General features: G+C 33.8%; 2 protein-coding genes across 4 annotated transcripts in view; both read right to left on the bottom strand.

Moving 5' to 3' along the window:
• Positions 1–3,861: 3,861 nt before the first annotated feature.
• Hip14 (palmitoyltransferase Hip14) lies at positions 3,862–41,176 on the bottom strand. Of its 2 annotated transcripts, none has more exons than XM_071596966.1 (13): positions 40,840–41,176; positions 40,527–40,673; positions 40,188–40,387; positions 38,130–38,339; positions 32,807–32,969; positions 29,618–29,752; positions 22,731–22,931; positions 21,600–21,761; positions 16,261–16,417; positions 15,038–15,172; positions 13,174–13,280; positions 10,810–11,030; positions 3,862–5,687 (listed from the first exon to the last, which is right to left on the bottom strand). In XM_071596966.1, the coding sequence occupies exons 1-13, from the start codon at positions 40,888–40,890 to the stop codon at positions 5,666–5,668; spliced, it is 1,911 nt and encodes a 636-aa protein (XP_071453067.1). In that variant the 5' UTR covers positions 40,891–41,176; the 3' UTR covers positions 3,862–5,665. The 2 variants fall into 2 exon arrangements, with proteins under 2 accessions (XP_071453067.1, XP_071453066.1); XM_071596965.1 differs by having other exon boundaries at positions 10,692–11,030.
• A 20,175-nt stretch (positions 41,177–61,351) lies between these two features.
• LOC139697794 (uncharacterized) overlaps positions 61,352–72,089 on the bottom strand; it is a 14,050-nt gene continuing 3,312 nt past the window's right edge. Inside the window, exons 1-5 of one of the 2 annotated variants that reach the window (XM_071596639.1) lie at positions 69,501–69,695; positions 66,279–66,419; positions 64,510–64,983; positions 63,391–63,642; positions 61,352–62,818 (exon numbers count right to left, since the gene is read on the bottom strand). In XM_071596639.1, coding sequence (XP_071452740.1) covers positions 62,105–62,818; positions 63,391–63,642; positions 64,510–64,983; positions 66,279–66,419; positions 69,501–69,635 — 1,716 coding nt within the window. In that variant the 5' untranslated portion in view covers positions 69,636–69,695 and the 3' untranslated portion in view covers positions 61,352–62,104. Of the gene's footprint in view, positions 62,819–63,390; positions 63,643–64,509; positions 64,984–66,278; positions 66,420–69,500; positions 69,696–72,089 lie in introns of those variants that run through there. The other variant, XM_071596640.1, reaches the window with a different exon arrangement.

Genomic DNA, 72,089 nt, shown 5'->3' on the forward strand with positions numbered 1-72,089 from the left:
TCAATTAATGACCAATATTAAATGCTAAACCATCCTCACCCCTGCCTTTAATTTAGGACCCCTAGCAAGCAAGTTCCTGCTACCTATTCACACCTTTAATGCTGTGAGGAACAATACACTCACAGACGTACACACTGTGGCATGCTGTGTGAGATTAAAGTGGAATGTTATTATTAAAGCATTAGAATTCCATGTATAATTTAAGTCATAACATCTACACATCTTTTTCTCAATATTGACATTAGAGTATTCTTTCACTCCAAAATAAGAAAAATGTCCAGCCAATATAAAAAATTTGCATGCTCTATGTGTCAGCTTGACTATATTTAGTTAACAAATCACATTAGACAAAAATAAAGGGCATAAATAGTGTGTGGCAGTGTAATGAGTTTTAGTTTTGTCTCAAATAAGCTAATCAATGTCATTACTCAGCACTAAAGAAGAGCAATAAAAGTAAGCAAAAATAATTTTCTTTATAAAAATACAACCATTTAAGAGATTCTCAAAACAGTTGAAGCTCATGAATATGTGACACATCTAAAAACATTACTCCAGATTAAATCTCTTAAAAACACCAAAAGTGATATTTCATCATTACTTTCCATGATGAAAATGAAAGCGACATTGGCTGGATACAAGACTCTTCAACAATCATACAATATTTCTTATCAAAGAATAGAAATGTTACTAACTCATTAGTATTGCTGTTCATAAAATAGAATTTATATCCAAATTTACATAGGTAAGCCATTTACACCATGCACTACACAATGGGGTAAAGATTTTGAGTAAGCAAAGAGATATTCTTTTAAAAACCTTAATTCTGTTATGCAGAAGTTGTCCTTGATTTAAGACACTAGTAATAATTGCACGCTGCACTGATATCCATTCATAGAGAAGCCAGAAAACTTTCAGAGTCCATAATAATTTTCATGATTCACTTCATGAAAATGAACATTTGACAATAAACATGAACATTTCATGAACTTCCGGCAAATATCAATAGTGAGTGTAGAATGGGCTTCATAAGAAGTTGATCTTACAAACTGTGCATGTATCAATGGCTAATAACACTGCTGGAACACCAGAGACATATGAAATTTTTTTTGATTTTGTGACCAAATATGGTGAAGTAAGGGTAGGAAAAGTATGAGCTTCACGAAAATAAAATATATGTAAACTTTCAGTAAAAGCAGAAAATAGTGCCAAATGAACATAAAGTCAACTTACTATCATCTATAATTTGAAAAATAAAGTTTCTATGAAAAACTACCACCGAGCCATTTTTCAATGTACTTATAAAAACACAAGTCAATTAAAAAAAATGGTATACTTCTCTAGTGGTAACATGAATGTAATTTCTACATACCTACTATCATTATTGCAAAAACTTTTCCATTTAATTAATATGAAGTACTAGTTGAAATCCATTACTAACTCTTTGATCCCATACATCATATCATCTCAAGAAAGCTTTAACATATCAAAACTATGGTAATTAAATTAAAGAATATATGGTAACAGCATATTTTATTGATATTATTTGATTGGCTCAGAAATGGAAATATTCCCAAGGGTTAGGCCATGCATTGTTTCAAGCACTTAATGGAATTTTGATACACCCCTTATCGTAAAACAAGTTATAAGTAATATACCACTGGCATAGTGAGTCTAGAACATATCCATTGCATCTTAAAATCCAAAAGGAAAAGGAGGTTCTAATATTTTCTTGGCTATTTGAAATATTCACAATAGAAATAAAATGAAACAAGAATAGCATGCAAAAGGATTCAATGCTTTCACATTAGATATTTAATATCATAACATGATAAATTTTTATTTCGAATTGAGAACAACATTTAGGCCCATCAAATATGTAAAAATGAATTCGTAAATGACATCTTGGCTTACTTTGTTCACGATAATGTGAAAAAATGTCATAAACTAAATAATGCCATGCAATTAGGTAAGAAAAAGTTTTAACGTACATTTATAGTAGAGAAAGAAAAATACTCCATGGAGAATATTCAGATCTGAAGAATGGCATATTATTATGACTAATAAACCCCTTTCCTTAACTTCAAATTTGCAACCTAATTTCCATCAATTTACAATTTTAATTCACTTAGCATTTATTTATTTGCAGCAGCAGCTAAAAAAAAGGACCCCAATGCTTAATCATGGGCCTGCTTATTCCAATGATCAGCATAGAAGTAAAATAACGATCAGTAACAACAAAATTTGGACAATAAGTAAGAGGCTAACTAACAATTCTCCCAGTTCCATGCATGTTTTCCTTTAGCATCAAAATGTGAAAAAATGGCAGTATACTCAACCTATTCCAAATCAAAAATAAATTAATTATACAGTTCAGAGATAATTTCTCAACTTGCAATGTTACAGCCAAACTCTCACAGAACTCAGCCTCTTTTAATCAATATGGTTAAATCAATTAAAAGTAATATTATTCATGGCCACCATGAAAATCCTTCATTAAGTTTTCAGGATTCATACATGAAAGAAAGTTGAAAATATGATAACAAATACACACATGCACATCCCTCTAAGGCTGATGATGGATAGAAACTTAGCATCAATTACAATTTTGTTTCACTTAATTTCAACATACATTAATGTATGATATAGAAGAAAATACAAACTTTGCTAAAGAACATAACTCCCAATTTATAAGAAAGATTCTTACATAAAATACAAAATAAACACTGTAAAACTTAAAAGTCAAAGCAGTTTTTCCTAGAACAAAGGGATGCAGGGTGAGAGTCCCCTGAAATTGACATCTTATAGTGCCTACAAAACAATATATGAAATAGCCCAAAATGTTTACTTATTACAGTATTAATGGTGGACAAGGGTAATTTTCATTAATAAAATACCATATTCCAACTTGACATTTGTTTAGTCTCTGGACTTATTGCTAGCTCAATTAAGTTGCTCTTTAATGTTCATGCATCATCCCATAATTCCCACCTCCAAAATAATTTAAACAAATTGCATCAACAATTATGACCATGAAAATGGGAATCAAAAAAATATTATATTCATTGATTGCTTTAATGAGATTTTGTATCAGAATACTTCTGTCCAGAATATTACTTCATTTGATTATTCATCGACATGCTGGTTTTACGTAACCAACATGATACAGCTTGTGGGTATGCAGTATATCAAGTGCAATGTTTTTCTTTTGAATGTTGAAAAAATATGCACGCATGTCTGGTATTTCTTTCATTGATGGGGTGCCGTTATAAAATTGTAAAAAAATTATGCACCACGTTTGTGGTGCAGATCGTGATTAAAGATGACAAATATTTATTGTCACCAATAAAAGGCCTACAGTTGACAGTAAAAGACTGATAAGTAAACTTTTCAGTGCTGCCAACAATTGGCAAGAAAATGTGTGTATACTGTTCATAATATCAAAATCAGGTGCCCAAAGTTGTCATATCTCATTAGAATGACATGAGAAATGTGATCATCAGAATAAGATATCAATTGCGCTGGATTCAAAGAAAGTTAATGTTTGCATATACACATTTCTTGGCTCACAAACAAGTAATCACTCTTTTTGATCAAATGGAGTTATTGCTGTTTACTTTTATAGCCATTTTGTTTGTGCAATTTATTAATGAGGCAAAACATTTTGCTAAAAGTTTGTAAAACTGGAAAAAATTATGTCGAGTAACTTAAAGTAGACATTATTATATTAATCAGCATATAATGCACAAATCAGTAACCACTATAGATAAAAATACCATATCATGATTGGAAAATTAAGATTTATGATGCCATTTTATCATTTTTGCCATTAAAATTGTACTGATAAAAATATTAAATCATATATTTAACATAATAATATTTATTTTTCCAAGGATTGAAATATCACATCACAATATATGACAGATTAAGAAGAGAAAAGGTCAATCCAATATTTCAGTATGACTCTTTCCCTTCCTCAAGAAATTAACCCTAGTAATTGGCTTATTAAAATTACCTGGTTTATTCAGTATGTATTGCTAATTAGTGGGCAGTAGAACTAAGTCTGGAGAACTTAAAAATGCATTATGTTGAAAATGATGGCATCTTGTGCTTTGTGCAGTGTACCTAATGTCATCCATCATTGCACTTACAACTCAATGCTTATGCATTTTATGTTTAAGTTTTTACATGCTTGGAGCAATGTTGAATTTCAACATATGTATGAGTTTATAAACATTGGTGAACCATTGGATACGTAAATATATGGCTTACAGTTATGATATTCATGCTAACATTTGTGAAGAGAACATAGTATAACATTACTATCTTTGCATGAAGTAATCACAAATTTAAAAAACAAAAATGGTATCTTTGAAATTATATCAACCATGCACGGACTTTGACCCTACTAAATGGAATTGAAACATAATTTAAAATATACTAGGGTTCATTATAAGGAATAAAGAATGCAATGCAATCAATTGTTAAAGGTATCATGAGAGTTAAAAACTTAGAATACCAAAAAATAAATACATGACCAGTACTTTGACAACAAATGTCTCGTACACATTCAAGTGTCCTCATTTCAAGAGAACAATGCAAGTTGCCACTTGAATTCCCAAGTATTTGAAGTCAAGGGTGCTAACGTAACTCACTGAAGAATTAAAATAACAAAAAATAGAATTAAAGATGGGAACCATTTACAAAGTGAAAATCATATTTAAATACTAAAAAAACTTGACAAACAACAAATACTTAAACTATAATTCTTTTCACAAAACAAAAAATAATGGGAAACAGGAAAAGATGAAGATTGACCTGGCGGAGACAAAAAATTATCTTTGTCACATCAAATTTATCTTGGCCAATACAAGGCCATAGCAATCAGGTGTTGATATCCACTGTAGCTCATTCCACAAAGTGGACAATAATTGCCAAATATATAATTCACCACAGTTCCAAGATGAATGAATAGACCATCCAACATTTGGCAAGTCAATTCATTAATGTCACAGTATATTACAATGTCGCGAAAACTTCTTTTTCAGTCATTTCAGATCAGGAGACTAGCTACATAAAAGTCTGCTCATTTCAGAACTTCACGCGTAAGGAATAAGAAAACACACAAATCAAACAACATACAACAACTTTCTTTCAAAATCCATAACTTAAATGCACCTTTCCAATCTTTTCTCATCTTCCTGAACATGAAAAATCTACGTCAACACTACCCAAAAGTCAGTACATTGGATGACCCAGAATTTCTCTTGATACCACTAACCCATCACATTCGCTCCAATAATTTTTTAAGGCATTCTACTAACAAACTTAAGTCAATACTTATGAATAAAGTATTGAAAGCTCCTTGATTATAATAAATAACAATGTTCACAAACACTTCATATCACCAGAATAAATAGTGGAATATATGTATATATATAGAAATATATACATTAGGGGAATTCACACACCCAGGTTCTCAAAGAAATAAAATTAGAATAACATCATACCATTTGTACGAAAATAATGGATTACGAGTGATGAAAATTGAGGCACGCCAAGGCAGAAAGTGAAAAATGTGTCCATTTGGGAAATGCAAAGGTAGAACTTGATGAAAATGCTTGGTTCTGATAACAGCAATATGATAAAGAAAGAGGAGAGGGTTGAATCATGTCTCTGCAACAGTCGTACTGCAAAATAGAGGTAAAAACAAACTGTGTCAGCAACATCACATTATATTGAACACCTAACATGTTTAAAAACATTATAAAGAGCACCCTTAATTCATTAATAAGATGGGCTGTCGTATGCATAATTCACAACATTGTTGCATCGATACATTAAACTAAAAATCACCAAAAACTTAAAAATGCATAGATATTCTTCAGTTGTTCTACAATAACTACCAGCGTACATTTAACCATCATTCTAAAGGCGACTTTAAAATGTGGTCATTTTTTTACACACAGATTATGCATTGAAGTATTAGTTTCAATATTTCAAAGTTAAAATGATAGCCCTGCACTACTAGGGTCATAATTACTCGCGACACTTGACGGCACCATCTTTAAAAAATAAGATTAATTAAGAAAATAGAGACTGAATTTGAAAAAAAGAGACACACTAAATTTTTGGGCAAAATTGCTATTCAAAGATTATCCATGGAATAAGCAAGCATTGACACAAAAGAAACCAATTTTTTGAGAACAGATTTGAATCATGTGTTCGCTGCAGAAAAAGGTATTACAGAATCATCTTGCTTATGCAGACTTTTGATAAATACAATAAATACCCCATTTTAGAACAAATATTAATTTTATTTTGATGGGATTAATATTTAGGACAGTTTCATGCTTTGCAAACACAAAATACAGTCACAATCACTGCTAAGCAACGAAGAAAATAATGAGATAATCAATTACCAAAATCAGCATTAACTATCTATTTCTCTTAATGCATAAACCTCAATTATAACAATGGAAACACAGGAAATGACTGATTAATAATAAATAAGACTGCTAAGGAAAATTCTAATCGATGCATTCAGATGGATTAATGCAGCACTAAATTCATAAAATCCTGTAACTCAATGCACTAAACATGAACATTATGATTGTTTCTCCCATTGTAACTCAGGATTGAAGAATAAAGGTATTTTTCCTCAAATTTTTATTGATGGTATGACTAGTTTCAATGCACAGATGTCATCTTCAGGTACCTGAAGTTGATGCTATCTTTTGGTATCTGAAGATGATGCCTATGCAACAAAACTTGTTGTACCATAAATAAAAGTGTGTGAAAAAGTAGCTTGTATTCTTCAATACTCAAGATAAATGTCCAAGTAATTTAGCCCAATACCATCAAGTTCATTTCATAAATCTTTGATGGAACTCTTATCTTAAAATAGTTATAAATAAAGTATTCAAGGTTAGTGGAAAAAGTATAAGTAACAATTTTTTCCTGGCATGTGCGTGAAGTGCTGAATTCACACTGTAAGTTAAGTGGGCGCATGATTGCAGATTGTATTAGCATTGATAAGATGGCATGGCACACCATTATCACTGAAAATTTGGTGATGCGAAAGATATCTGTTCTAAGCTTGTCCCGAGGGTTTTGATGGATGACCAAAAGCAGAGTCTAGTGTATCCACGTAAAGACCTTCTGCAATGTGATGCAACAATTCCCAAACCCCCTTACACAGTTGACTATTACCTATTCCCAAAAGTGAAGTCCTTCCTCAAAAAATACCACCATGGAACCCTAAGTGCCATTAAAGAAGCTTGCATGCATTCCCATAAGAACCTTCCGAAATCCACCTTCCAGGGAACCTTCAAGTCAGGGAAAAGCCACAGGTAAAAGTAAGTCAATGCTAAAAGGAAGTATTTTCAAGAATTTTGAGGTATTGTAACAGTATCTGAAATAAAACTTTTTTTACTCAACTTTTCCTGATACTTTTTAGACAAACCATATACAATTAATTTGTCATGGCAGAGATATTGTTTGCAGGAAATGTGTATTATAATGGAAGTAACACTACCCACAATCTATCTATGGGTGAAGGATATCATTATTAAGGCTCAGGTGTCTCAATCAGCAAAGTGGACTTAAAGAGTGAGAGGATAGGAGGAGTGACATGAGGGTAGGTAGGGAAAGGTAGCAGTACCAAACCCAAGGTATCAAGTTTAGGTGCAACTGAGAGAAAGTTAACTATTTACTGGATTAAAAAGCACACTGGGATCGAGTAAGAAGAAATAGACAGTAATAACAAAAATCAAAATATAGAATTAGTAAAAATCCATTTTTCATGCCTATATGCACAAGGCTAAACTAGGTTGATACACAATCCAACACAATATTATTAGCCTATTCACTTGAATTGATCAATGCAACATTTGATGAGCTGCACCACTGCCTTCTTCATTGAGTGCAACACTCTATTCTGCACATCCTGTGATTTTCTAGATGAACTACTACCATGAGAATCAAAACTTATTTGAAATTGCAAACATATTGAGTCCTTTTTCATAAGTTGTTACAGAAGGAAACACTTAATTAGGCGAACTTTAAATGAAAAATGATAGTATTTGATGAGATAATATTTAATACGATATAAAAATAACAGAACTTATAAGCCAAGAAAGTAAGAGAAAGTGCAGATGAGAATAAAGAGTAGTTACTCCTGGAGTTCAGTCAAAGCGAGAGGCAATAAGAGGTTTGAAGTAGGAAGCTGACAAGCTTCTCATTACTTGCCTGTGATTACAAAAATAAGAACGTCATTTGATGGCAAAATCATTCAAATAAAGCTAAGACATTCATTTCTATGGAGTATCAATAAATAAAGAGTGCTTATAAATTTAATGGCACAAAGTGAAGTTTAAAAAAATAAGATAACTGTCTACGCAGCAGCATTATTAGTTATGTAAAATATAACATGTCACTTATGGCCATATATACTTACAAGTATTGGGGAGACTGTATTTAGAAGTTGAGGCTTTTTGGATGAATATGAAAGAATATGGGAAAAAAATGATTGCAGCTCGAAGTACAAATTACTAAAATTTTTCAAAAGAGCACCCCTTGTGCATTGGCACACTGATGCCAGGGCCTCTGCCAGTCGTGGTATCCTTCCTGGAAGGTGTTGACGGGAATCTTGTTTATGCACCTCATCAAGCCTCTCTGACATTATCCAGTATTCCAAAATGGTGGCATTTCAAGGTCCTTTTTATTCTTGGGAACAAAAAAGAAGTCAGACTGTACTACATTGAGGCTATGAGGAGGACAAGGGACAGCGTTGCCACCTTGCGCTTGTCAAGAAGAAGGCAGTGTGGGTTGCCATGGGACAGCCTCCAGTTGGCAAAGATCTCCTTCCTGATCTATTACACTCTTTTCTGCAGCCTTTCAAGAACTTACTGTTCCCTGTCTGTCCCTGTGGCAACTCTGTGGATAACACCACAAATTTTGAGTTGAAAAAGACTGCTTATTTTAGGGACAGACCCTGTATACTATGACTTTCAAGACTTGGGGACTGTCTGTATTCAAAAGTTGAGGCTTTTTAGGGTGCATTACTAAAGATAAAAGGTAAGTCTAGTGATCTACCACCACCATGGTCCAGGGTTTAAATCTTAAGTGTTGTCTTCAGGCCCCAACTGCTGAACCCAACATTGTTAATTTTCTGGATACTTGAATTTTCTGTGCTATGGACAGCAAAGAGAAAGAGACTGGCTCCCCAACACAAAATGTGTGACTTTCATTCAATTGTATCAGTAACAATTGAGTTATAATTTTACCAATCAAACTAACCTTTGGAATAAAGAGTGTAGTTTTTAAGTATACCGAGGGTTACTTATTGTTAAAATTTGAATTTTTTTCTCTTCACCTGATTGCAAAATTATAATCCTTAGAAACTTTTAAGATACTGTATCTGCCTGAATAGGAGCCAACCCCCCAAAAATTACCAACATATTTTGGAAAAAGTAATTTTTGAAGATTATGTGCTGTAAAATTCTGGAAAAGCATGAGTAACCCCAGAAGCATGAGCAACCCCAGAAGCATGAGCAATCCCAGAAAAGCAAGAAAAGTATGATATAAATAGCATTTTAATATCGTTAATAAAAGAATTATGGTATTTAGAAGCATATTGATACTTTACAATTAGAATTTAAGTAATTGCACACTGATTTTGTGGGTGTTTGAGAATAATATACTGATTCATTTTCAATATTATAGTTTTGAACCACCCTACATTGGAAAACACTTCAAACACCCTCTGAGAGTCCTCCAAATGGAAATGAAGTTTTTGGAAGCTATTCAAACACATGAGGCCACTTACCTATGGAGTATGTTAAATTTTTTTTCATTATTCCATAGCTACCTTGATTTTAATTTGGCAGGGTCATTCTATTCCTCACCAACCACATTTATGTTTCTCTAGTATTAGAAAATCAAATAATTTATTTTGTCCATGGATTTGTCGTACAAATGCAGGGCATGTGTCAAATGAGAACTAATGAATGTCATTTCTTTATGTCATCCTTTCCTCCCATGTGACTGCAGTTCTACATCTGGATATCTGATGCTGTAAATCGGTTCTCTAAGTCACACATTACAAATAATGGAGTATGAAAGCTCTGCTGAATCAAAAGCTCTTTTGTTATTACTTTCCAATCATCATTTATACAATCAAATACAAACATGATGTACGGTGTATTTATTTTCTTATTCAGATGAGCTGCAGCAATGGTCAAATTGTTGGAGAACAAGTCTTTATAGCAACGCTATTGAACTTCAATAGTTGAGCATGCAAATCGGTCATCAGATCAGTAATTAGCAAACCAAATTTTAACGGAATTTGATAATTAAATAGCAAATATAAGCAAGAGTTGTTGAAATATGAAGAATTTAAATTTAATGTAAATAAAATAATTTCAACCTTTATTCTTTTTGATGGTACATCCATTGCATAACTCTTATAAAATGAAAACAAATTCTGAGCCTCGGATTCAAGCGATGGGTGATTTTTTCATTACAAATTGAAACAAAAATTTTCAGCTTATATTTGGGCAAATACAGTATTTTTTCAGAATGAAATAAACTTTTAATTGATCAGCCTCAGGGCATTTCCATTTTAAGGCCAATAATGCATGAAGCCCCGGGAGCGAGAGGAAAGCCTGCCCCCCAAGCACAGAATAACTTACCTTAAAAAAGCATATAAAAAGATCCACTAAGCTGCTTATCAGAAGGCTTTAAACGTATTGATAATTTTCTTTGGTAGATAACAAGGGAAGTTCTTCGACTGTACTCTTGATCTCATACCGAGTTGTCCAATCTGTAGGATCTGGTTTCCACAGTCCATAGCACCCTAATCCCCAGAAATCTACTAAGTTCTGCAAATGACCTCGATGAAATGGGCTGTGCCTCTTTTTCCGTGCTCCACCCTTGCCACGAGCAGCTTCTCCTGGAGCTAATTCAACATGGAAGTGCTTGTATCGACCCCAGTTCATTCTTTCATTTGTTGTCATTCCAAGCCACACGATCTGCAAGAGATAAAAAATTTCAGTTTCAGCCATTGAATTAGGGAATCCATAAAGGGCGATATTCTGTCGTTGTAAATAATTACAATTTTCTCCAATAGGCATATTTCTTGGCGATTTTTGAAATTTTCTTTTTATTTCCTCCATGATTTTACTACCTATCCCTATCCATTATTTCTTGTGTGCTATCAAATGGATATGAGACTAGATTTTAATTATGTGAACTTATGATTTTTTATGAAGCTATTTTAAAGATGACAATGGAGTCTTTCAGTAAAAAATACATTTTTACATTTGGTTTTTGTCACAACTGTGTTTAGTGCAAAGGAAGAAAAGAATGGACATTTAAATTCTATTAGTGAAGGATAGATAGATAGATAGATAGTCATGTTTATTTAGGGATGAGATTGAAACTATGGAGTCTCTTCTACCACCTAACCCCTAAGGATTAAAAAAAAAACCATAAACACAGTAATCAACCCAAAGGTCGGTTTGGTAGGTGATGATAGAGTTCACCCAGTACTAAGCCCAACAGCATGTGAAATTCACACACCATGGTAGGGGGGCCAGTTCCTTTCCCTGTGCCAATTATGATTTCCCAGGAAGATCTGGTACCCGAAAAATTACATAGCTTGGGTGGAGCTGCAGGTGCCCAGAATGGCTTGCCTGGGAATCTAACCCGGGACCCTACGGTCAGTAGTCCAATGCTCTACCCCCTGGAATACCGTGACCCACCCTTAAAGATTGGTGAATGGATTTTATATTGATCTATTAGTGAAGAAGTCAGTTTTTCTAGTCTTTCCCAGGCAGATAACTGCTGATAAAATATGATGTTTTAATAATTTGTGATTTTGGAAGTAATTTTGTCAACCATGTAACTTTTAAAAGGCTTTATTTGCCTTGCTATTTCAATGGCTGTATGGTTCCCATTAGATTCTCTAATTATGTCACAATATTTCCTGTCTCAGCAAAAAAATAGAATAATTTCCCACGTCTAAGAACATTAAATTGAATTGCAGGTAGGTGCTTCAACCCATAAATATCTGTAGTAGATGGAAATAACAGAAAACAAAACAGCTTCTCTTAGGAGAAAATTGAATTTTCAAATCCAAATTGAAACTAACTTCTTCACTTTTACTAGACTATTATGGTGTAAAATTCAGGTCCCAAGAACAAAACACTGTGTAATTCATAACTTCCACAAACAAAAATGATCCAGTACATACAGGTATATATGACGAGCACTGAGGCAGATCAGTCAGGTTTTATGAGGAGGTGAATGCAAAGATAGTTGCCAAAATGCTGGCTCTAGAGATACAAGGGCATTTTTTTCTCAGAAGTCTTCCAGGAATGACTGAGACTGAATGAGTGCATAGCTATGTAAGTATACATGAATGCATTTGCTGTAAAATCAAAAATGCATTTTCATAAATCTGAAAGGGTAACTTTGATGCCATGATATTTAGCTTAGTACACTATTACTAAAATACCTTAGCACACTATAACTATTTTAAAAAAGTTCACATGTGGAAGTATTTCATATTCATTCAAAAATTATTCAGAATGTCATTTTCAAAGTGAATCTCATGGAAAACAATAGGTGCATAGCTAATTAATACAAGGTCTTATGATGTATCCCAGGTTTATTAAACTTTCCAACATCAGAAAGTTCAACTGACAAAAATATTTTGAATATTTTCCATTTTGAAGGAACACTTCATAAAACACCAATTGGAAGTGACAAAGCATTTTTAGGTCTACAAAAGTCAAAACCCAAATGAATGGTCAAAGAACTATTTAAATTAACATTTATGTCAACCCAAAGCAATTTTTCAATCTTTGGAGTTAATGTTAATGTGACAGGTTAAAGTCAGCTGTTATATACTAAACACACACACACACATTGTCATCAGAGTACAATTAAATTTTTCAGCCTTCATCCAAGATCATCAAAGACATTGAGACAAAATAATCTGCGGGGTTAAATATAATGGGTAACATATAACAGCAAAATACAGAAGTCTCACCAGAATTACAACAGAGTCCATAAGGAATTCAATCCATTATTGTAACTTTTATGTATTTAGATGCTTGAAAATATACTGAATAATAACAGAAATAGAAATAATTTACACCAAAAACCAACCTGGTACATTTGACAACCAAAAAGAGTGGCCACCCATGCAGTATGCAGGAATGCATTGAGGGCAACCCAGGCAACCCATGAATTGCAGGTAGCAACTTCAGCCAAAGCTGAAAAACAAAACAGTTACCCATCAGTTCAAAAAAATTCAAATATTAAGTAGTTTTTCCCGGTCAATTAGATGGACCTTGATTTTACGTGTTAGAATTTAAAACTTAGTCTTGGATCAGACACACAAGGATCAAAGTGTTTTGATGTCAACACTTAATATGAAGAAAATTTAAGTTAAAAAAAATAGAAAAAATAGCACCGTCCGCCAGATGGGATGCTAAACTGCGGACTCCTTGATGTCTGTCGTTAAGATTAGGCTAATGCTGACGCTGGGTTTCTATCCACCCTTCATCCATCCCTAACGAAAAATGATCTCAGCTGTTGGTTTCCTCCCTTAAATCTTTTACTATTAATACCTACTTTAAACTTTCCACCAGGACATTTACAATCACAAACACAAGAAACTGATGTTAACTTCTTTCTTCCTGTCAAGGTTAAAAATTAGCAATAAAAACAATTATTTTTAGAATTGATTTAAATTCTATGGTAATGTAACACATATTGAAAAAATACTATATTACAATGATTTCCTGAGAAACAGGTTTGTATTACATGAATTATATTTTTAAATGATAAATTTAATACATATTTGACTTAAAATCAATGAATTACTTAAATTATCCATAGTCATACTTATTTGTCAAAAATTTAGGCCTACCATAAGTTCAAGTAAACTAATGATCCTAAATATTTTCAAGTCTCATTTCAGAAATTCCAGAAAAATGTAACATACATAAATTAGGCACTTCCAGTAAATTTTATTTTTCAGACACAATTTTCAACCAAGGAATTCACGGGAACCAGATATCTGAGATTTCGAAATGGTAGCGCCTACATTTGACTCTCGTAGCCTAAAACATTTATATAAAGGCTCCTTCCGTGCTCTGAGCCCACTTACTAAGCTATGTACAAAACATACAGATGTAACTCTCAGGGAGCAACTTTCTTAATTTTTCTTGACAACACCTAGCTTTAATGCACCTTGAATGCTGTCTTGAAGAACTATTTTTGAAAAAGGACGGCTATAGTTTAACATTTGATGGTTCAATAACATGGTAGGTTTATATTGATTTAAAATGGGAAGCCTTCTCACTTTAAAATTTTACCTTTTGAACTCATTAAAAAAATTGCATCTCTCCAAGTAAATAATTATTAAATATTTACCAGTAGTTTTCATAGAAATATGAAAAAATCATCTTGTTTACACTAGCATAATTGTTTATAAAATATGAATGCATGACCCTTGTGTTACAAGGAAAAAAGGAGCAAAGACTGTCAAATGAGTTACTGTGGGTTGATGTATTCATTTTTTGCATGATGAATAGCCTCAAGTCTGAAAAAGAACACTAAAAACTAGAATAATTCAGATCAGTGATAATGATAATAGTACAAAAGAGATAATTAATTAACAGCAATATTACCAATTGAAATACAATAAACTGAATTTGAACCCAATTCACAAAGATAAGACAAAATTTTATAAGCTGATGCAATCAGCAACAAGATAAAGTATTTGATGTTTTACCTAATCACATCATAATGTGTCATAAAATAGGACTAATGCATGCATGCATGCATTAACAGATTAAAAATCACTATACAGTTAATGCTCACAGCTGAGCAAAGCATAATGTAATTTAATATATACTTTTATGATAATTTTTTTACAAAATTTTGTGAATGGAAGAATATTATCAATTTAAAAGATTTGAAGGTGCATATGAGAATGTAGAAAATACCACACAATTTTACTCACATTTCAGCAATCCATCTCTCCTTGGGGATGCATTACACTCCACTTTCCAAAAACTTGTGCAACCATAGAGAACAAAAATGCACATGGCCAACAACATGGCCAGGTAATTCATAAAGTGCACATGGTTTTTTGCACCTGGAAAAAGTTACAGATACTTTAGTGACCCAATCACAATAACTACAGTACTTAAAAATTTCCAAAACATTATATGTAAAGCTACTTCAAATGCATTATATCAGCAAATAAAAATATCTACATAAGTAATGATTTCATATTGTAAAGAGAAAAATGGCCTAGACCGGGGATGGTGAACCTTTTGGTGATTTAGTGTCTACATTTATGTATGTAATAAGAATATACTCTTGACTCGCGTGTCAACCTACTGAGTGAACACCGTGGAATAATTGCCCATTGCACCCTCCCAGCTCTGCATGCCAAAATAATTCTCTATAAGCCACTTTCACCAACCCCGAAGATAATCAGGTGCCACCAGATAATCAGACGCCAGTTAGCAATACACTACTGTACTGTATTTAAAAATTCACATTGCCATTATTGCCCTTTCACCATCCTGAAGAATATTCAATCTGTATTGAACATTTACTGATGTAAAAAGCTTTGAACAGAGCATAGATATTTAATTTCAATTACCACACCATCACATCTACCATTAACCCTATTCATGGTACTGGAGACAAAAAAGTTAATTTTACCATTCAACGTTATTTCTAGTGTTTCAACATCATTACTCTGGTTCATTACTCATAAAATACTCAAGTTGAATTTTTTCCCTCCTACATGATGAAATCATTGGATAATATATTTACATTGCAAATTTGTAAATGAATACAGGATTCACCCCAAATCATGCTTTATCTAACTGCATGAAAACTTAAATAATTCGCAGGTCTAGGGGGGGGGGGGGTAAAGCAGGTTTAAAAACTCTTGCAGATATTTTTAAAATTATCAATGCACCAGGGCAACTAACAAAAAAACACACATTTGTAAATGAAAACCTATACAAAAAAATGCAAACATAGGTGCTCAAACTGAGTTTGCTAAATCAATTATGATGATCTCTTATCTGGGTAAAACAAATTGCATACTACCAAAGTCTCACAAAGGAGAAGTGGATACAGCTTTCTCTTCTATTTATGAAAACTGCACGTCACTATCAAAATGCAACACCATCAAAATATATAATAAAATGATATTTGACTTACCTATACAATTTCCTACCCAAGGACAATGATGATCAAATTTGGCCACACACCGATCACACACGGAACAGTGTTTTGAACGAACGGGTCTTCTCACAAGACAGGAGCTGCAAAACCACTGCGCCTCAAATCCATCCCTTTCTGCCAATTCTATGATTGTCTTTAAAGAAAAAATTGAGTTAGAAAATATGTACCACAATAATCACATAATTCAACACACAATTTAACTATATTTAATATTAAAATTTGTTTTATTTCAAATAAAAACAACCTAGAATTTACATAAGTAGCTTTATTAGTGGGTGCTAAACTATTTAGGAATTGATTCACAGAATTACATGCATCCATTTAAAGGCAAGAATAAAACTAATGATAGGAAGAATACCACTTTTTCTAAACAATCAATACAATATTTATAATGCACCTATGATAGTTCTCTATGTAGTAGGTATAATACGAGGGTCATCCGGAAAGTAGTACCCGTTCATGCCGCATGAAGTGCTGATGACGCGAGTAGCCGCTGGACGAGGTCAGATAGCTTCAGTGGCTTGTCTGCCTTCTCTGAGCCAAGTTGCGTGACGCTAGCATTGCCTGTGTTGTTTCTGTGATTGTTTACAATGTTTAAAAAAATTGAGAACGCCGCCAGTTGTGAAGTGAGGGCAGTGATTAAATTCCTCAATGCAAGAAACGTTCGCCCATGTGATATTCATCGCCAATTAAAGGAGGTGTATGGAGACAATGTAATGGACGAGTCGTCTGTTCGGCGGTGGTGTCGCAACTTCAACATGGGGAGGGGGAACACACACGACGATGAGCGTTCGGGGAGACCGTCTGTCATTACAGACCAACTGGTGAGCTCAGTTGACGAATTCGTGAGGAACGATCGGCGCGTCACAATTGATGACATCTGTGAGCATTTTCCCAATGTTTCTCGAACAATTGTTCATGAAATTGTTAAACACCATCTGCATTATGCAAAAATTTGTGCAAGATGGGTCCCTCGCGTATCTCAATGAGCTGGCGGCGAAGGACTATGCAGCAGGAATACAGAAACTTGTCACACGTTATGACAAATGCCTTAATTTGCTTGGAGATTATGTTGAGAAGTAGTTTAAAGTATCCTCTTTCAAATAAAATTTTTTATGTTTGTTAATATTTACTTTTGTGTCTTTATTTCACGAACGGGTACTACTTTCCGGATGACCCTCGTAATAAAGCTATGACTGGACAAAAAACCCATCGATTTGGTGAAGGCTTTTTGACTTGAATTCAGAAGTTTTTTCACGAGGAATTCATGTATCCACATTAGCTTCAGACATACTTATAGAGCCTTTATTTACTTAGAGAACCTGAAAAAAGCTGCAGTAGAGAGGGAAATTCCATTAACTTTTCAGATAAGCCTTTACCCTCACCACCTAGGCAAATCTGCAAGTTCATTCTGGTGGGAAAAGAGAATTATAGAAAATATGGGCCAATGCTATTTTGACCCATATATTTATGGAGAGTTCTTGTAAAAGAGTTAATAAAAACAAATATTTGTTGCCGGCCAGTCAAGCAAGAATTACACAAAAACACACCCTTCATTTCTACAGCCATATCGTTCACTTATTGAGAAAAGGATACAGTAAATCAATCTACTACTACATTAGTTGGTTGCAAGAAAGTTGCATATGTATGCATTAATAAAAGGTGAGCAGTCGTTAGAACCCTGGAGCTACATCCCTTCTAAGGTCAACATGGAAAACCCTGGCCACTATCTTGATTGAGGAGCTATGACAGAGGAAGATGGGCTTCTACAGCAGTGAGACCAATTAGCATGAAACAACTTATGAAGTAGACAAAGCTCCAGTGATGAAACCCATGGACATTTTCCAACTGCAAGGGCATCTAATATCAAACAATTGAGAAATTCCTGAGTTTTCCAAATTTTACAGTGAATATTTCCAGTTTTACACAATGTTCCACATCCCTTACCTAGTTAATATTTGGGCATATATTGGCCATGTGTTAATAATTATTAGCTACAAATCATAAGTCATATATGACAAGGAACGGTTCATAGCTGCAACGTGATATTGGAAACGTAAATAAAATATTTCAGCATGGATAGATAACATATGCATAAATACATGAACAATATCATGTAAATATACTACTCTCATTAGAAACCTCTTACAATCGCAAATAATGGACATTGGATCCTCACTAAGGGGAATATGAATTTTCTGATAAATTAATCCTGAAATGTAATTATGTACTCTTTCACTAAAATGGTGCACTTCAACAGAAATGCCAACAGTGGCAAAGACAATATCGTTTGTTGCATTAAAAATTTATAATTCTCACCAACCAACATGAACTAATGCAATACATTCAAAAGCAGAAGAAAATCATTTTTGAACAAGAGATGAATGAGAATAAAATAAAACATTCCTCAAAGTAACAAAAGTAAAAATGAAAAACATTCCATAAAATTTGCAATACAAATACAAAAATAATCAGGGAACAAAACATTTAGGACCTAATTGTTAGGTATAGCATCAACCACTACCTCAATTTGTGGAATCTCTAAGTGCATCTCAAACTGAGTAATCTCAATGCAGTCTTTCAATGGATGGTCAAGAAATGTAAGGGCTATGTAGAAGAACAGCGATACTTAATTGCAAACAGTTGTGAATCTTGAATGGATCTCAAACTGACAAGTGCATAGCTTCCCAGATTGGCAGAAACCCTGCTTATATTATGTTCAAAATACTGGTAATATTTTCCCAATCTAGACCAATCACAAATTAGTTCAGTAAACTCTCAATTAATCGTGCTAATGGACCCACGATGAGGCATGGATTATCAAAATACGTGGAAAATATGGTATAACATAATAAATATAATATGGTATAAAATGTGGTAAACAAATATATACTTAAACTCTCCTCTTTCATTTCAGTTTTATTACTAAATACTAAAACTCTCCTTTTTCATTTGAGTTTTTAGCAAGAGAAAGGATATATTTTCCATTTCAGTCATTTTATAGGAGTAAAATTACAGATTGACAGTAACACAAATCTGCCGCAATGTGAAGAACAGAACATATTTTCCTCAGAAAGCTAAACCAATCGCAGAGCCAAAAAAAAACAATTGAAAGATGAATTTCAAAAAGAAACGCTGAAAGGGATTCATATCCTTCATATGATACTGATTACAATACTGCATTGTAGATAGTTAATGACTTATTTGCGGCACAGTAAAACTATGTATTTGCTTGCCTTTAATGAGAATATGGAATTCTCAGAGCTAAAGAATTTGAGGGAAATGATAATGGGGAAAGTACGGATAGTGCAAAAATGTTTAAATTAAAACATTAAATGTTATTGTTAACTCTTGATTTTGTGAAATTAATAACATTTAAGGAAGCCCAAATATTTCAAACTTGATTACCAAAGTTTCAAAGCATTTCATTTTCTTTGAGATTATTATTTTATTACAATATCAAAGGGCTGGGAAGAGTGGAAGACGAATAATTCACACACGAATAATCGAGAGTTTACTTTATATGGCATATGTTCAGGCACCTACCAAACTAATTTAAGTTGGACCAGGCACTGATTAATTAAATTTTCATTTAATTCATTATTCAACAACCTTAGATAAAATTATTGCATGAATAGGATGATATTGTCTCATGCATCACACCATGATAATGCTTCATTTTCATTGTAATAATATCATAAAACAGGTCAATTTTCACTCACTTTAACCCTTTCACTCACTTTAACCCTTTCACTCACATGCCATTTTTGGTTTTCAAGCCAAGACAGCTCATGTCTTATTTCTCCAAATCTCAAGCTTTTTTCAAATTATTTTTGTTAGTCTGTTCTTAGGTCAAGGATATTGAAATTTTTATTTGATCTAGGAAAACATGTTAGCTAATATTTAAAATTTATTATATGCCAAATTAAAATGTAGTTTTATGAAAAATATTTAAAATAAAAAAATTTTTAATAAAACAAATTTTTGTTATAACTATTACAACCTCTACATTTATCAAATAATGGAGGATATATTATAAAATGCTACATATTTATCTCTATCATATCCAAATTTGACATTAATATTTCTTTTTGCTCATCAGATATAATGCATAATATGAAAAGGTCCTTTTCACACTGTCAGCATTTGTGTTTGTCCAAAAAATTCCCATGCAAGCCTCTATTCCATTTAATACAGACAGTTCTGGATATTTTTCTTTTACTTTGAGAGCTGTATATACAACAATTGGCCTCTTCTTTGCATACAGTTTTTGTACTCCTACTTTTGATGAACTGTCCCTCATTGACACCCACTCTTTACTCTATGATACTGATTACAAATGCTAGCCTTGACTGAGGTTTTCCAGGTCCTTTAAAAGTTTCTTTATATTATATTTTTCTGATGATAAGAGCTATTCACTTTCATCTGAAGTAATAACTAAATAATCTGCAATTTCTTTGTCAGCCTTCATAAGTTCTTGGGAAGAACTTGCCATTATGGGTTTCAGAAATTATTCAATCCAAGTATCATAGTCTTGGTACAAATAAAAAGTTACTGAGCACTATAAAAGTTGCCTTTTATCTTTTATATTGCTGATTTACATCAGAAACTTCTGTTACTTTTCAACATAATCCCTGTAGACATATTGTTTACAATGGTGATACCATGATTCTATGGCTACCGAGAATGCTTCGATAGAAGTCCATTTTGCCCACTAGAAAAACTGACCAGTCTGTGACCAAGGTTTCTTGGATTCATTGTCACCCAGGGTTCAGCCTTCCTAGAACTTTCACAACCATAAATACTTATTTTTCACATTCATAACAGCATCACCGCATGTCTCATACAAGTATTAATCTCTTTCACAGTCAGTGAAAGAGATTAATACTTAATTTGCATTAAATAATTTTTATACTAGTTTAAAACCAGAGCCGACCTATTGGCACCTTGAGCTTTTTCAGGTGAATATGGGAAGCCGATATATCAGACCTTGAGGGGCTAAGAGTTAATTAACTGAGCATGGTTTCAACAAAAGAGATTCATTATCAAGGTGCAATTCAAGTTTAGTGATCTCGCATCGGTGAAGAAACATATGAGATTGCTGAATCTGAATTTTTCCCTAATTCTGACTTAATGGTGAAACTATATTCTGAAATTAAATGAAGTATGAAAATTGCTTCGTTTTACCATTTTAATATTATGGATTATTGCATATGATGAAAGTACCAAAATTGCAACTTTCTAACAACTAGCTAATTCATGCTTCACAATAAATAATTATTTGGAAGCATTTAAGCTTTACACACATAACTCACTCTATACTTCTGTTCCTGAGTGGCAGCAACAACTCCAGGGTCACCACGCCAGGATTTCAGAAAGGTGTACCACAACAATAGAGATGATATGATGAAGGCAACACTGAGCCAGGGAGAAACAACCTTGGAGATCCAGACAAACCATGTGACATACATCCAGAACTGGAAGAGCAAGAAAACAATAATGTATACACCATGCATGCAGCATGTAAATAGTGGCACAATAAATTTGGCAGCTAGTAAAATGACAGCACCTTTTTAAAATAAAATGAATTGAACTTTAACATATTTTTAGACATTCCAAATGAAAAATATCTTTCCATTTATTCCAAAATCCATGGGAGACATACAATAAGTCATCAATTTAGGTAGTCCGTTCAGGAAATTTCTGTCATTTAAATCATAGCATTCTTTACTTTTCTCAAACCATACTACGACATTTTTAGTTTTTACAACCATAAATGTGAAAAGAACTTCAGCAGGGATGGCAATAAATGCCATCTTTTGAGCAAATATTCAGATAACCTACTAAATGCAAATCCAATGTTCAGAACATTGGATGATTGAAGATCCCAAATATATAACTCACTTAAAAAATGTGAAGAATATTCTAAATTTATTAATTACAAATATTATGATTAAGTTAAATAGCATATTATTGAAAATCTAATTTATTAGTACCTACTAAGTGTGTGTGTACAAACTCATCTATGCAGATTATACAAGAGACAATGGCAGATCATTAGTTTCTGTCTTACATGTATATTTTTATCCTAAGACAATAATCCCTCAGAAAATCCTTGATGTAGCACTAGTAGTAATGGAAAAGGTTTGCTTTCAGCGACACTGATATTAGAATTACGTAAGAGTTACAAGATGCCATCAAATTTCAGAATGTTGCAAGTGATATTTAGAAAGCATACTTTACACAGCCACTGATTAACTTCCTTTCAGTCATTTTGTTCATACCAGGATTATTCAATGAAAATACAACATTTAACATTATTCCTACACGATTTTTGGCAAGATTTTCAAGCAAAAAAAGAGTTACCCTTAAAATATTTAATGCTTGATGAAATTTTATGCAATTTTACAATACATTTTTTTTTAACTTTGAGTTTCCTGACTTACCTTGGTAGCAAGATAAATAGACATAGGTAGAAGATTCATTAGCCGCTCATCATAGAGATACTGTCCACCAAAGTGAAGAATGATGTAGGCCAGGACAAATATGCCCATTTTCACTAAGTAATTGAGACTGGACTCCAGTGTGACTCCGACCACATAGAAAGCCATGAATGGTGTTGATACCATGCACCAGAACCTTAGATGCTGGATACAAATATAGGAAACAACAGAGTTAGTTATTAATGCCTTTTGTTTTTCCATCATTACAGTGCAGCAATATCTGCAATCATGAAACCATCCACTTATCAAATGACTGACTTATATGCAGCAAAGTTTTAGAAAATGAGGTGAACTGAGTCAAGAAATTTATATTTAAGTAGACCCTGAAGGACTTTAGAAGAAACTACTGAAATTAATATTCTGAAGGATAATTAGGCAAGTAAAAATGGAACATTATGCTCTCTTTGTCAACAATTGCAAGTGAAATTACATTGCTTAAAATTCATAATGTTTAAGCACAACATGGGATAAACATTTCCCTGAGAGAGGCAGTAGACAACTGAAAACCAACTGGTTTACACTCAGTCCAAATTTAACACTTTGGCAATCTACTATTCCGTCAATTAAAAATTATAAATTTAAGTATTTTGTTAGTAAAAAATCAACACAAAGCCAAAAAGCAATCACACATGAAAAGTAGAAAGACATATAATGAATTGTTAATGGAATTTCTATATTAATAACAACAGATAAAATGCATAGCTAGTGGGTGAATATATCAATAACTGTTTGGTATCATTTACCATTTTATACGTTCAAATATTAGTCTAGTAAAGCACAACTAGTTTAGGTACTTTTTAAAGAAGCAATCAACTCCCTTTAGTGAGCCAAGCAGTTAATGATTAATAAGAATGAGCAGGTGAAACATTTTTCTTCAATTTTCCCTTACAAAAAAGAGGAAGTCTCTGATATTTTAAGGTTTTCTTGGACTTTAACCAAAGGAGTGATTCCCCAAATATAAATAACATACTATCCCTTTTCCCACAATATACAGTATTTATGCAGATAAGTATAGTTCTCTCCTTATTCATTTTGAATGAAAGTTTTAATGAAATGCATTCTTGTTAAAATTAACTATTTCCATTACTGTCACAATGCCCTACTACAGCTTACATTGTTTCACCAGCAAAAACATAAATGTAGAGTGTACTACATTACAATACTAGTCTCCAAACTAGTGGAAAATAAAATGTAGTTAAATCTAAGAGATTAAAAAATAACTACAACACTAATGTGTCCAAAGCTGGGTTGGCTGACATCATTTGATATCTCAATACAGCTATGTTATAGACAGAAAGAACCCATTCAAATTAGTAATTATCAACTGAAATCTCATTATTGACCACTGACTACATCTTTTATCAAGGACTAACAACAGGGAAATTCAGCAAGTTAACATGAATCAAACTTTCATGAGGCAATGGAATTTGATGGGCTGGCAGTGATATTCAAATTGAAAAAGTTTAGGAAAATTTGTGGGTCATGGCCAACCAAAGATTAGCCTCCATTGCGACAGCACATTTACATAGACACTGCGGAGATCTGTACTGAAAGCTTAAGTGCCTTCTCTTTCTCAGTTTGCATTTGTAACTCCACTTTTAATTAAAACATTCAAAGTTGGAATCAGATATGAATCTTACTATCATATTCTAGGATTTTTAATGAGAAACAGAATAAATCCCAAAACTCTACAAAATTAGAACATTGAATGAAATTTCATTAGACATTAAGAAGACAAATAGAACTTATTGCTCAACCTGAATGCCTCAAGTGGTTTATCTAACATTACCCACAGATACAAAATTGGAAATGAAGAAGACTTAAATATTTATCAGCTAAAAATATTTGTGAGGTGACTTCAAACTCAACAGTCTCCTGATTTTTTGGGCACACTATTTACATCAGAAACTTCTGTTACTTTTCAACATAATCCCTGTAGACATATTGTTTACAATGGTGATACCATGATTCTATGGCTACCGAGAATGCTTCGATAGAAGTCCATTTTGCCCACTAGAAAAACTGACCAGTCTGTGACCAAGGTTTCTTGGATTCATTGTCACCCAGGGTTCAGCCTTCCTAGAACTTTCACAACCATAAATACTTATTTTTCACATTCATAACAGCATCACCGCATGTCTCATACAATTAAAGAATTCAAATTGGAATTAAACCACCCAAGTGAGGAAACAGAAAATTACATGTTCTTCTTATGCACCAAATGACACCATTTTAAGTATTGAAAATGCTTCCCATTTTCCAGTAGCTATACAAACCCTGTGCACTGAATGAAGCAGTCATCTATGCTTTGGACTCATAAACAGTGACCATGTATTTTTAGCACCACCACATCTAACTATTCCCATTCCCAAAACAAAAGTGAGATACCATAGAACTTGAACCCATCTTTCCTCCTACTTTGCATGATCCTGGGGCATTTCATTGTGAGAATTTTAATCCCTTTTCTCGATAGTGGCTATATAATAAAGAATAACCCAATGCAGGTTTAGAAAAAGGGAAGCACATGAAACATAGCTGTCGTTTTACTTGTTAAACAGCTTTTTATGGATTACAATGCAACAATTTCAGAGTAAAAATTGATTTCCCTTGACCGGGATTCGAACCCGGATCCCTCAATGTTCAGCCAAGTGCTTTAGCCAGTTACGCTAACAAGACATCCTCTTACACTCCAAAATTTTACTTCGTCAAAAGTTACTGCCACAGCATCTCAGCAGTCTCTTGGTATCTTTTTAAGGCTTTAAAAATCTTACAGGGCCTTTTAAAAATCATGCAATAGATTAAAATAAGTAGAGACACTAATTTTTAGATTCCATGTGAATGCATGAAAATATCCCATAAAGTTCTTTAACAAACAAAAAGCATCATATAGATACGATAGATGAAACATTTCAAATGTCACCAGAAAGAGTGAGTGATAAGGCCTCATATTTTCCAAATATTCATCCTATGCTACCAACACGTGGAAGTTAATTTGTAAGCAGCAACAGATAATTAATTGTCAACACACATAAATAAGGAAACAACCAGTCCATCCACATTATTTGCTGAAGATTTAATGCTAGATTAAGTTTTGTGAGGGTGTAGAGATTAAAATTAAATATTAAAAAAAGCAGTATAGTGAAATGTTTCGGTGCATTAAAATGGGAACAACACATAACATAAGACTGGATCACATCATGTGCATATCTCAAAACAACAAATACTTAGGAGGCAATAGGCCCTCCATGCATAGACAAAAAACCCTCTGGGACATATGTATTCACCTTGCCCATATAGGATGGGCCGGATACTGAACTTACTGCTGACAGCTGCCTGGGTATTATGTGGATGTAGAATTATATTTTGGGAAAATATTCAGGGCAACACTTCAGCTAGTTTGATGTCTTATGCCGGGCTCCATTCCAAGCTTTTGATTGATGTGTAAGCCAATACAGAAAGTGTTGCAAGGGCTCATGAAATGCCTCATGTGCCTATCACTTCATAGTTATACCCATCTGTTGACAAAAATGGAATGACTGAATTTCTAGGTCTTCCCAGTATTAAATTTCATATCTGACAGTTTCATCCAAGAAACATTCTTTCTCAGAAGTTAACCTTCACAACTAATGAATTTGAAAATCTTTTTCTCTACCTTACAATTGACTATTTATCAGTCTTCTAGTTTTCCCATGTTCTCATCCACTAGATATGAGAAGATTTCACTCAGCTGGCAAAGGAATGGAACTTCCAAGCCATTCATAGTTACCCTCTGGTACCACAAGCTTTTGAAGTGAAAGTGAAGATGAATGCAAGCAGGCAATAAAGAGTTGAAATACAGCGGTGGTTCCCAAAGTGGGTGCTACCGCCCCCTGCGGGGTATTGCTCTGGTCAATGGGGGCGAAAAGATGCAATGGGGCCACAAGGGAGTGCCTGAGGGTCCTACAGAGTGACATTTGCAAGGCTAGGTGATAACCGTGATCCTGAGGATAGAGCAGCTTTATCAGATGACCTTAAACACTGGTGCAACACTTGGCAGTTAGAATTTAACTAAAAAAAGTGCGTAGTCATAAATTTTTGGAAAAAGAGCAATTCCCACCCGAAAGCCTACTGCATCCGAAACATCAAAATGGAATGAGTAGACTCAATTAAATACCTTGGCGTCACTCTAAAATATTAAATGCTCGTGTTCTCTCCTGGGTGAAACACGTATGGGGAATATGTGGACAAGCTAACAAAAAATTAGGATTTATTAGAAGATTACTAGGTAACTGTGATGAAAAGGTCAAAGAGAATCATTAATTGTCATTGGTTAGGCCCCATTTAGAATATGCTGCAAGTATATGGAATCCTCACGACGTTGGATTCATAGCCAATTTGGATCACATGCAGCATAAAGGAGCTAGATTGGTAAAATGCTGTTATGATAACCTTGGCAGCATATCCAAAATATTAGAGCAGCTAGGTTTGGAATCACTCACCGAGCGAAGATTAAATTATGGATTGAAGCTCTTGCATATATTGGAAGGAGGTCTGTCACCTAGCCCATCCATTCCATTAAAATTTTATTTGATGGATATATGCTATTAAATTAGGCAATAAAATCTTCTTAAATGACTTCTTGACCATGAAAAACTATAAGCAATAGTCACTTCATTGTTTAACTAATTTTAACAAAACATGATTGGATATTCTATTTTCATAAACTGAAAATGTTCGCGTTGTATACTTGCTTAATTTAAGTAATAAAATGACACTTTAACTTAAAAAAAAACTTTCTTAAAATTAATTATTTTGATAATTTATTATTATGGAAAAAGAATATGCTCACCTAAGTTCCTTTTCTTGTGTGTTAAGTGTTTTGCATAAATGTGATACTGAAAATATACATTCTAAATAAACATTTGATTATTCATTGTTCTTTATTTAATAACTTCAATTTTCCTCATTTGGTTGTTTAGTTTTATGATTTTGATTATTATTTTAAAGCTATCAATTGGTGGGTGTTGAGAATAGATTAATGGATCCAAGGGGTGGTGGCTTGCTAAAGTTAAGGAAAGATTGGGATACAGTGCCAAGGATAGGTTCACTTTGGGCTCATCTCCTCTGACTTATGCACATTAACTGATCAGCAATGGGAGGTACAACTAGCTGAGTTATCACAAAATGCATTGCACCCACATTTACATGTAGCCCTTGCAAACACATAAGATATCAACCAATACATCATGGTAATTAGACTTGGCGTATGGCAATGAGGCCACTTATGAGAGTGAACTTAATTTGTTTTCCTCCAATTATAAGTGCCCTCCTAATTATTTTAACAGTCTTTAGCATCATAGTATGCACCATTTCTTATAATTAATTAATTATAATTTTTTTTGGGTCTCTCTACTTGAACTAGGGCTATAAACAGAAGGTAAGTTCCCAATTACATACTCTAATATAGAAGAGTAATATTGAAAAACTGAACCAAAATAATATAGAGATTATAATTTTCCTACAGCAGAGCAGAAACGTAGATGTAACATTGAAAATATCAGATAAAATACAACTCAATGCTAAATGTCCTGAGATTGAATATAAATAATTTCAAATCATTTTTCTAATGAGAATAGCTTTGGTAGGGTTAAAAAACGTTTGAATAAATAACTGCACCAAATATTAGGTATTGGATCAGGCTAGGGCCTATGTGTGCAAAGGTGCCTACAGGAAGGATCATGATGCAAACTTTATAATTTAAATATACTTCAGAGGTATTAAAATCATATACAGCTTTTAAATTAACCACTCTTTCTCATCAGCATATAGCTTTTTAAGAGATATTACTACTTATGTGCTTCATTGATTAAATGAGGACTAGAAAAGTAACTCAGCTGTAAGGTTATCAGGCTGAATACAATTTACATTAGCTATAACATAGTTTATGATACATTCAAAATTAACATATAATAGTAGAAATATGATATGCATAATAAGGCTGAGTCAATTTGTTTAGATAGAGAGGGATTGGCGGTTTAGCTAGGAGTGGTGGGTCACAGAGGGGGGTTGGGGCACTCATGCAGTATTTATAACAAAATTCCTGCAGATTGCTAGAACATAAACCTAATATTATGCCTTGTGAGGCCAAATAAAGTATTTCTTTTTCGAAAACCAAACCACTTGCCATTGGTCCCAAATATCAACGGCACAAAGGCCTTTAATGGCAGGTGAGGATGCACACCTTTCATGTCACAAGGGCCAAAGAACAAAGTGGAGGTTAATAATGAACAGAATGAATCCTTTCCTGGATATTTTAATAATTTTTTGAAAAATTTTATAAACAAGTCTGACACTTCCCTTGCTTGTTGAGTTATCATAATGCAGTTCTTTTTATCAATATTTCTCAATTAATGTACTTCATTTACTTTATACATGCACATGAAAGAGTCATCCAATTTTCAAATAGGCTATGCTTTACATTATCCTATTTGTACAAATAGGTTGTTAGTATTGGATCAATCTATGTTTGGTAGTCTATGGTTTGGTCTATTGGCAGCCTATGCTTAATATGCAACCAATTTCCCAAATACTCATAACATTCATGGGAGATGAAAAGTGCATATTAGTGCATTTTTACACAAATAAGCCTTCTGCCTTAATTCATGTCCACAAGATTTGATGTGCATCAATCAAGTTAAAAAAATTGCTTTATCACAGCTACAGGGTTACATAAGAGGTTAAGCACAAAAACATCCCTGTTAGTCACTTTCAAGAGGCAGGAAACAGATGAGGAAATATCAGGCAGTGCAACAAAAATGTTACCTGATTACTCCGGTCCCTATCATTTATACCTTAATTACCTTGTCTCTTGTAAGCCGGTAGCATATGTTTCTTCTTCTCCCAGAAATTTCCTGGATTTTTTCATTAACTTTCTTCCCTATCCATGTTGCTTTCTGAGATGATAACATGTTGTACACTGTTTCACCCTAAAACATTTTTTTAAAATACTTTGAAAATTAAAGCTATTGAGAGATCCTCAAGGTCACAAGAGTAGAACCACACTAATTCAAAACAATATCTTTTATTTCCTCAATTGGCAAATTTCATCATTTCTCTGAAAATATTATTTTAAAATGGTGAAAGCCAAAACAAAGTAAACATACTTTCAATTTAAATTGGAAAGAATTATGTATCGCCAGATGTGGCAAGGATATCAATAAATTGGAACACACAGAGGTCATGTTTTTACATTAATGTGTACTCAAAATTTATCAACAATGTACATTTAGTTGAACTAAATGTACTGAACTAGATTTGCTTTCAAACGTTGGATAAGGTCTCTAGAGTTTTAAGGCAGATTCTGTGGCATTAGTACCAATACTTCAAGCTGGGTGGCATAACACATGCATACATTAAAAGAGTTAATTTAAAATCAGAACATTTTTCCATTAAACTTACTAAAATATAATACTGAAATTGTTTTTCAAAGCCTTAAAATTCCTTCCTTTAAAAACACAATGTCACTCAATGTACACTTTATATTAACATACAAATAAAATCTTTCTTAAAAACAAATAAATGGCAGTTTGGCAACAGCAGTAATAAAGGAAATCTCTAAAATATACCAGATTTGACAGAAAAAATAAGCTTTAATGGAAGTACTTGAAGCTATGCCCATTTACCTCAACTCTGTGGTGCTTTGAGAAAAGTTTCCTGCATAAACAATAATATAAAAAACTGTTGACACAAAGAGGAAACACTATCTCAATATAGACTGGGGAAACGTTTACTTCTTTTCTTTGAATTTCTCCCAAAAACTTGTTCCCTTCCGCACCATACTTCACAAATTGTTAATTGTTTTCCTCTTTGTCATTTTATTTGCTTCAATCTTCTCCAAACCCATATCTCAAAATCTTTCAATGAATACTCATCCTTTATACACAATGGCCAATTTTTTGAACCAGTGGACTTGCCACATAATTCATAAACTTAAGACAGAGGGAGCGCTTTTGCTAAATGATAAATTTTAAATCTAGAAAACAAATTTAAATCCCTAGTTCTGGTTTTTCTAAAAATCAATATTCCCTGAGTTTCACATATTTTCCTGGTTAGAGGATACTGCATTTAAAGGGTGGGACATTATGATGTAAATGGATGGATCAAATATCCTCCAGAATGATAAAACAATTACAAAATAGAAGAGGATATACTGTATGAGGTTTACAAATGTTTTACTTTATGGGAGAGCATAGACTTGACTCAACAAAACAAAAATTACGTAAATTCTTTTGATAACATTGAAAGAATTTGAAGAAAATGCCACCTTTAATAAAAACATAATGCTATGAGGTTGCTATTTATATTTTCAGCCTTATAATGAAGAGACAGAAATTTATTGCTGAAAATGACTTTGTGGTTTTTGAAGTATTCTCCATGAAAATCAATACACTCTTGCACATGCTCGAACCAATTTTTTTAACACTTTTTTCACTCTGATTGATGTACCTCCAACACATGGTTTTTGAGTGCATCAACGGCTTCTTCAGGCACCGAAAAACGTTGGCCACGCAATTTTTTCTTGATAAACGGGAATAAAAAGAAGTCATTTGGTGCTGAATCAGGGCTGTACAGAGGATGACCCATCAATTAGACCAGTTTTTCTGGCCAGGTTTTGGCCAATCAAATAGGTAGTTGTTTCAGCCGATCTGTGAGAGCTTGCATTGCCATGATGAAGAATGATCCTTAATTGCCACTTCTTTTTCTGTATTTCACCAAGCACTTCTGGCAAACAAACGCTCGTGTACCATTCAGAATTCACAGTTCTATACTGCTCTAATGGTACGGTTGCCACATGTCCAGTTATTCCAAAGAAACAGGCAACCATTTGCTTCGATGGCCTTCGTGCACAAATCACTTTTATCAGATTTGGCTGATCTTGGAAGATCCATATACTGGATAGCTGTTTTGCTTTGGGCACATATGCATAGATCCAAGACTCGTCACCTGCGTAGATGTTATACATAGCTTTTGATGCACTGCAATTTTACCATTAATTGAGCATTCCTTTGCACCAATTGACACAAGCATCTTTTTGAGCTTTTGCTAAATTATACGGGATCCAATGTGAACAAATTTTTTTCACAGCTAAATGTTCATGCAATATTTTATTGATGCTCGTCATACTAATCCCCAAAGATGCCTCAATCTCACGATTAGTCACATGACGATCTTCCTTCACTAGTTCTTGCACAGCTTCAATGTTTTCTGGTACAACAACTGATTTTGGATGACCTTCATGACTTTCGTCGTCGAGCAAACGGTGGCCATGATGGCATTCATTATACCAGTGTTTCACAATGGCAAAGGATGTGGCTTCATCGCCAAAAGTGGAAGTAAGTTGGTCGATGCACTCCTCTATTGATAATCCATGTTGAAAGTTGTAAAAAATCATCGCACAAAAATGTTCACAAGTTAACTCCATTCTTTTGCTGAGACAAAATTTTTGAGTCACTGTAAACAACACAAGTTGTGATCAAATGACAAAATGTTCAGAAGGAAGTTAGTGCTAAAAGGGTCAAACTTTCAGAAGATGCCTAAAGCACTTAGAGTTGCCAAGGTTCAATATATAAATTGCCTCATAGAATGGCCATGATAAACATACGTTTCAATGAAGGGCAAGAAAATTTTTTTGGCAAAAATGCCACAAAGTAGCTTCATAAAACTACATGTAACAAGTACTGTTCCATTCAGTTTCTAGATCAATAGATATTTTGAGAATATATCACAATTCAGACTAAAAATGTAAGAAATTATTGTGAAATGACTTAATCTATTACACTGAAAAACACACAATTAGTAAGATCTTTGGAGAAGGGCATCAAATGAAGGTGCCTATGTCAACATCCAAAATGCCTCAAGTAAGGCTGGAACCATTACAGTATACTTCCAATCATCAAGAGGTTGGAAATTTGACTGTTCCCCATTTTTATCTCAAAATCTACATCACTGAAGTCCCAATACAAAATTTGTTTGTTACTTACCTCAGAATTTGGTATGTCCAAGCTAGCACCCCTCATTACCAAGGTAGAAACTGCAGTTTGATTCCTAGCAATTACGGCCCAATGAAGAGCTGTGTTGCCTTGGAGCTTATCTTGGGAAGCTGTGGAAGCCCCAAAGGTAAGAAGGAGTCGAGTTGGATCTAGGCTGTTAAGGAGAGAGCAGCATGCAGTGAATGAATGTCCAAACGCAAGGTGAATTTTTTTCAGGCAGATTAATATACTAAGCGGCGAATATACTTATTATTGGTCATCCTACAACATTAAAATTATCTGAATAGGTAAGACTGACCAAGAAACCAAACCACATGTCATAAAATTTCTCTTGCATGACTTTCCATTTCTGTCAGCCATTATTCATATTAAACAAGATACAATGAATAAGACAATATGCTAGAAGTCAATAGAGAAACCTCTTAATTTATTATTAGAAATTAATGTATGAATTGAAAGTCATTATACATCTCCTTTTCAGCAGAGTGAAAGTACCATTTCCAATACAATGATGCAAAAGAGAACCAAGAGAATTTTCTCAACTTAAACTGTTGTCAAATCTCATTTAAAAAATTAATTCCAATAAGAAATGCACCAAAACTAAGGAAAGAATGAAGAAAAAGTAGAAAGCTCTTTCTCATATGAAGCAAATTAGGTTATTTTTACTTTAGATAATTAGTCCATACAAAGCAGTACTGCCAATTTTTAATGAAGCTTATAAAAGAATATAACAGTATGCACAGAGACATCTTTTTCTTGTAGTCAGGGGTCTAAATGAGATGCAATTAATTTATTTTCAAAAATTCTGATTTAACAGCAATGTAATGTCCATTTATTTTTTTGGCAGACTCTCCGATCATCTCTCAATAAAACAAACAAAACCACTCTAAGGTTATTATGCAACTGAAAAGAAAAACAAAAATTAATTCCAAGTAACAAATCAACATATTCAAAAGAACAACTATGACCTTCCATATTCACAAAATATCACATTAAAAGTCAAATTATGAAAATGTATCGGAAAAGAAAGAAATACTTGGTTGTTCCACATATATTTTATTAACACGACCTAGGTTTCGACTTACAAAGTCATCATCAGGTAAAGAACAGAAGACACAGGGCTTTATATAGTGGATAGAGAACTGGAGAGGGGAGGTGTTTGAGAAGAGGGAGGAGGGGAAAGAGAAAGGGAAATGGTGTGTAAGTTTGGGGGGAGGGGGAGAAGATGGTTGTGTATGGCGTCGGGGTGGGAGATTACGGTTGGGTACTGCTTCAGGGGGGGAGAGGGGCTGAGGAACAGAGGGAGGTCCAGGAGGGGGGAACGGGAGGAATAAGTTAGGTCATTAACTAGAATACCCTTAAGGTGACTATTCTTTGAAATTTCCAACCGTTCCAAGGCATCTAATCTTAAGCCTTTTTTCTCTACATGCAGAATTTTGGGGACAAAGTCACTGGAGTGGTTGTTTTCTATAAGGTGCTGGGCAAAATTGGATGACATATTTCCGTTTTTAAAACAAGCGTAATGTTCCTTGACACGATCACTGAATTTCCTTCCGGTTTGTCCAATGTAGAAGGCAGAGCACTCACAACACAATTGATAAACTCCACTCCTTTCCAATGCGGGAATTTTGTCCTTGCAGTTTGATAAAAGGTTCCCTAAGTTGGCTCTATTATAGAAGGCAGGTTTAATATTGTTTCCTGCAAGGGATCTGGTGACTTTACGGGAAATATTCCCCAGGAAGAGAATTCTTCTCCACTTCGAAACGTCTTCCTTGGGGATGGATCCGAATATTGATTTGACGGCTATTTTCTCTAGTTTTTTCCGATACAAGTTATCGACTAATTGGGAGCAGAAACCGTTGTTTTCAGCTATTGTTTTAATGATTTTAAGTTCGTTTTGGGTATTTTGTGGCGATAGAGGGATGCTAGTCAGACGGTGGACCATAGAGTTGAAGGCCGCTAATTTTTGTGGGAAATGATGTCTTGACGTAGAATGAATGATATGATCCGTACAAGTGTCCTTCCGGAAAATGGAGAAGTCCAGCTGCCGATTATTTTTAGTGATTGTTATATCTAAAAAGTTAATGGAGTTGTTGAGCTCTTTCTCCATAGTGAACTTAATGTTTTTATCCAAGGAGTTAAGGGTTATCAAGAAGCTATCCAGTTGTCTTTGTGAACCAGCCCATACACAAAAAATATCATCTACGTAACGGTGCCAAGAGATTATGTTTTTCACCAAGTTGTTGGAAGAGGAGAACAGAGTACTTTCCACCTGGTTTTGGGTATTTTGTGGCGATAGAGGGATGCTAGTCAGACGGTGGACCATAGAGTTGAAGGCCGCTAATTTTTGTGGGAAATGATGTCTTGACGTAGAATGAATGATATGATCCGTACAAGTGTCCTTCCGGAAAATGGAGAAGTCCAGCTGCCGATTATTTTTAGTGATTGTTATATCTAAAAAGTTAATGGAGTTGTTGAGCTCACTAAGTTCATTAATAACATTAAGAACATTAAGTTCACTATGGAGAAAGAGCTCAACAACTCCATTAACTTTTTAGATATAACAATCACTAAAAATAATCGGCAGCTGGACTTCTCCATTTTCCGGAAGGACACTTGTACGGATCATATCATTCATTCTACGTCAAGACATCATTTCCCACAAAAATTAGCGGCCTTCAACTCTATGGTCCACCGTCTGACTAGCATCCCTCTATCGCCACAAAATACCCAAAACGAACTTAAAATCATTAAAACAATAGCTGAAAACAACGGTTTCTGCTCCCAATTAGTCGATAACTTGTATCGGAAAAAACTAGAGAAAATAGCCGTCAAATCAATATTCGGATCCATCCCCAAGGAAGACGTTTCGAAGTGGAGAAGAATTCTCTTCCTGGGGAATATTTCCCGTAAAGTCACCAGATCCCTTGCAGGAAACAATATTAAACCTGCCTTCTATAATAGAGCCAACTTAGGGAACCTTTTATCAAACTGCAAGGACAAAATTCCCGCATTGGAAAGGAGTGGAGTTTATCAATTGTGTTGTGAGTGCTCTGCCTTCTACATTGGACAAACCGGAAGGAAATTCAGTGATCGTGTCAAGGAACATTACGCTTGTTTTAAAAACGGAAATATGTCATCCAATTTTGCCCAGCACCTTATAGAAAACAACCACTCCAGTGACTTTGTCCCCAAAATTCTGCATGTAGAGAAAAAAGGCTTAAGATTAGATGCCTTGGAACGGTTGGAAATTTCAAAGAATAGTCACCTTAAGGGTATTCTAGTTAATGACCTAACTTATTCCTCCCGTTCCCCCCTCCTGGACCTCCCTCTGTTCCTCAGCCCCTCTCCCCCCCTGAAGCAGTACCCAACCGTAATCTCCCACCCCGACGCCATACACAACCATCTTCTCCCCCTCCCCCCAAACTTACACACCATTTCCCTTTCTCTTTCCCCTCCTCCCTCTTCTCAAACACCTCCCCTCTCCAGTTCTCTATCCACTATATAAAGCCCTGTGTCTTCTGTTCTTTACCTGATGATGACTTTGTAAGTCGAAACCTAGGTCGTGTTAATAAAATATATTTGGAACAACCAAGTATTTCTTTCTTTTCCGATATGAATCGCTTCCACAAAGTGACGCCTCAGACAATTTTATTTATGAAAATGTACATTATCCTTCTGAACCCAACTTCAAAATACATTCAACAGAAGATTGTAATGAATCTATGATATTTAGTTATTAAGCATTAAATTATGAAAATGCTTACAAAAATACCTGAGACAAATTCATCACTCTAATGCACTGCATTAGAATCCACAATTTAAAAATTAATGCTAAAGAAAGGAACTGTTCATCATGTACAGTTTTAAATCCATCTTGATTGGTATCAAACTGGCAAAATGAGGGTGCCAATGTCAGCATCCAAAACGCCTCAAGGAAGGCTATAACCATTACTATTTACTTACGCACATTGACAACAAAACAAGGTTAACAAAATGTGCATCAGCAGGTGACATTAATTATTGACAGAGAGTTGAGATAGAACTAAGTTGATAAATGTGTTAGAGAAATGTTAAAAACAATCCATGAGGTCAGGAAGTGAATTTATTTATTTATCAACTTAATTGGGCTAGGTTGAGACTAATCGTCCCTTCTTCCACCTAACCCTACATTGCAGACATTACATTGAAGACAATCACATACAACCAAGCCCTAGGTGGAGGGAAATCCACCTAGGTGGGAATCGAATCCACGACCTCTGGGTTGGTAGGCGAGGACGTTACCCCGCCACCACCGAGGCCGGCATTCAGTACAGAGGAGATATGGAAGAACAGCAAATGCTCGACCAAATGTGATGGAAGAACTCTGAACATGATTAGTAAAAGCAGGTTAGGAAAGTTGTGACAGCAAAGAGTTTAAGAGTGATATGAATTTAAAATCAGTTTTAAGCTGTGCTTAAGGTGTTCGTAGTAGTAGTTTTGAGGGGAGGCGACCGACAGCTAAGGTCATTTGCACCATAGGGGATGGATAGGAAAGGATGAAGGGTGGAGAGAAACCCGGCGTCGGCATTAGCCTACTCTTTACGAAAGGCGCCAAGGGGTCCACAGTTTAACGTCCCATCCGACGGACGGCGTACTCACTCAAAGTGCCCTCCACAAAGCACCTCAAGTAGGGATCGAGATACCTCTGAAAAATATTCAACACCGCCGGGAAAGGTGTTCGTCAATACATGATAAGACAAATGACATCAGTGGGTTCACTGCAAAATGGAGGACTGTTTTCACTATTTTAGTAAATATAGGTAACACTTCGTAGAGCTGAAAGATTAATTGGACCTAAGACTGACCACTTGGGTGAGCAATGAGTAATGACAGTATGACAATAGTTAAAAAAAATATATATTGCTCAGACATGTGAGATTTCTGTTAAGAAGTAGAGGAAGCCCAAGAGAGCCATAGCATTACATGTAAGTGTTTAGATATATTCAGAGAAATTAAGGTTATGACCTGTTAAACTAAAAAGATCCTTAACAGATGAAATATGATTAACAGGAATGGTGTAATTGAAGTGAAGGTATTGCACACCTAATTTAGAGGAAGAAGTAGTACATATTCATTTGAAGACATCCATTCATGCCTTGGCTATCACACTCAGTGAGCAAGTGAGATTCAAAAACAAAACATAAATTGAACTGGAAAAATGTTTAACTAGTAATAGCAAATCCAATCAAATGATGTTAGAAGGATGTGCCTTTTTTTCTTACTCACTTCCCACCAACAGGTAACTAAACAAAATACAACACTCCAGACATACCTTGTAACTTTGTAAGCACTCCACATGAGTGGTGTCATCCCATTCCTATCACGCATATCAACACTAACACCTTTCGCCACAAGATATGCAACAACGGCAGTGTGTCCAAACTGCGCAGCAAGGTGAATACATGATGCACCTTCACCATCACGTAAGGATGGATCCGCCCCACACTGCATGAGTAGAACAACAGCCCCCAGATGTCCTTGCCTTTTTAGAATAGATAAATAGTAAAAGTGAATTAAATTAATTCATATTTTCTTTGCTAATTAATATTTCTTTATCACACAAATTACACGCAATATTCAAGACTTTTAATGGTGACTAATATAAAACCAGAAATGATGTGGTAAAATTAATTATTCATATCATTCAATCCTTGCCCAGTAGATTTTAGTAATTATCTTTAATAGATCAACATTACGGTGAAAAAGTTACCTTTGTTTTACTACATCAATCATGATGGCTTTGCAATAAACCCAACTGTATGAGGGAGATTATTTTTGGAGCAAAGTTGGAACTTCTGCAAATCACAGAGAATGATATCTGGGACAGAATTTATCATCTTTAAGCAACCCTCCTGAATTACTTAACACTAAAAACACTCACTTGACTTGCATATAATATATTTATTTCTACAGCAGACAGTGAACAGTATTGAAAATACATGATAGGTGTTTAGGATATGGCAATGGGATGGAGATCACCTTATTCCTAAATAGAAATACAAAAAGTTTCTTCCTGAATAGTGACATTCTTGTCTCATTTTTTAAATTGTTGGGTAGATTGCTAAATAAGTTTGTGCACATTGATGTTGATCCTTTAGCTACCATGAACAGGTTTGATGCTTCCAGAAGTAAATCTTTACACCTGGTATTGTGACGGTGATAACTATCATTCATTTTAAAGTCACTCTTTTTTTCTTAAGTCACTGCATGACAGATATATACACCAGGTACAGTTAATATTCCCAAATATTTAAAAAGAGGTCAGCAATGTGCAGGATAAGGTAAATTAAGTATGAGTCTTACTGTTTTTTCTGAACTAAAACTACTCGATTTGATGAGGATGATATTCCCCAGATTACAATTCCATGATCAGTTACAGGGTAAAACAAACCATAATATAACGTTTTTATAAAGTCATCTAAAGTGCATTTTACTGATTTCTGACATAAACTGCATTAATTTTCATACATACCTGGTAAATATGTTCATCCCAATTGACATGATGGTCGACATGTGACCCTAAATTTTTTTTTATTTATACCACCATGATATCACACCTCTTACTTCAAAAGTAAAATTGTTAGTTACCCACTGCCTTGGAGAAAACAACATAATGTGTTTTACCATTGCTTAGGATCATGTCATTACTGTTACACCAGTCATACTTAAGATATTTCTAATGTTGGTAGTTCATGATTAAAATAAACTAACACAATAGGCATACAGCATGAGTGATAAAAATCAAATATCAAAGGAAACGTAGAGACCTAAAGGGCCCTAAACAAGATATGAACGCAAACAAATACACATGCACAGTTGAAAAATATGTAATGGACAAATTTTGGTTCCCTGCGTTTCGGAATGTAGGCTCTGATCACTTCAAAATGGTTACGAAAAATTATAGACTATAAATTCTTTACTTTAATACTGCCACAATACACCTAAAAAGATCCTATTTGAACACCGAAGCAAAAAATCGATTCTAAGTGGGATAGATGGATAGGACAAAAATTCAAACTTGTTAGGGCACAATTCATACTTAGCATACTTTAAAACGATTTCAGAGAGTATGGGGATAAAATTATGTCTTTATTGTAACAAGATTTAATATTATTAAAAAACATCGATAAAAAGAATTTAAATTTTTGCACTTCATAATGCAGTAGCATGAATTGACTCATTCCAATTACTACATTAACTGCATCACATGATTTCCAATAATCCTACCTTATCTAGAATAAAGACAATGAGAGGACAACTGCTGCGCTCTTTAGACAGTATTTTTATAGAAATTCAAAATATGCTTCCAACTGACTAACATAACTCTTACCTAGTTGCCCAATGAAGAGGAGTTGACATAAGCTCTCCTCCGACAGCATCCACAACTGCGCCTTTTGATACATAGTATTTAATGATTTCCTTCCTATTATTTATCGATGCCCAATGCAGCAACGTCACCGTTTCGCTGTCAGGTTTGTTAACATCGTAACCCCCTTCAATAATCTCTTTGCATCTTTCAAGGGCCCCATACTGTTTACAGAGAACAAAATGATGCGTTTAACATTACATTGGCCCTTTTCGCGAAATAAAGTAAAATTTCCGCCAAGAGAATGGACGTCTGCACTGTGTTAAATTCAATACATCAAAACAATCATGTAGCCTGCAATACCTGAGTAGCTTTGACAATATCGAATCCACTGTAATCATGCTCTGATGATGTGTTTTTCGTCACCGGTTCTTGAAATATTGTGTTACCATCACCTCTCCCATCACTTTCTCTTTCAGTTCCATAAAGTGTGCCTGGCTTACAACCATCCTACTCAATAGCAATGACAAGAATATATATAACCTCCATACATTATTACATAAATAATTACACCCTTAACAATATTTGAGAAAAATATAATTCAATTTCCTTAATCTATATACTTAAACAACCACATCTCACATTTCATTTCTAAAACATCACAAAGACAACAAACCTGAGTTACAAAATTAACAGGATTGCAAGTTGGGTCAACCTCCCCAGCCATGGTCTATGTACAAGTAGAACTATAACAATGACAAATTACGTACAATGGAGAAATATAATCATTTTGATGTTATTGTTTCTGCTGTAGAATAGGCTTGATGGTCTCACAAGATGCCTCGACCGACAAAAATCAATACTTATATGAATATACTCAATATTCAGCGATCATCAACAAATTATAGGGTCCTAAATTCGTATCGGGGTTCGACGCGATTCAAATCTCGACAGAGAGGACAAGCACATATTAAATCATCAATCACCGGTTAAGTGAGTAGATAAATAATACCTCATACTTCTAATCTACAACAGAACTTGAATTTTGAATCGATTTTCAGTAATCGACTTATCCCGATACATATCGATATCGAATTCGTCTCCTCTTGTTACCATGGAAACGCCATTAATTTTATATGGCGGTTTCTTTGTATAGTTGTATAAAGTGAACCATTTGTAAATAATAACAATTTCAAATGATTTCGAGAAATTAGCGCTTTTATTTATTTAATTTCTATTACCTGGGCTAAAATTCCGTAATTTATTTTAATGAATTTGGTTACTTCCGTAATTAATTGCAAAGAAAGAGTTTTTCTAACCTACGAGGACATTTAATTAATAACAATAATATCTTTACTGAATTCTAACATCTCAAATTTGGCATAAAGCAAATTAATATTAATGCACACATACAAAGAGACACTTGTAATGAAATAAGATAACAAACATCTGGTCAGTTCAGATAATTATATAATGTCAAAGAAGTTTTTCATATAATAAGCTGGGTGAACTGAAAGATTAGCGCCGAAGAATGAGGCACAATATTTTATATAGTCAGTATAGTCCGGATTCTGATAGATCTTTGTGATGAGTTCCAGAAAGTACCCAGTATTCACAGAATTTGTGCAGGGTACTTTGCATTTCTATAAGCAATGATATTTGAAATTTTTTGCACTTGTGGTTTTACAGCTCTCTCTCAATATTAGAATTAATGCGTCAGTTCAATTACAATTTACACTATATATTTGATATATTATCACAACGATAAACAGGATACACTATCATTTATCAGGGGCATGTAGTAGGCCAAATAATAATGATAGTGGTTAATGGTAGAGTTTGAGCTACTGACGGGAGTGTTTTCTTTCAATTCTGCATAATGACTTTAGGCAGCCTCAGCTTTACCCAATCTGTCAAAAAAATTTTGGGTGCCAGATTTGGGATAAGACAGGTGGCCTAGAAAAAGAAACTGGCTCCCCTATCCTGATGTATGAATTTTGGGCATAACAGTATTTGAGATCTACCATCATCTATTGAACCAACCTTCAGGTTGATAACTATTTTTTATCACTCACCAACTGTGGTGTGATAGTCATAATCCATACTTTTTACAATGGCATTGAAAAATAGCCGATATATTCGAATATTCTTACCTAAGGTAAGCATCAAAATATAATTTGCTGAGTTTAATTTTTCTTTTGATGGCTAACCTAAATTATCTTTTTATAAACGTGGAATTTAAATTATATGATAATTTATCTCATTTCAGTTAGAATATGAACACTTACTGTGAATAATGTTTTCTCTGGACATCTTCATTCCGAAAGCAAGTCCTGTAGATATAAAGAATATCACCTAAATACTTATTTTAAAAACTTTTCATTTATTTCTAATTGAAATTTAAATAAATTATCATTCAAAATACCTTTACAATAGAAAAAAAGGGGAAAATTCAACAACTGAAAGTGTATTTATGAATGAAAAAATAAAAATGATCATGGATTTAGTAAAGGTTATGATCATGATAAAATTTAATATTCTTAAAGCCAATGTGTCTTACACAGTGGCTTTTCAATAATTCTACAAAAACAAGATAAACCTACTTGACTTAAAGTATTGAATTTGTTGAGTTACCTTTTTATTGGATTCTTATTACCACATTTTTTGTAGGTAAGTTAATTTGAATTAACTCTTTTTTATAATTTTATCCATAATTTCTGATTTATTTACAATAAAACTCTCCATTTTAGTATTGCAATTATTACAGAGCTACCACGTCGACAAATGCTCTTTGCACTGTGTAAGTGGTTTAGCATATGGCATCATATGTGTCATTCACTGACTGCATAGAAATTGTCAAATGTCTCCCTTCGGTGGCTTAAAAATCCAGTTGCTTTCCACAAAGACATAAATATTGTCTCATATGCATTTACAAGCAAAAACTCACAGTAAAAATTTATTCCTAATAAATACAAAAATTTCACCATATTTTATAATTTATAAATATATGTTTTGATATTGAGAGCATCCATTATGAAGTCTTTTTTTCATCCTCAGTTAAATTAGTTGCAATATGGGCCACTCTCTAATATCCCAGACTTATTTTGAAAGTCAGTTTATCTCTGAATACGAGACAAACTGACAAGACAAGAATCCAATAATATTAATGGCAATAGCACAAGCAGTCATTTTATGTTTTTGGGTTTTACTTTTGCCCTTAAATGAATTTGAACTTAATTTTATATATTATATTAAGTCTCTCATCAGAGTCAACAATTAGGTATCTTACATTTCACTTGTGAATGGCATCCAAAATTGCTTGTCAAATCAATGCATTACTATATTTCTGGCAAGAGCACGAACATTCATTGAATATATTCTCGGTGAAATTGAAAATATAACTTAATGAATAAATTTGTGATGCATGCTTTATGATAAACTTGTATCTAGCATAGTAAAATAAATGGTTTCAAAGTAAATGTATGCCTTACTGCCAATTTACTTTAACTATCGGTACTAACTGGTTCTTTGCATTGGTGAATGAGTGATTTCCAATGAATAATTTTCATTAGTACCCTCATTATACTGTAGTCAATGAGGAATTTCAGATGAGATAAGACACCAATACTCTCAAAGAAAATTATGCCTTAAACAGGAATTTTTTCACAGTAAACAAAACACAACTTAGTGATGAAGGGATTCATATCACTCAATCCAGCCTCAAATTTGAGTGCATGAGTGAATGCAAATAACAATCATTATCACCATGAAAATATCAATTGTATATTCTATTAATCAAACTTTAATCTTATTTGCCTTAATATATTCAGTTAAATTGAACTATAAAACTATAATCAGTTCTTAAAATTAGAGGATGATAGAAAACCTTCCTACCACTACTGAAAAATGAGGATGACTTATCTCAATTTAAGTATCTTCAGCAAAATATGGGTAACTTATCTAGTACCTGGCAACAGTTGATCAATTCAATCACCTCCATCACCTGTGGTCAAAGCACTTTGATAGATGATTTCCTCCTTATTCTATGAATAGTAATGTTTCCCAAAACCTACAAAATGCAAAGTAAATGTTGAAATTAAATTTAAAACACATTTAAATTTCCACATAAAAAACTTTGAAGTGGAAAAGCGAAGTGTTTTAAATTTAATTTCAATATGAAGAATTTCCACCAAGTGTCGCCAGAAACTGTTTTATTGAAAAGTAAATGGTTAAATATGCATTGAAATTTTCGAATTGAGAAAGACGAATGCTCAGCTACGTGCCAGACCAAGAAGTATGAATAATGAAACAACAATAAAAAATACAGAGAGGAGAACAGAGCCTACAGATTAAAAATAGCAAATAGCATCATGCATATTAAATTCTGAAAATCAATGTCAGGCTGCTTGGAGAATCATCATAAGCACAACTTACACTGTCAATACTGTCGCTAATGTCAGCACCTCTTCTTATGAATATAATATTTTTTGTGCCCTTGATTGAGTGTATCATTGAAAATAATAACTCCTCTACTGTTTATCTTGATAATTTAGCAAGGAATTGCAAAATCCACAAGTATCAGTTCAAATGGAAACAAGTAACTCAATTATTATAGTGTATTCTACCAGTTAAGGTAGGTTTGGATGGTCATACAATGATGAATTCCCATGCCTCTCCTAACAAAATACAACCTTATACCTGACACAACAAATCCTTCTAAATTCCACATATTTCCATCCTCCTTTCAATTCATTCAACATGTACATCCTTCTGGCCCTGCTTTCTATCCTCTTACCGATAATCATAAGAACTACTTTAGAATTTGGTAATAATATAAGCTTGACCAAGGTTCTATCACGTATTACTCTCAATCAATCTCAACAATGGTTCTCTGCCAATAATCTCTCTTCCTGAACAGAACAAAACCCTTCAGCTGTTATCCAACTGCTCAAAAAAAGTTTAGCATGGGTTGAAACTATGAGACAATTCCTCCGGTGTTAAATCTATTCTTCTTCTATAAGAGAAAGTCTTCAGAACAATCTGTCCTGCAGATTCTAGAGCTTACTGCCAACCAATGTGCATTGCTAATTGCATTATGACAGTTTATAGGCTATATATTTGCCTTCTAAAGTATTGTAAAATAAAATGTTAATAATCTCTTGACAAATCCAATGAACATTACGAAACAAGAATTAGACCTAAGCTACAATTGGAACTACATCATAACCTAGTTTGGCTAAGACCCAAGACTCAGTGAAATTCATGAGCAATGCATAATTTAATAAACTAAAACCTACTGCATATCGCACCAACATTCAAAACTAAACTATTATAGGCTACCATCAAAGCCTTACTTAGCTTTTTTTAATGATTTTGATGATTTCTATATTAATATGAAACCTTCTAATGATAAAAAATATTATAAGTATTCAATATTTTCCATTGCATCAATCTTAATTCGCAGCTCCGAAAGGAACAACAATGAAAATTTTGTGTAGTATGAACCAATACAAGTTCCTTGATCATAAGTCATAATTTATTAAATTTAATGCCAAAATCATAGTAGGATTTGTTGGCATTTAGGGATTTTCATGCAGCATTTTCTATTCCTTCTAATATAGATACCATTTTCTTCATCTATGAAGGTATAATGGACCACATGTGGGGTTCCAAAATTTTTCCGCCAGATTTGTGATTGAATCTGCCGGTTTTGTGGGTAAAACATGCTTGAATATATGTGCATAATAATGCTCTCTTGTATATGTATAGAGGTCAACTGAGTGAAGTTTTTGTTTTTTATACAAAAAAGTTGACTACCCTACTACCACACTAAGAATTCTGTTTCACTGAAATTGTGTTGAAATGCTTATCACAGTAAACTTACATAAATCTAACAATAAATAACCATGTAAAATATTCGTATTCTCATGCATAAAATGAGTGAACTTGCTGTGATAGTCCTTGATACTGAAATTGTTAATGCTAGTTTTAATTTTTAAAATTCACTAGAAATGTTCATTTAGTTCCAAAAATATAACTAACAATAAAATAAATCTGAAGCCCACACTGAGAAATAGTTGTGTGCACAGTATTGAACCATACACGATGACGGTAAAGAAAGAACCTTTGGACTTCCACATAAAGAATACAATTGCACTACATTATCTGCTTATTGCACTTCCAGCATAGACGATTCCATAATCTCATTGACTTCAGGTTTCCTCTTCTTCATATCTGATTATTTTTATTTAAAGTCCAGACATTTAACTTAATCACCCTATAGTAAAAGTATAACCTGCAACATCAACAAAATTAGGATGCTAGGAATGACAAAATTAGAAATGAAGTCACCCAAAATGACAAATCTTTCCGTCAACAGTTGGATGCTTGGCTTCAAGATGTGATTGGCTACAAATGAAAATATCGCATGACTTTGACCAATTATGATCAGGTGGGAACCAAAGATGTGGAGATACTCCCCTGATATATTCTTGGTTCAGTTCACAAATTCACCACTCTCGAAGCTTTACAATTTTGCGATAGATGGTGAAACGGAAATCTAGTTTGGACCTAAAATAATCTCTAGACAGGGTTGGGGAAAATGGAGGCAAAGTAAAATTTCAAAAACAAAATATGAATCAAACACATACCCTAAAATGCAAAAAAATTCACTGTTTTAAAACTTTCACCTAAATCAGAAAGAATGATTTTCACACTGCAAAATTACCATATTTTTGTGCACATTCATTTAAGTAACTGTCACAGCATATATCGAAGTTCATTGAAAATGCTAAAATATTTTTCCTGCATCTTATTATGTACTACAAATTCTATGACTTAAATATATACACTATCCTTTAGGCTGCTTCTCTCACTGCAAGGAGTACGTTTAAACTTCACAAGTTCTTTGCCCCAGTCATACTGTAAGAAATTAATGCAACATAAAGCTTTCCTAGGTACATATTTATATCGTGTTTTCTATTTTCAATGACAAATATTTTCTGAAAATTTCTGATTTTAGTTAGAATACTTCTCACTGATAAATTTGACTAAGTATGCAAGTTATAATCAAAATAAAAATGTTTGGATCATACCTAATTAAATGGTGCAAATCACAGGTTATAAAGGATATATGGGTAATGAATACTGATTTTAGTCAAGTACATTTTAATATGGATGAAAGAATATTAAAGTTGAATAATACTCATACAGCATGCTTCCTGATCCTATTAAACAAATCAATTTGCACAGATATATTCTATAATTTTATGAGTCATTGGATTCCAGGCATCACATTCAAGGACTCGTACACCAAAATACATATCAGGGATATGTCACTGAAAGAAACTATTGCATGCAATACAGCGGATGCATATTCACATCACACATGTTTTTCTCTGCCACCTGTTTTTTTGTCGGATGGTAAATCAGTAATGCTACTCTTTTTGGTCCTATTCCTATTTTGATCAGTCAATACACAATATGGGTCATAAATTTGATAAGATAAACAAAGTAATATTTTAAATTTACATTTATTAAACAAAACTTATTACATTAAATCAACCTAAAAATTTCAATAATCTTTGGTAATGAAAATAAGAGTTAACAACTAAGTTCATGGCCTATTTCAAAATAAGCATGGCATAAAATTATATAATTTTTTACTTATCAGGTTCACCATATACATAGGTGTGAAGTAGTAAATGCTTGATAATTTTCCTGACCAAGAGCATTCTTGCTTAGCCCATTGATAATCAATGGATTTTCTGAGCTAAATATCATAGCATTAATAAATAATTATTTTTTCATCAATTTATTATGTACACAAATGCTTCTTTCAAGAAGTGATTTCTCATAATATGCATATGGACTCCCAAAAATATTCTTATTTTTGCCAGACTAAATTTTGAGCTAAATTGTATTTATGACAGAAACACATGACCATTGGCCTCCATTTCTGCAACTCTACTTGCACTCTAAAAAAATATGTATGTTTATGATTAAAATATCCTCATGGCTTGCTAATAATTAGTATCAAGTAACAGACGCAAGCAGAAAGATATCTAACTATGGGAAAATATGTCAAAATCTTGATGAATGTCAGCCATTGGTTAAGGTATGATTTTATGCAGTAAAATGTTTACAACACCTGGAGGTTGAAGTATAAAACAAACATTTAAAAAAAAACCGCACAGCTAACCATAGTTCTTGGTTAATTAATGCACATGAATCAATACTATAATGATAGCTCCCACAAAATCAGCACCTTTACCTTTTCCACTCATCTACACTTGCAAATTTTTTCAATAACATTGGGATAATATACTGCACTCATAACTGAGACATACTACAAGTTTTGTTTGAGGAATAGAAAGTAATGGAACACTACGTCTTGATATATTTAAGTTTCTACGACACAATATGTCATACTAGAAGCTCAAACTTTCCTGAGTTAGTACTTTGTACATAATTTACAAAATTTGACAACATGCCTTTAGAATTCTCACCTTGATTTTCAAGTGAAAGAGTCATTGATTTTGACATCAAATTTCTGTAGTTCTTTTGGTGTTCTCATGCCAAGGCCATTAACCATGAATATTTCCTTGTATGTTACCACTATACATATGGCAATTTTTCTATGTCATGAACAAAGCTCTGAAAGTCAGATCCAATGATTCTTGATAGAGCAAGGAATCATACCATGCCCGACTTCCATGTTTCAAGATTCATCCCATGAACAACAACTGTGACACTCAAGCACATTATGGAGATCCATGATTGTGTCCATGAAAGTATCCATCAGAACATTGGTAGAGCTGCTATTTTTGTTTCTTAACATGGCAAGACTCTGACAGACATGTAGTCAAATACAGAGCTATAGAATGAAAACTTACACATCAAGAAAATCACAAAATTAGGCATGCAAACACTGCATGTATCATAAAAAAGAAATACTGACGATATTTTGAAATCAATGATAAAGAATTGCATACCTGTATGCTTCTATGCTCATAAAAAAGTGAAATTTATTTGTATTGATTCCACATAGTCACATAGGCCATGTAAACATGTGATGACCCATATTAACTCACTGCTGTGCAGGTACATTGAATTAACTTTTAAAGGCAAGAAATGTGATGATTGGAAGAGTATCATTGTTACTTTGAGCCCAGAATTCGAAAAGAGGCAATGCCTTTCACTGCTAGAAAAATAAACTACAGCTACAAAAAAGCATAGACTCAATTTCAATAAACCAGATAATAGACATTAAATGTGAGTTAAATGAAATTCTACATGTAGACACAATTAGAGACCCACATGGCACATATCAACATTTATTATCTCATGGAGTACCATTGACTTACACAAATTGCGTGAGTACAAGTTTATATATGATATGATACAAATATGCAAATGCTTCACCTAGACTAGCTACCAGTGACCAATCATTATTCATGTTAAAAACTTATAATGAGTCAGTTTGACATCACTTGTCTATTGTAATGGCATTAAAATTACTTACAAAGTCCAATTATTACAAATTTCGAATACAGATCACCTTATAAAAAGCCTCAATTCTTAGACTTGGTCCACTCCAAATCTTATGATCAATTATTCATGGCAGTCATAGTTTTCGATATAAAACCCTCATTCTAATCAGTTAATGCCAAAAAAATTAAATGCTATCATAATTATTTAGCACAAAAGGAAAATATGCACAGATTGTGCTCTGAAAATTCTGCAACAGTATTCTTGAACAGAAATGACCGGTTACTTAGAGTGATGATTTCTCTAATGACAATTATAGCATTTTAAAATAATCCTAGCCATTTTTCTAATAAGGTAAGAGTATCCACTTATGACGCAATTTCTTTTTAAAACAAAATAAATATGGAAGTTTAAAAAATTTCGAATGCTTTTCTTGATGATGAGGGTAAAAAAGATACTTTACACTTCCACGATAAATTTGTTGTGGAATTTTTATTGTGGAAGTGTAAAGTTTCTATTATAACCTCATCATGAAGGAATTCCACAAAGTTAAACCTGAAACTGTTATGCTTTCCTTGAGGTTGGTTCTGACAGTTTTGGGCAAGCTTCTTTGAAGGTCAACTAATGGGAGAATGAGATTATGTCCAAAATATGTAACACTTAAACAATGTGGTTTGTGTATAGTTTGTACAATTAATTCTTTTAATTAAACCAACTAGTATGGCATCCTCCATGGGATCTCACCTTTTTACTCTCCCAAAAAAAATACATTATTGCATTCCTAAAAAATGGCTTTTTATTAATACCCTTGGTTTATTGCTTTAGTTATTTTAAGTCCATAAGATACTTAAAATGGTTTGAACTACACTTTCCTTTAGGTAACCCCAAAGAAAAAGATAAGGAACCTAAGGATTAGGTGCCTACGTAATGACCTAGATATGTACATGTTCAATTTTGAAAATAAATTTTTTTTTGGTATCTCAAATATCCCAAGAACCATTACACATGTGAGGACATTGTGTCACTTTCCAAAAATTAACTGTTAATTGCACCAAAATTGTCCAAGTAAAGTTTTTTCTGAAGTTGTGTCCTTCTACTGAAAAAGTATAGCCACATTAATCAAATTAACTTCCACAACAAACATTTTTGTTGGTATCAGTATTTTAATGCTTGCAATTAATTTAAGTTGCAGTAATAAAAAAACCAACAATTTCTTCCATAAAGAGGATGCCCATCTCTAGAAGCTGATGCCACAAAACAGACATCAGCTTAAAGAGATTGTTTTGATAGGCGTTATAGCTTGTCAACAATACTTTCCCAAATAACTCCTGTATCCACTATATCAAGAAACTTATATTTTATTGAATCTGTCCGAATTGATATCCACCTCTAATTGAAATATCTTGAAAACAGTGAAAATCATTCTATAAATACAAACAATTATTAATTAATGTGTTTGAGCCTCCACTCTGAAGTTTGTAGACTTGTGTGCTTCAAAAATGAGAAGATTCTCAATGCCTACAACCACAGTCAATAGAACATAATTATATGTAGGGAGAGGATATAACTTTTCAAAGATTAACTTGTTTTTAATTTCTTCAGATTGAGGTCCATAACTATTACTCACCTATTCATTATTATATTTAATGTCATACAGTTATTCCTTATTGCATAAACTTTAGGCGCCCTATTATGATATGCCTGAGGAGGGATTCATTTGTAATCATCTATAACTACTTCAAACCATACAAATATCACTTCACATTGTTCTACTCTCAAAAATTGTAATTTGAAAATTTGTTCTTGAAAATTCAGCCTATACAGCATTAATTTTAATTAAAAATAATAACAAAGAAATGTATGGGAGGAATTCAAATCCTATTCATAGCTTCATTTTTTTATATTTCATCCTATTACAAATCTGTGAATTCAAAATTATGTGACTGTAAAATGTACCATGCTTGAATGTGGCTTAAAATTTGACCTCAAAAAATACTTCTTTCATAGCTGAAGAGAAAGTCAAAAATGTGTAAAAAAACTTAATGAAACTTACGAAACAAAATTTACGAAACTTCCCTCCAGAAGATTTTGGTTAGCAGTATGGTAATGAGAATGATCCTCGACTTTCCTCTTGAGAAATTAATCAATTGGTAAAATATCAGTGAAACCAGTTTCATTATCGGCTTCAGGCTAATCCTTCAAGTATCACATCCATGGATTTAAACAAAACTGTCCCATGACATTTAGTATTCTAGACTAAATTCTGAATCAAATTGATGCAAACAACATTGGTATATATGTTGATGACTAAAAAAATAACATCAATATGCTTCTTCAATTACCTTTCAGTCTATAACATAGCCTCCTCAAATATGCAGTAAAATTTCATTAATTTGATTCAGCTTAATTCAAAGCTAAGATCAGTCCCTGATCAAAAGCTTATGACCTTAGATGCTTTTTAGTATGGATTTCTCAAAATATGAGGGATGTTCAATAAAAATTGATAGTTAATTTTTTTATTCACATTACGGCCCTTGTGCATAGAAAAACCAAAATTACCAATGTGAAGGTATATTTTGAAGGGGTGAGGGTTCACCATAATTAGCTCATCTAACACTAAGCCCAATGGCATGTGAAATGAACACATCAAGATAGAGGGCCATTATTTACTACACCCTGTGCTGCCTATAATTCACTAGGACAATGTGGTAACCAAAAAATCATAATTTGGGTGAAGATGAGGGTGCCTGGAGGCATCCCTGGGAATCAAACCTTGGCCCTCTGGTCAGTATCCCAGCAATATGCCCACTGAACTACTATGTTCCTCCTCATAAACATATACACATTTAAATTCAAAGCCACTATTCAAAGCCCGATGACATGGAAATGCATTATTTCAAAATTTCCCCAACACATTGCATGCTATCATGCATTCACAAATTGTAAAACTATACATCATGAAGGCATAACATCTCCGCTGTCCATTTCTTGCAAACAAACTCCACTGTCCTCCAAACATAAAACTTCTTTCTGCTAGGCCGATAATTAATGATAAAATAATACTGTACTTTGTTAAAAAAATTAATTGTCTTCATACTGAATCTCTAGATCGATTACAAACTTTTTTACAATGGCAGCAAGTAATACTACTGGTAGGCCAAACTTGTTCAGGGCTCCTCCCTCAAGGAAAGGACAAAAAGAGCTATTAACTTCAGGCTTATTGTTCAATGTACTGTTCAGATGCATACATTTTTCTATCCCTCCCTTTTTCTATCCAACAATGAATTAGGTGAATAAATAAGTCAAGGTTACAATGCCTTTGAAGCCAAGCTCTCAGAGTGAGAGTAGAGGCAGAATTCACAGTCTGTTGAGGCAGAAGAGATGGGGCCAACTAAAAAAGGGGCAAAAGTCTAAGAATATCACAAGATAAACTCATTCCATAAAAAGCCATGTCAATAAAATAAAATTTCCATACCCTAAGTGAGATCTCAAGAGCTATTCAAAAATTTTCAATTAATACCTGTATTTTGCTATACAAATAAATATTAAAGTTGTGACTAAAGAATATAAATGACTTGCTAAACATGGTAACCTTGAGCAATTTGCTTTTTATGAATTCATGATTTGTTAATTGAAATTTCAACAAATAATTTTGGTTAATTTTATGGGGATATAATGATTCATTTGCATGTTTATTTCATGAGAAATATGTTCTTTTACAAATTCATTGCCAAAAATCTATAATTCATTGAAAAACCATGGCTGGAGGAATACATATTCCATTATCAAAAGAGGTTTGATTCGGACATACATAATCTGTATGTACCATGTTGAAGATCAAAAAAAGGAAATAAGATGGTGCTGGCATAATGCTAACTTAACTGAAGGTTGTATTCATTAGTAAGAATGAAAGAGTAGAAATAAAGAAGCAGAACGGTCCACGAGCCCAACTTCAATGGACGCAGGAAGAAGAAAAAAACTTCAATATCTATCCCTAAAACATTTGAAATGCTGATTCGGTGGGCCTGGATTGATGGATAAAAGTTCACAGTTTCACACCTGCAGATATGCATTCATTTAGACTTTTTACTATATTCTTATGAAAAATTAAAATAGTGAAAACATTTGATAGAAAAAAACTTGTTAGGCCAATTTTATTAGCATTTAAAGAACACATAAAATGGCACAGCGATTTTACAAGTGAAATGTGAAACTGCAAAAAGATTATTTTACTTTCAACAATGATAACTATAGTCAATGAACCAAAAGTCATATACTAGTGTTAAAATGCCTTTAATCTTTAGAAAACTAACAGCTGAAGTTAATGGAGGTATCATTTTAAAGCAGCCAAATGAAAAACAGATATCATTAATCAGAAGAATGATAGAAATAATCATTAATATGGAATGCAATCACTACCTTGTGATTAAACTTGTGTTGAATATTTCCCATAAACTTGGCAGGTTTTTTACTAAATCTTGATATTAACTTCAGTGATTTATCTACTGCAATGACTTCTCTGGCTAACATCTAACCACAAGAATTTAGCAATGGCATCCAAAGAAAACTTACTTAGGATAACTGATGTTCTAAAAATTAATTATAACATCGTCTTGCAACACTAATACAACTCAAAAAGGGTAAATATAGTACCAAGTCTGATATAATAACCATAAAACCCCTAACCACTTAAAGAGATGACTGAAGAATAATTAAACAATAAATAAGAAAGTAAAAAATGACTTCCAATATCATTTCATAGTTAAGAGCACAAGGTATATTATAACTTATGGGACACATGGCTCTCTGATTTACCATTCATAATATGTGCACTGAATGCACATGATTGGGGAATAAAATAATAGAATAAATTAAGCAAACAAAATGAAATTGAGATTATAAATCACTACTGTATCTTTTAATTAAAATACATAATTACAGCATACAGACATTGAGTAAATACTGTGAGCTAATTGTGGCAAAAATTGTATTTCCATTACTAAAAAGCAAGAAAGACTCATACTTTTCCACAGATTTTATTATACGGTACAACGCGTTTCACCGACTTGCGGCATCATCAGGTACAAATTTGCAAAACAGACAGAGCAAGCATATATACCCTCAGGACAGAGTGGGGGCGGGGAGGGTTGGAAGGATTTGAGAGGGCTGGGGGCTCGCAGGTGCATTGATGGATTGTTTTGACCATTTCCAGGCTAATTTCTCGGAGAGGAGTGGGGAGGGGTATGGGAATAATTGCTCATTACAAAGTGTCGTGTTGGGGTTCACCAAGTGCCTTCTAATCTCTAATCTAAAATCTGTGGAAAAGTACGAGTCTTTCTTGCTTTTTAGTAATGGATATTAAATACTTCCACGAAGTGAAGCCTGAAACAATAGGAAAATTGTATTTCTTTGAAATACACTTAACTATGCAACTGAACAACTCCTAATGAGCTGAACAAAATTAAGACTCTCTCAAAACCAAAAAACCATAGTAATCAAACCCCAGGCTGATTTATCAAGAGAAGGTAGATCTCACCTCATACTACTGCAGTGGACATTCACATGTACAGAATGGTTTCTTCCATAAAAAGATAATTTTGCAGAAGATAAGAAAATACTAAAGGATGAATGTGTTGTGATAAATGAAAAGTTGTATTGAAATGACAAACAATATAAAATTATAATTGATTGAATATTAACACAGAATTAGGTATGAGTAACACACTTTAAAAAAATTAGAGATGACATAAGAACTTTAAATTTTTCGTTATGTATGACAAGGCATGTTTCAGAGTTCTAGAGCAAATGCATACATGCATATGCATCATCAGCACAGCAGCTTTTTCCAAAAGCATTAAACTGATGCACAGAATACTTTCCACAACAGAAATCAGGATTAAGGTAATTATAGAAACCATAAAAGGTAATTAATTACCCTTGCTATTATATGCCTGATCCAGGATAATCACCATTTCTTAATTTGCAGTCAAATAATCTACCTAAACTTTAAAATTATGGTACATATGGAAAAATTCCTGCTGTTGATTTAAATGATCTGCACACATTTTTATCATTTGTTCATTCATTCAGATACTTGTAAACATCTTATAAGGGTCTCAATGCAACAATTTCAGAGTGTAAAAATCATTCGCCTTGACTGGGATGGGAGAAAACCTTATTTGGGTGTTCAGTTTTACCAGAGATATGTTTTGTCACTTAATTTAATGAATTGACTTAATTTACAATGAAGAATAGGTATATGCCACTAGAAAAGAACACAAGGGAAGCATTCTGAATGGCCTAGTGAATTTACCCTCCCTTCAACTGTGGATTTAGAAAATAAGGGAAGAATTTCCTCAATGGAATCTCAGTTGTTAGCTTTTGCATAAATTAGCAATTTTTTTATAATTTGATCAGTGGCTATGTTAAAAACATTCTTGGTTTAGTGGTGATAGAAGTGATCAATAGCGATAATTGCAAATTAATTTGCACAGTATTTTTCCATGTTTTGTTTGTTTCATTGTTTTTTTGCACTGTTTTGGTCCATAGTTTCAGAAATAAAATTGCTGAAACCATGGACCAAAGAGATATGCTATGATGCAAACAGTTGTATTCCTCTTTTGAAAATTATTGGAAATTGAAAACAGCATTGGGGGCACTTTTGGTATAACACTCAATTAGAAAAAAGGTTGTATATTTTTCTGATGCAAGTCAATTTTATCCTCTGATCTCTCACAAATGAGCAAAGGGTCATCAAAAATTATAAAGTTCTTGAGAGCTGATTTTAGCATTATGATAAAAAATCGTAACCATAGGTAGCAATTAAAAGGACAAAATTGAATTTTCTGGCCAAACTTAGGTTTTGTGAAGTTTGTTACAATATTTAAGCTTTCTCCTGGATTAATTGAGTCCCCATCATTAAAATTTCCATCCAGGAGTGATGAGCTCAGCACTCTTCAGAGAACTAATGACAACTATAGTTATGAGACACCTGAGCCAAAATGGGAAAGGGTGGGGAGGATGGCAGATGGGTCTATGTATTTTGAAAGCTCATTTTTATTTTGTGAAGTCAACATTGAATTTAAAGCTAATTTTGAAAATTCCAATCACATCAGATATTTTCCACTTAAGTTACATCAAGAAGTTCTTGAACCTCCTTCTCCCACTTATGTCATTTGTGAGCTGACTCATGAGCAATGACCACCACTCATACTGCTCAAATTGTCCAGTTGTGCAGTTCTGTTCTGGTTCTATCACCAGAATGGAAAATGCTATAATCCATTTAAAAAATACTGGCATAAAGAGCATCTTCAGTCCATTGAACTCATCTAGAGTGAAAGTAAAATATGCTATTTCACCTAGCAACGTCCTACATGCTCGCTGGCATAGGAGGAACTGTAATTATTTTTCATTTAGAGTAACTGACTTATATATTACGGTAAAAAATCTCCCTCACTGAATGAATGATTCATTTTCATATTTAGACTGATTGAATCAGCTAGTGACAGTCATTAATTTGATTTGGTAACAGAAGGTTTAATTTTCAGTTCAGCAAACAATGCCATTTCAATCATAAGTACCTAACAGTCACAGTGGATAATGCATGGCCACAGTAGGATTTTATTTAGGTTGCAAACTGAAACCAAAGTAAAGAAGTAGGCAGAGTTTGATTTGAGAACAATTTGATCTAGGTAAATCAACAGTTTTCATTTGAGGTAAATTATTTAAAAAGATATACATTACTTTGATAGATTGAAGACATTTTCAGTAATTTTGAGTATTAAAGCCATAAATCAACAATAAATTTTTGAACAGAAAAGTCAATGACAACATAAAATAAAAACAGTTTTATCTCCCACAAAATCTTCATAAATCTATCGAAAAAAATTTCTAAAAACAACAAATACGACAGCAAGACAATTTGACCTGCTTACTGGATGAGAAATGTTTGGATCAAATATTACTCTGCAGCACTCTGGAAGATGGTTATGCCTTCATCTATACAAAAAAATGCAACCTAATTAAGGGCCAATAAAAAATTGAGGATGGCCACTCACTTTCTAGAATCTCATTCCCAGTTCATTCCAAACTTTTCCAACAAAACTCCTGTCTTTTCCCCCAACTTTTCTCAATGCTTCACTCAAAAGCTGATAACCAATAATAATAATCCAAATGATAGATAATGCAATCTCATGCTTTCTGGAAACATCATATTATGTTGAAAAAGTTTTTTTTTTAATAGAAGTCTGATGCTTAAATTTTATCATTTTTAAATGATAGAAATGAGTTCCCTCAAAAACTAAGTTACTGGTGATCACTCCTACATTAACTTTATTCAGTCCTTTCCCATCTGGGCCTAATGATGTTATCAATACAGTCGGTTGTACATCAGGCATGGTTTTTGCTAGTGCTTGAACATGCCCTATGGCAATTGCCTGAACTAAGCTTCAATTTTCAGGACCATAAAGATAATTCTTATTAATGGGAATACCCCAATAGTATGTTATACTCCAGACTTGAAACACCATGACCTAACTGCATTTAAACACCACTTTCTGACACATCACTTAAGTTAAGAAATATTGGGCTCAGATGGAGCTTGGATAGTTAATCTCCATGTCTCTACCAATGTGTCCTTGTTCCACCAGCATGTGCCATGCAGGTAAAAGGTCATGGGAAGGCAAAATGGAGTAGTAGTGGGGAGGTGAATGACATTTGATGTCAAATGCACCATTAGTGATGGGTGGGTATTTTGGTAGAAGTAGGAATTTCATGGAATGGAACATAGTTGGAGAGAACTCCTAAGTTGGCATCAACCCACTCTCAACAAGAGGGGCCAAGAAGTCTCACAAACATCCAATCTGACAGATGGATTACTTCAATTGAAGTATCCTCCATTTAGCATTGTACATTATGAATCTGGACACCACTGCCAGGATTTGAACCCAGGCCCTTGGAGGCAGTAACCAGTACACCATTCACTGCACAAACTGACCCCCTGGCATCATGGACCGAAACATCTAACTGCCTAGGGCTCTTGCCAAAAGCCTCCCAATAGCAACGATTCATTTTCAAACATTAGTCCCCTTTCCTGATATTTTCCAAAGTTTCCAAAGAAAGTAAGCAATTACAGACTTAATCTTGGTTTTCCTGACAGAGTGTCCACCCCTGAATTGATGGTTATCACATCTAACCTCAGTCCAAACCTAATTGAAATAAGTTCACTATTGCTCCATTTTTCATTTCAGATTTGCACTGGAGTTTGTTTCTGATTCAGGATAAGTTCTATAACACAAAATACAATACCCCTTAACAGAACGGCCAATATCCAATGAATTACTGAGATATTACTGAATCGAGTGTTGGTAACAATGCCTAAGGGTGAGTCAGAAGATTAATTCTAGTGTAAGATGAATGAAAATCAACACATTGCTGATTAAATGGGAGGAAAAGCCCTGAAATCGGCTTAGATAGAAATTGAGCATACCATAATGGTAGTATCTAAAAATTATTCCCACTCCTAGGAATATGCATGACAACTACATGAAAAAGCATGACAACTACATGATTTCAGAAGGGCAGTGGAGTCATGAATCAACTATACTGACAATGGATGAAGTGGGCTAAAATCTACAAATACCTCACGATGTTTTGCTATGAATTAAAAACCAGCCTGAAGTAATAATGATTAAATCAGCATTTAAAGTTAAATTCATGAACTACTTGAAGTTTTCAAACCAATTTACAGTTAAATGAAATCCATGAAACATGCTTATCATTTTGAAATGGAAATAAAAAGAACGGAACATTAGCATTCTGCTTATGGTATCTACAAAGAATTTTGTTTGATAACTTCTCAAAAGAGGTAAGAGATTTCTTGATTATTTTCTTCACTTTCAATTCATTTCCACCCTTAAAATCTAACTGAAATGATAACATGAATGTTTCCAGGCCAGTAATGAATCAGGTACATTAGACTAAATGTGAAACATAGTCTCAAATCTTAAAATCAGGCTGATCCAACAAACAATCTGAAAAAAGAGATGATGTGACCCTTAAACAAGTTTTGCCTGAGAACATACTACCTTGATCAAAAAGTTCCCGGAATAACCACCGTGTGGCGCTCCCATCGTTCCGATTTGAGTTCTGTTTTTTTTGTTAAATTGGTACATCTGTTGTTGATATTCCCTTTAAATCTTAGTGTCATAACTTGACATTTGCAAAAGTTACGGTCGGTTTTCGGTATGTCCATCAGTGCTTCCTGCGATTTTTCCATTACTTCCTCTCGGCTGCTAAAACGCGTTCCCCGTAATGGTTTTTTAACTCGATTGAACAGAAAGAAGTCACAGGGAGCCAAATCAGGTGAATTCGGTGGCTGTTGGATGGTATTTGTTGCATTTTTCGTCAAAAAATTACGAATAATGATAGCACTGTGCGACGGTGCGTTATCATGGTGCAAAATCCACGAGTTTTCTGCCCACATTTCTGGTCTCTTTCGGCGAATTGCTTCACGCAAACGTCTCATAACGCCCAAATAATACTCTTTGTTTACTGTCTGGCCTTCTGGCAAAAATTCATGATGCACTACACCGTTGTAATCCATGAAAACCGTCAGCATTGCCTTCTTTTTTGACTGAAAGCGACGTGGTTTTTTTGGTCTCGGCTCATTTGGTGAACGCCATTCACTTGCCTCATGTCTGGATTGCGTGTCGTACTCATAAACCCACGTCTCGTCTCCAGTAATGATCCTTTTGATGAATGTGGGATCGGATTCAGCCTCGCAAATCATGTCTTTTGCGACGTCAACACGGTCTCTTTTTTGCATGAAATTGAGGTCTTTTGGCACCAACTTTGCTGCTACACGACGGAAACCCAAATCATTAACCACAATGTCTTGGGCGGATCCATAGGCAATGTTCAAGTCCTCCGCTATTTCTCTGATGGTTAATTTGCGGTTATTGACCAACATTTCTTTTACTTTATCAATTTTTTCACCGACTTTCGATGTCGATGGTCTGCCACTGCGTTCATCATCTTCGATTGACTCACGACCACTTCTGAACCGCTCGTGCCACTGGTAAACGACCGTTTTTTTTAGAGAATCGTTGCCGAAACACTTTTCCAACATTTCCAACGTCCGTGCGCCACTAAATCCGTTTTTTACGCAAAATTTAATACAAGTTCGTTGTTGCAAATTTAAATCCATTTCTGAAATTGTAAAAAATCGCCAACACACACAGAGATAGATGTACTCTTGGCTACGTAACTTTTGCAAATGTCAAGTTATGGCACTAAGATTTAAAGGGAATATCAACAACAGATGTACCAATTTAACAAAAAAACAGAACTCAAATCGGAACGATGGGAGCGGCACACGGTGGTTATTCCGGGAACTTTTTGATCAAGGTAGTATGGTCCACAGTAAATCTGAAGCTGGAACAGCCTGCCTTAACATATAATATCCTTTAAAATTGAACATGTGCTAAGAGAGAGTAGAGATGTTACATATTTCAAAGCAAACCAATAGAAAATTAAAGAAAAATAAATACAAAAATTATCACATGGAAAAAGTGAGAAATGACAAGTTACTTCTTGCAAGTAACTTTAATAAAAACTTAACATTAAATTAACATTTTAACCAAGCCCTGTTTAGGGTAGGTATAATAATTAATGGTGACCACCATGAATAATTTATGATAAAAATAGAGCTTTTGTAAAATTCTATTCATGAACTTTTTACATATTTCTCTTTCAAACTAGTGAATTCCTTTCTGTGTTCAGGTGAATGAATTATTCATTGTTCTATAATTCCATGATGTAATCATAAATAAATTTATGTATTTACACATCTATAATTTAGCATCAAAATACAGCATCACCTGATAATATCATATGTTTTGTTTGTATGATTTTATGTGGAAAACACCTATAAAATTATATCACAGGATGCATTGGCATAATAAAGGCTAGATAAAATATGTACTTGGCCATAGCAAAACACAAAATAGGTCATTTACTTGGTTTTTAGGTCAACATTAATAAAACTTTAGTTACACCAACTAATTATTAAGTTATCTCAGGCTGGAGAAATACTAAAAAAGCATTTCTAACTTACATGATTTGACAAATTTTTATACAGCCCTTGTGTAAATAATTATTTTAACAAGCTTTTTAGTTTGACTGATTATATCTTCTAGCAATAATAACAGTACATATACTAGATGAGTTCACACTTAAGAAAAGATCTGCTGCTGGTTATTTGACAGATCTAATACCACCTGGCAACTTCTACAATTTTCATCATAGATGACAGGGCTCTTTTAAAAATAAGAGCAAAATAATATTTTTTTTTAACCCATGAATCTAAAACTTACTCATTATCCTCTCCTTTGAGTGCTACATTTGTTCTTCATTCATATTTTGATGCAGGTGCAACTCGCAAAAAAATGAGTTTACACTGTTTCAACCTTGTACGTCATCTTCCCTAGGATGTTCTTTATATTACAACTTAAAATGTGATTTTCGTACTCACTTTTATCCTTGAATCCTTGACCACACTCCTTACATTTTGATATGGAAACACTCATGTGATACTTCCAAATGTGTAACTTAAGAGGATATTTTCGCATGTATGGTGAATTGCACGCATTGCATATAAAAACATTTTTACTGCATTTCAAAATATGTTTCTTGTACTGGACTTTTTTCAGATAAGCTTTATCACAGCCATCACACTTGTAAGTGCGGTTACCATGCTGGTTGGAAACATGGAGGATCAATTCATTCCTCCCTTCAAACCGCTCAAAACAAAAGTTGCATGCATAGCGTCGATTAGGGAAATGCGAGCGGACATGATCACGTGTTGCCTCCTTCCCTTTGAAGACATTCTTGCAAACAGGACACTGGTAAATGCCACACCACGTGAGGTGCTTCTGAAAGCGTTTCAGGCCTGATATGTTTTTCTTGCACTTAATACAGTAAATTATTTTTACTTCACATTCACCACTACTTAGATGAGTTGTTAAAGATGCTTCATCTGTAAATTCCTTTCCGCACTCATCACATTTTGGCACTGTGTTCTCAGCAACTGAAAAGTTATTGATGGCAACTGTTGTGGGCACCCTTGATGCCATATTCACTGGGCTAATTCCTTCTGAAGCTAGTACCTAAAAGAGATGTCAGTTTAATTAATTATTTGGGTGAAAAAATGAACAAAATAAAGCACTAAAACCTTCAGTCACGGCAACATTCATTTCAAAAGTTTAGTACAACATCCTGAGTAACTGAAATAAGGCAATGTAAAAGAGCATGAGCAGCAGCATTCATGATTTAAATTTTGAAGAGAAGTGATACTTTAATCAGTGCATGGTAGAAAAAATTTAACGAAAAACATAAGGTGTCCTTTTATGATTATGTCAGTTGATGCTTCTATGATATATTCAAATGCAAAAATGTTCTATTTTCTATCACACCAACTCATAGAGTCCAACAGCCAGCCAGCTCATTGGACATCAATGACCGATAACAAAACATTTGTTTTAAAATTGTCCCAGGTACATTTGAGCTAAAGAAAAGTTACTAACTTTTTCAATGATAGAATAAGCATTACCATAGTGAAAGGTTTAAATATGCACACTTTCTTGGTGGAGTAAAGAAGAAAAAATCAGGAAGAATGCTAAATATGCCATCAAAACTTAATTTTAAAGAGGTTCAATCACCTCAGGCTTAAAATTGTTACCTGACTATAAATTAGTCCTTGAGATCCCACATATGACTTTGAGGCAACCTTCTCCTGATCAATTGGAGTGTTGGTACTTTTCACCAAACTGATCTGATCTGTTTGAATTCGAGGGATTGCCAACTGCTCTGTGCATGTTGCTAATAATGTTGAATCCACTGGTTCGTACTTATAGATCAATTCGCCAATGTTTAAATTACTCCTTGCACCACCATCCAACTTGATACATGGCTGAAGGGCATTGGCAGAGGACTGAAAAAAAAACATCCTTACATGCCACTCTTTACATGCATAAATATACATAAACCAAGTTTTTATGAATCATATATACTGCAGTCACTAGTGCTGCTTAAAATTTGAATTAAACTGTCACAAATAACAATTAGGATGTTCAACTATAAAACAATTAAATGTGAATTCAGTGTAGTGCATTCCAATTTTACATGGTATGAGGAATAGCTTGCCAATTAGAGAAAATGACAGAAGAATTTTTGTAGGAACCAAACTCGTCAAATAACTCTTGAGTTTAATGGAAAGTATCACAAAACTTTATCAGAGGAATTACTAACATTATTCCACCTTTAACTGAACACACGTTTAAGGGATTAGCAATGCAGAAGTGGAGATTATAAATTTGGCAAATTAAAAAATAATCCATAATCTTGAAAACATAATTAAAGTTTTCATCTCAGGGCTACCAAGTAATAATATTATGCTAATTAATAATAAAAAACTTAGTAACATTTTACACTTTTAGATTTCACAAGGAGGTAAAAAAATTAAGCATAAAGATTACTACATTTGTTTTGCCTATTTTTTTATAAAGTCTCCATGCTCACCATCAATTAAATACAAAGTACCTTTTCAAGTTTTTGGATGGTTGGTTGATCTCTATTAGGTATAGGGATTAAGTTTGAAATAAATATCTGTATTTGACAAATAAGAATAAATGGAAATTATACAGTGGAACTTAGTGGCCACAAGGGTTTATACTTGAGTAAGATCAAATTATCTAATGAGCAAGAATCTGGTTAAGGTGAAGAGATTTTATTGTTGGAAGCCAAAACAAATAAGCTTTTAATTATGGATAGGAGAGGATTATCACAAATGCTTTCTTACTACATATTCCACAATACAGGAATCGTTGGAATTTACATCCATCTCAGTGTTTCCAGCTTTCGTTGATCCAGCTTCATTTTTCACCAGAGAAATTTTAGGAATTTCAATCTCTGGTTTAGGGATTCGCTCAAGAACATACATTGGAGTTTTTGAGTTCTGACCATGTGCTTGGAAAACTGCTAAATCCTCTGGCTCTGCAGCACATACTGCTTCCCCCTTGATCTCAGAACCCATGAGAACTTCAACTTGGGGAACTATGTTTCCCCTTGTGGTGTTGAATACACTAGCTCCATCATTTGTCCAAAAGACCTGGGTACTCGGCGATGCCTTTATGTTTGTCAAGCCTTCCACACAGATTTCCTCAGTCTGAGGATGTGTACCAACTTCAGTAGTAGCTAGTCCAAATACCTTTTCTTTGTCATTTGTTTCTTGGATGTTGTAAGAGTAATACCAGTTTGAAGTCCAATATTTTGGCTGTAAATTCAATGAATCAGAGAAGTATGGTTAATTCAACATTTTCTAGGTCTAAGAATCATAATTAAATGCATACAAGTAATGAAAATTGTTCTATCAAGTTATTCTGCCAATAATGGTGGTCACAGTCAACTCTAGGAAACATACAGAGAGAAAAACACCAGATGGCCGACCAATCTCACAGAACGTAGAGCTATGTAAACCACTCAGAGTGAAACATGGTATCCTACCCAGTGGTGCCAGTAGAAAGCAAGCCAAATCGTTGTATTCAAAACAAATAAACAGGGATAGCATCCTTAAAGTAAAAACACTAAGTATTTAGTACCTTTTATAGCTAGAGTGATTTCAGCTTGAAAAAAGGTAACTATTCTCATATGCTGAACAAACAGCTTTTATAGCAATATACATGTTTCAATGCTGGAACATCATCATCAAGTTATTAAGCAACTAAATTTTTAAGTGGCATCAGTAAAGGTATTATTAATAATTAACTGTATCTTATATTTACCAAAAACAGTGCATTCATTACCCTTCCATTAGGGTCAAAGGGTATGTTAATTATGTATTAACCAGAAAATAAGGATATAGACATGGTCTTCAGAGCAGTTAACTTAGAGGAGAATGGTAGATCAACAAATTTGTTTATGAGGACATTGAAGGCAGTTGGATTGAGTTTTGATACAGTAAAACTATGTTAGGAAGTTTTTTACATGAATATATGAATGAAAAAAGGCAATATAAGCAGCGTTCAGTTCACAAATTTACCATTAATGAATCAATAAATATTTCTAGCAAAATAGAGAAGTGAATAAATAAAAATGTTCACAAAGTCTTTCAAGAATACAAAATTTCATTACAACTATTCTTGATAATCTATGGGTACATCATTGCAATTCAAATCTGTAGCCATTAAATTAATGACCCAAAAAAATTCACCTTAGACTATGACTTGACTTTAGTTCTTTATGTTTTTACTAGCATGAAAAAGTAAAAAATTCCTTGATTTCTAATCAAAAATATACAAAATTTTGTCTTCAGAGTTATCACACTTCTAAGATGTGTTCACTCAATTTCAATACCAACATGTCATGCATCAAAGAATTAATGCTCATCTTGTTACTAAATGGGGTTGATCCTGAATGCAATAAACTAATGGTAATGATTTTTAAATGAGAGGAAGTCCCAACCTAAGAAAATATATTTCTTAGTAAAACAGAAGTTTACTCAATGCTTCATTAATTACTCATTCACATACTACACTGAAGGCTTGGTTTGAATGATAAAGTAATACTTACATTGATCCCATTCTTTTGAGCAATTGCATACTGTAGCTTGTGCTTTGACTCCAAGCAAATACATTTGAAGCGCTTGAATTCAATTATTTTAGTCAAGCACTGATTGCAAATAATTTCTGGGAATCCATCATCCTTGAAAACCTGTAACCAATGCATTCATTAGTTTAGTATTTTACACTGATTAGGTGTAAATGGTAAGTTACTTTATTTAAAATGCCTTGAAGATTTATTACTCAATTGTAAATATGGAGCAAATAATCAACTTTTCATTTACTGTCATCAGTTATCACCCAATTCAAAGATAATTTATTTTCTTTAGATGGTGATCCATACCGACTAGTCATTTTAGGTGAACTCAGAATGTGACATAAATCGCTCTAGTAAAAACTAAAAAGTAAGTTGAATTACATTTTTGCTGTCGTCAGCCACGAAACTATAACCACTAAATATCACTCCACTTATCAATTGAGAATTGTATGAACAGAGAAAATTATAAATAAATAAATACTAACTGGAGCATCAAAGTATAATTGTAGAACGTAATTTGAGGATCCTACATTCTTTCACCAAGACCATTAAACTTTCATAATATTTTCCTTGATTTTCAATGGGCCAATATATGTGATCCAAGGGGGCTAAGTATATACGTTTATATGCATTACATTTTCAAATGGCTAGGAAACAAAACTATGGCATAAATTGTTATAAGTCATGTGAAAACCATTTTCAATGATTGATTGCAGAAGGCTGAGAATGAAGGTTATTTTTTGAGCTGGAGAGTTGATTATTGGTAGGATTCACTTAGGTTACGATGAATTCAAATTCTGACACGAAAACTCTCATTGAAACACTGTTGTAACCATCTCCCTCAAGACTGGACAGAGTACAAATTAATGTGGATTTTTCCTATAGCCCTGATGCTAGGTAAGTTCGTCTTTGACTGTGTCATTCATTTACAAGCAGACATATTTCCTGTTACAATAAAGTTATCATGAGAAGAGAAATTTCACAGATTAAAATAAGGAGAAATGAAAACAAATGAAGGGGTCCTAGGAATGGGTGGAGACATGAGAGCATTTTTGGAGAAAGTTCAAAGGAATCAGAAAATGTGGATGCAAGGCAGTTTGATTGATGATGGACTATTGCCGATTGTGATAAAGGGAAGAATGTTAGTGAAATTAGGTAGAGGGTAGGAAAGAATAGGCATGTAGGATGGAATGCATGAAGCATGCAAACCGGAAGAAGGGTTTATTCTATTGGTGTGAGTGAGATGATCGAAGTTGTGTAAGGCCTGGAAATGTAGTGGTGGTTAGTCTGTGCATCATTCTAAAACATTTCTTTAATGGAAGACTAACATTAATAATGAAAATAATAAAGTTGTCGATTTAGAGGTGGTTTATCTGAAGAAAAATGAACCATATTTTATCATTATATTCTGGAAAGATGACAGACAATTTAAAAACATTTCATTGGATGGTTTGGTAAACAGTGCAAGTGAATTAAAAAATAATTAATTCTTTCACATTATACTTTGATCACAGCTCTACGAAACACTGGAAATCTTTTTACCACCATATACCTAGGCATCACAGAAATTCTACCAAGGAACCATTAATACTTATAAAGATTTTAAGGAGGACAAGGGAGAAATATATATTAACAGTTTGAATAAAAACGACTCCTGTCTAGTCTTTTATTTTCTTAAGGCCATTGCCAAGCAAGGTTTAGACCCCAAGGGCATGTGAAATTTAGTTTTTTCCAACATATTTTAACTGATTTGACTTTGTAAATAGGAAATTGGGGTTGATCTTGGATTTCACATGCTGTATGAAAAAATCTGAGTAGATAGTTTTCCTTGTTAGCCATGCACCATGACATCAATTAGTAGGTACCTAATTAATTACCGAGGTAACTTCTTACATTAACTCTTCCAATGTTTCAATCAGAAATTTTTTTAAATATCTGTTTCTTCAATTTCGTTCACTATATTGCATCTGCCAATTCTATAATATATATTTCATATTCTATTGCCTTGAACCTAATTCTTCCACACAAAGAAGGCCTAAGGAAATGCTAGAGCGACAACTACATGAAACTAATACAGACTTCCGAATCATAAAATTGTCTTGGCATGAAAAAAAAATTTTTAATTATTTTATTTTCAATGAGGGTTATGCGACTTTAATGTGACCACTTCCTTCAACAATAAAACTTGGCTATGCTAGTGCAATGCACGAGGGTAATGGACCAAGTGTTCCACCTATAATGCTAAACTGTTGCTCCCTTAAACCTCGTAATCTCCTCACTATATTAATTAATGTCCTTTACTTCTTCCGATAAACTAAAATTGTACCAGCGTTCAAAAAGTTCCATTACCGCTATTTGTAAATACAAAAGAGCTCTATACCGAGCACCGCTTAAATTATCTCATGCCACAAAGACAGAGCCGTCAACTTCTATTAGCAAACCGAAAATGATTGCGAATTTCTTACTTGGTGACTTTTTATTGTAGCTATATAAAACCAAAGCTTCAGAGAATTAGAGCATTGTAACAGTTCATCGTACTTTCAGAAGAGGTATTGGTTTCTGCCAAGAAGCTCCCAAATATTCGAAATAAATGGCACTAATAATCCCAATTATTTAATTTACCCCATTTACGACATCTTAACTGAAAGATTTTACTAGAAGTTACGTATAATAAACAGAATATACTGTTAAACGCGTCATTTATTTTACTCCATCAAGTCCTGAAGCTTGTAACATCAAGCGTGCCAAAATTTCAATTTATCGTCTTTGACGATTTTGAATAAAATATTTAAGAAGTTTATATCACACAAGGAGGATTGATTCGTTAATCGAAAATGAATACCATATGTGTAATTCTCTAGTAAATAGTAAATCAGTGGCCGCCCTTCCCACTGCTTATCATTGAACCAATCAGCGCAACAGATATCGTTTTCGCACTCTGACACCTCATAATAAACCCATTTCACAACTTCCAGAAAAGTTGTACATTTCTTAACATGATTTATTCAAATGAATTAATTCGTCAAACATGAAAACGTGGTTTCAATTACGCAACCTTAGCTGCTGAATTAATTTGCATTTCGTGTCATAACTGCATAGCAACACTGACACCTCAAGACATATGCATATTCATTTCTTTCTTTTATCACATGATAGGAATGCACGGCTTTTGAGAATATAAATGACTTTACGCACATCTAGTTGTAGTATCTCATTGATGACTTCTGCTGCGCGAAATCCATGAACTCCATTCGCTTCAAAAATATCAACATATGAACTGCTTTTGCCCAAACATAATCGACACGAATTGAACATTTCGGCGACATTCATGTTTAAGTTAAAATACTTTGACACTTCATAACACAAGCAGCACTGAGAGAAACTCTCCCACAGCACTTTCCTTCTGAATGACAAAACATTCGCAAAAACGGCTTGACCTTTTTTTTAACGTGTTGCGGGTGTTGCCATGTAATAATGGCGGGAATTTGATTACTTGATTGATGGTTATCTCATTTCCTTCAATACCATTATCAGAGTACGGTGTTTGTACAGTAAAATTTTGTTGTAATTACTATTTTGAGAAATTTAGAAACTGAAAACTGTTCCATGAATATCAAATCAAGCGCATGAATTTTATCTTATGTCTCTAGGTTCAACCTTGAAATCACCTTCAACTCTAATGATAATGGAATAATTAATATGAATGCTAAATTGTTTTTGTTAACCTGTCCAATTAATTAAAATTTTAAAAACTGACACACCCAGAAAAAACTTAGCTACGTCTGAACTAATTACATTATACATTTCTCAACCACTGTATGGCCATTCCAAATTTGATTTGGAAATGTTGGTCAAATTAAGAAAAAAAGCTTTGCATACACAGAATAGTCCTGAGGAAGATTACAAGAAGCTACAAATAGCATAAACACTTCTCTTGCAAAAAACCAGCACCAAAAAATAAAAAAAAATGAAAATATATTTTTGGACAAAGACATGATATAGTTGGCATTCCATTTGCTGGACCTGCATGCATTACATTGTTTCAAAATACAGCAGTAGTTCATCCAAAGTTTTGCAGACCAAACACTCCAATTTGAGTTCAATCAAACTTAGACCCAGAGAAACTTAAGAGAAAATTACTGCAAATTACAATGAGTAATATGGGTTATTAGAAGGTAGGTATGCAACATTATAGCTGGATATACAAGTGTGCCTATTGGGACATTACATACTAATTTTTTAAATGTATGACAGAAAAATGGACCTCAGGGACCATCTTCCTAAACTTACAAGCCAACTCATAAGCCCTTATATTCCTAGGTAGTTCACTCATAAATTTACTTTATAAAGTGCCACCAAATGACACTACATCCACTATAATGCTAACATAGGTACATTTTGCATTATATTTTATATAGAATGTTCTATATTACATGGAAAATTATTTTTAGAGGGTCCTTACTTTACATGCAGCTTTATAAAATAAACCCCTGATACATAGAGGTTCTGGGGACTGATCTTGTAAGCTTTTCTTCATATATAAGGGAGCAATCCTCATAAAAATTTTGTCAACCATACCAAGTGCTGAGATGATCAATGTGAAAACTTCCTCAATTACTACCCCATGCAATTATGATAGAGAAAACGGCGTAATGAGTCACAGCAACTACTTACAGGCCATGGCCAACAGGGAGGAGTGTCATGCCAGGTATGTAGCGTGTGAAAAGGACCTCTAGAGTCATCATCACTTGATATATTTTCACAGTGGAAATTACAGATTAACAGAATCAAAAAAGTAAACTGAAAAAGCCGGCCACTGTTAGAAGAATTAATTTAAATCCTAGGGTATTGTTGAGTATAAGGAACTCAGAAATTATTAAGAGATGGAGACAATATTATGGCTGGGCATAGTGATATGGAAAGGCAGGAAGCAACAAAGGTAATTGAAATGATAGATACAGGGCACTGTGCAATGGAGGGGAAGAGATCCACTGTGGGGTAGTAGCAACAACAAACAATAAGGTAGGAAGAAGAGTAGTAATCATAGATTAGGTGAGTATTATAATAATATAAACAACAATAAAAGAATTAACCATAAATTTCATTCTTATTTAGGATTACAAGGTTACTAGCAATCACAGGAAGGAATGAATAAGAAGTATTTCAGCATAGTAAACTCAACCATCCAGATTCAGTGCTTGGAGTATTCCTGGAAGAAAAATGTGGTAGTGTTGGGAATAGGGATTTAGCCATTAAGGAAAAAGAGATAGGAGTGAGCTAGGGGAGCATTGTATGAGAAAAAAGCAGTGACAGTGGGAATAAAACAGAGTGTAGCAGAGGGAATCACATAAGTATAACTAATATCTGGCTTAAATGCCAAAATATATGTAGTTACATTTGTACAAAGCAGTGGTATTTAGGACCTGCTTCTAGCAGATTCAGGCCATAATTTAGTGCTCATGAAGTGTAACATCTCATTCAAAAGGATAAAAAAGATTAAGGATCTCCATTTGCGTGAAATCAAATTTAATGTACTATTGTCCTCATATCCTAATGTTTCTCCATTTTTTTGGGAAGGGAATTAATAGAAACTGATCTAACTGTCTTCTGCCCAAATTCCTTTCTAATAAATACTTTGAAATAAACCATAAAAGCCCTCCCATGTTTCCCTAAAATGATGATTATTTCTACTGGGTCATATCTACGTTCCCAGGCTTTTTTTATTTCCTTTAATGCCTTTTCTATATTGCAATTAAGTATGCCTTGAACTAAGCTTTCCTGACT

The sequence above is a fragment of the Hetaerina americana genome, unplaced genomic scaffold (assembly GCF_022747635.1).
Source record: "Hetaerina americana unplaced genomic scaffold, ioHetAmer1.1.p SCAF_8, whole genome shotgun sequence".
Lineage (NCBI taxonomy): Eukaryota > Metazoa > Arthropoda > Insecta > Odonata > Calopterygidae > Hetaerina > Hetaerina americana.

Excerpts from the sequence above, each read along its gene's own strand:
- Hip14 (XM_071596965.1), bottom strand. The coding sequence starts at position 40,890 with ATGGCTGGGGAGGTTGACCCAACTTGCAATCCTGTTAATTTTGTAACT. Across the intron at positions 40,674-40,839 it reads CTGTTAATTTTGTAACTCAG|GATGGTTGTAAGCCAGGCAC; the intron begins GTTTGTTGTCTT and ends GCTATTGAGTAG. Across the intron at positions 21,762-22,730 it reads CTATTTATCTTGCTACCAAG|TTCTGGATGTATGTCACATG; the intron begins GTAAGTCAGGAA and ends TTGCTCTTCCAG.